Here is a 51,041-nt window from a genome sequence, read left to right as displayed (position 1 = left end):
TTGATTACTTCATTTGAATCTGTGGAACCTACTTGTTATTCCCAGGCCTCCAAACATGCAAAGTGGTGTGATGCTATGGCTGCTGAAATTAATGCCTTGCTGAAAAATGAAACATGGTCTCTAGTTCCACCCTCAAAATCTCACCATGTGGTCGGCTGTAAATGGGTCTTCGAAATCAAGCGTAATCCTGATGGTTCTGTTGAGCGTTATAAAGCTCAGCTCGTCGCTAAAGGCTTTCACCAGCAGCACGACATTAACTATGACGAAACCTACAACCCAGTTATCAAACCTGCCACCATTCGTACATTATTATGCCTTGTTGTATCCGGTCGCTAGCCTCTTCGTCAATTATACATCAAGAATGCTTTCTTGCATGGTTTCTTGAATGAAGATGTGTACATGATTCAACCTCCTGGCTTTGTTGATCAATCACGTCCTCACTATGTCTTTCATCTTCACAAAACTCTCTATTGCCTCAAACAAGCTCCTCGCGCTTGGTTTCAGCGTATGAGTTTCTTTCTCCTATCCATTGGTTTCCGACAAAGTAAGGCAGATTCCTCTTTGTTCATCTTTCAACAGGGTGTCCACACCATATTCTTTTTGTTGTATGTGGATGATAATGTGGTTACTGGGAGCAATGATCAACTTTTACAAAGCTTCATTGATGCTTTAGGCCGTGGTTTTGATATCAAAGACCTTGGTCATCTCCCTTACTTCCTTGGTTTACAGGTGACAGGTGATTCCGGAGGTCTCCATATTAATCAACTAAAGTATGCTCATGATCTCCTTCTTAAGCATGATCTGCTGCATTCTAAACATGTTGCCACCCCCATGTCGGCCAAATCAATCCTCACTGCAACTGATGGAGACTTACTTCTTAATCCTACTATCTTTTGTGAGATAGTAGGCTTCTTGCAGTACCTCACCATCACTCGCCATGACATTGCCTTCGCCCTCAATTCCTTGTCTCAGTACATGAGTCAACCTAGAGCTCCTCATCTTGTAGTAGTGAAACGTTTTATGCGTTATATCAAGGACACTCTTGATCAAGGCTTGCATTTCAGTCCACAAACTCAGCCGGTACAACTCACAACCTATTATGATGCCAATTGGCCAGGTTGTCAGGATTCTCGCCGTTCCACCTCTGGTTATCTGATTTTCTTGGGCTCTAATCTCATTTCTTGGTGTTCCAAGAAGCAGCCAACTATTGCCCGCTCCAGTGCTGAGTCAGAATACCGATCCCTTGCTCAAGCTAGTTTTGAAACCACATGGTTAGGCTATTTGTTGTATGAATTTGGGGCCAAAGTACACTTTCCCATTCTGCTCTACTGTGACAATCTCAGTGCCACATATATGGCTTCAAACTGATCTTCTCACCAAGCCTCTCCTCAAGCTCAAGCATCTTTTCCATGCTTGCAAACTTATCCATGCAGGCCCGCAATGTTTGAGGGGGGATATTAGAGTGATTCCCTCTTATTCCCAAATCAAGAGTGATTCACCTCTCCTAATTGAATCCTGATTATCTGCAATCAACATCAATGTGTTCATCTAAGTTTAGGAATGTCAATCATCTCAGTTAGGAAAGGTATTCATTGTAATTATATTTGCAGCAGTATATATGTGTATCTAATTTATTCATTCAGATCAATGGAAATTCAATCCTAACACTTGTCCATATATTGATGATGTTATTCTACACACGATCAAATTTCGATATATAGTGTTGATCTTACCCTTCATTAGTGTAAGTCTCAAGGCTGAGATCGACCATTTCGATGCCATCTTGTGGTCGCATATACCCTTATTGTGCTAACGTATGCCTCTTTAATTCAATCACACCTTTTAAATTAGCCTTGACTGAGCTCAATTCTAGTGTAGCGTACCTCTAGTGTAACAGTTGTGCTAGTGAACGTTTATTTATTTCCAGGGTAGCATAATAGGAAAGCTGATAGATCTAGAATATTATGGCTCTATATGAGCATTGTCTTTTCGGTATGTCACCAACCTTGTAAAGCAAATGGGGTAGTCAATGTTGCGCTCCTTACTAATTTGTGCGTGTTAGAATGCGTATGTTATATTGTGATTCTTGGTATTATTTCGGGATATATCAATATGGGGTTTAAGTTCTATGTCCCCCCTTATATTATGCGGTTTCATTAATGACAACGGTGTGCGCGCTGTCGTTCAGTCCTTTATTTCGAGATATATCAAATGAGATTAGACTGTAGTTGGAGATAGAAGTTGATTCATCGTCTTCTTTCTCTAATTAATTGATGTTCAAAATATGGTACGTATGAGCATTTGTAACACTTCTTATAAAACTCTTACGAGGAGTGTTAAGGCGTCATAATATGGAGCCAAATTCGGCGCTGCAATCCTACGTGGCATGTCACGTCATATTGTCACATCAACCATTAAAATTATATAAAAATGTCATTTTAAATGAAAAGATAATCATATCCTTGTTAATCTAACGGTTCTAAATTATTATAAAAATATATATATTTTTTTGTTCTTTTTATCATTTCTTCTTTTTCATCACAACAATGCTTATAAAATACAATTTAAAAATTGAAATTTACAAAAATATGCTTGAAATATGTGTGTGCACGCTCGAATATATCTATATATATGCACAAAATATATCTATTTTTTAAATTTCAGACGATGTAAGGTAAATACAACATTTATATTTAAATGAAACTTTTGGTGAAATTCTTTTAGTTTTTTTTTTCTGAAATGGAATATTTTTTTGTTAGGATATAATCAATTTAAGGGAATATGTAAGGTAACAGATTTTTTTTTCTAGAGTATACATATCTTAATTAATACCATATTTAATACAATTATGTCGATGGTAATTTTTCTAGTGACAAATCTGTCAAGATTCATGACTTTTTTTATATAATTAATTTATATTTACGATTAATTAATAGTTATAATTAATTATTACAATTACCATATTGGCACCACACACACGCTCATATATATATATATATATATATATATTTCAAGCATACTTTATATATATCGTATTTTTTATTACATTTTGAAAGCATTTTAAAATAATAAATGATATAAAAAAACTAATTTTTTTATAATAATCTAGAGTCGTTTGATTAACAATGATAAGATTATCTTTTCATTCAAAAATGACATTTTGTAATTATTGTAATTGCTGACATGACAAGATGACGTGACATGTCACTTAGGATTGTGTGACGAATCTAACGTCATATTATGGCGTTAAAACATTTTCCGACTCTTAATTCTTTTATCACAAAATTAAACAATATTGTCAAGTTGGGCAGTTGGGCAGTTAGGTATAATTTTCCATTAATATTGTTTTACTAGAAAATAGCCCGCGCGTTGCAGCGGATTTGACTCTTTTGCAATGAAGTTCACGTAATATGAAAGTAAAATTAGGAAGAAACAACTAAAACTGAAAATAAAAATTGAGTATTGGATGGACTAAAAATTGAGTATTAACATTGACCAAAAGTGCAATAAAAAAATTCCTTTTGAACAAATAAGATCGAGACCATTTTTTTTGTTTTACATTATTAAAAGTGCATCAAGTTCATTTATTTGAAGTTTCTCATGATTCACTTGAACAAAGGATAAAAGGAATATTTACTTCTATTTTTTTCATACATCATTATGCTAATATATCCATCTTTATAAAATATAGAAATGGATCATGATCATGATCATACAACATCAGAGATCACCAACACTTGATTGAATAAGAAGAAAAAACAAAATGAAGGCCAACATCGAATATAGGAAGAGTAGCAAAAGTTACAGGGAAGAACCAAGCAAAAAAACTATATATCAATAGTTATATTAAGTATATTACATAAGCTTCTTTGTAAAAATAGGAAGCTCTACTGGATGAATTCATAACTTGAAGCCATTTACAGTAATGTCTTCCTAATTCCCACAAAAGAATAAAAAAGTAAAACAAATAGAATAGAACAAAACATAATAAAATGAGCAGCAATTCTATCTCATTGGATGAAAACCCAACACCAAAATTCAATCACAAAGCTTGTTCAACTGTCGGAGGCACACTGATTAGCAAGTACATATAACTACTTCAGCAAGCAGGATCTATATTAGCTTGTTGATTCCCAATGAAATTATAGAATCACTCTACTCATAACTGAGAAAAAAAAGAATAATGATTGAAGTATCTACTGAGGAAGCCACAAACAAAGAACACCACTGATTATCCTCGACGTGAAGATAAGACAGAATGCATAAACTACATTTAAATATTATACACCAAAAGAATATTAGATTAGGAAAAAGTTCTTTAAACTTTAATATATATATTAGTACAATTGATACAAATTGAAACTTCAGCATATCTATTAAGTTCAGTTGATGACTTGATGTAAAGTGAATGACAAATTTAAAAACGAAGCATAAAAGTCTGGAAACAAAAGTAACTATATTGAGCCTCCTAGATATATAAGTAAAGTCTTATATCTCTACTAATAGGAGCTAACTGTATTTTAAAACTAATCCTAGCTGTTTTTTTAGTTCAACACAGTTTAGGAGTTTTTTTTTCTTTGTTTCCAAAACTTCATACCTCAAAAAGAATAGTTTTCACGGCTGGTAAAAAATGCAGACTGCCGCTTACCGTTTTGATACACATGGTTTAGCAAATGTTTCTGGGAAACTCAGGTACCTTTCTATGCTAAAAGAATAGAAGCAAATGCTTCAGAGTTTCAACTTTTAAATTTTCTGTCTTATTGAGGTAATAGTTTCTAATTAATAGTTAGTCAATTTTGGCTGTTGTTTTTGGATTTCAACTCTTACATGTATTTCAATAACACTGATGTTCAATTGTACATGTTCAGTATGAGCCATGGAAAAGTAATATCCAGCAGCTCAGTAAATGTTCAAATTTCACATGTTACTTCCTGTCAACCATTTTTTGTAAAAAGTCTTATTTTAGGAATCACCATTAGTGGAAGACGGAGGGATTCTGAACAGAATGCTAAAGGTAGCAGAAATAATGGTAAAACCATTAATTTACTTTGCTTCAACTGTCAGTAAATGAAAACTAAGTTGTGTTTGGCAAAGGAAGAAGAATAAACAGCATAGGGTGCTACTGTGGTAGCACAGATAGAGCATGAGAGGGACATTCTCTCTTTGCTAATATTTTAATCTGCAGCATTGTTTATAATTTGGCTTGCTTATGATGATTAATGTATAAATATGAAGAATAGTGACATCAGTTGACAACATATGGTTTAGTGTAGTGTTAACTACTTAACTGTACTAATGTACCATCAAGTATGATCATGAGCTATACTCAGTCATATAACCAATAATATGTATTGAAACAGACATAGCACATACAAAAACAACTATCTTAGAGTGATGTGCATATGATACTAACTACTAATTTAGTGATTTGTCCATTTCATTTAAAAGAAGACAAAAAAACTTGGAGACAATCCAAGAAGATGAAATTCAGATACATTTAAGAATCCATTAGAATGAGAAACATATCAAATGAAATCTTTGATGAAGCTAAAGTATACATACCTTCTTAAGGAACACCAAAAAACCACAATTTGGTTTTCTATTTTAAATAAGCTACTATTAGTTTTACATCAGTACTGCAACAACATGTTTGATCAAGCAAATGTAGTTTTATAGTTCTTTTGACATGCAATTAGAAAATCTCCTGGACACCTCTCAAGTCATCAAAAGCTAGTGACATAATACGGTTAGAAATTTGCTTGAAATGTTAGACATTATATGCATGCATAAAGACAACCAAGTATTTTGTCCTGCAAGAAGAATACGATCCACTTATTCCAGGATACACTAAAAAAGAGATGAGACATACCTTAATGAAGCAATCCTATTTATATAATAAATGCAGAAACTTCCAATGTGGATTCATTTTTTATGCAAATGAATCAGCCATTTGCTTCATCTCAGGAAGAAAACTTGAGAGCATTATAGCTCACCTTGCACATCACAGCTTGATGAACCTATTCAGTCCTTCATTACCATACCTGAAACAGAAATGGGGCTTGCTAATGTAAGGTTGAACCTAGTTGAGTCATCCCCGATATATCCGCATGAAATATATCAACTCTAGATCAATTGTAAATTTTTTTTTCTTCTGAAATTAGAACATAAAAGTTCTATTGGTTAGGATTTCATAAGCAATGTTTGATACCTATAATCAACCAAGCCAATAAGATTAATTGGTGAAGCTCATGATCTTACAATTGATAAGCATTTTAAGAAGGCTACTGCACCTAAAAAGCTACAAAATTGAACATAGAACTAATAAAGTGACAAACCTGACTAAATTCTATGCAATGTAATCAAAATTATAGAACTAAATTGAATGAGAAAAATCAACAAATACTTACAGAGAGGAATTTCAGCAATTTGTAGCTGAGGTGTACAGTAGGAAGGTTAGCAAGAGAAAAGAGGTCTACAGTATGATATATATCCAAGCATTGCCATGAGCTATTTATATGAGTAAACTACAGCTGTACATACCACGTAGATAACCATCTCTTATCTTCTCTGTGAATCGAACGGTTCAAGTACCTGTAAAATACATGTGAGTTATTCCTAGCAACAACACTCAAAAGTGAAAACCAATAGCAACAACCCAAAAGCTCCTTTACTAACCGATCAAGAGAGTCAGTAGATAAACCAAGCAATCACCAATTACCTTGGTACCTTAGTACATGGACCACAGTAAATAAACCAAGCAATCACCAATGCTGAAGGCAAAAAAAAAAGGATACAGAGGTCTATGATTTGTAGTTTAGAGATGCAACTTAAACTAAATCAAATTTAATTTTTCTTTCAAATCTTACATTGAAAATTTGCATTGATTCTGGAAAAAAGAAAAGAAAAGGTGCAGAGATTCTAGAAATTATATAAAATTGTACCTTAAAACTGATCCAATCTCGGCTTGATTCCTCATTCATGATCTCAATCTCTTTTGATCGATGTGCATCACTCGACAGAGAAGAAAAATCTCTTGAACCAAAGAAGATATAGTATATTAATACAAAAGGTACACCAAAGTTATTCCTACACATAAAACATATTAATAAGAAACTAAAAGTCTAACAGGAGGTACAGTATCCTTCAATCAAACGTCAAATCACAAATCATCTTACAGTGACATAGTCTCTAAGTAAATTATAGATACAATTTAAAGTAATTTGATTTGTTTAGCACTAAAACACCAACAATTATCAGTATATTTGGTTACAGTATACAAACCAAGAACTGCATACATCAAGAAAGCACAAAAACTTAAATTAGAATAAGCAACTGAGCATAACTTCTTGATTCCACCGTGAGGCCTCACATCTTCAATGAAGTACCCAAGGGGAGCTTTTTTGAGTTTGGTGCATTTAGTACTGCTAGACTTATACTTGTTTAGTTTAGTTTTCCCACCCCTGTAAAACAAATCAACTAAAGAGTCAGCACCAATACAAATTGAATAATAGAGTGAGAGGAGACACAAACTACATCAATATAAATTGCACAGAACCAAGAAGCCTTGGCATTTAATTCAGAATCAAGTAGAGTGCTAACATACATGTATACAAAATTGATAAAATCCAAGTGGGACTACTTTAAAAACTTTGAAACCCATATATAAAAAATTGATATAACTCAGGTGGGACTACTTTACAACTCTAAACCCTATCACAGCTATAGCTAAAATCTGAAACGTATGACATATATACCCCAATTTAAAAGCCAGGTGAATGTGGTCTTTTGGTCTTCATATACAATCTCCTCACTTCAAGGTTTTTTTGTTGCATGAAATCAATATTTGAATCAAACCAAAATACCAAATTAGATGACATAAATGAAGCAAAGGATATTAAGATTCGAACAACCCTTACTGATATAGAGCAATTCATAATTGTATTAAACTGACATAAAATTGGGTGAATTTATAGTTAATACATAATTTATAGGAGATGGGTTATGGGTTATGCATTATAGCTCACATGAATAGGGAGATCAAACAATGTACCTTATTTCCAAGGAACAATCTGAATAACCTGGGAAAATAAAACTCAAAATCAGAGAATTTGTTATGGGTCTCTGTATGTTGCGATCAGAGAGAAATCACAAACAATCAATATCTACTCATAGATTAAAAATTTGTCAATACCATTCAATATAAATAGTCATTAAACTTCGTAGAACAGTTTGCAATTTACTATCACAAAATGTACAGGTTTGGGTGATAGAAAATAAAGATCTTATGTAATTATCAAGTCAGATAGAAAGTAAAATGCAATAACAGTATAACAAACTAAGTCTTGCAGCCTACCAATATTGACTGAGTTGGTAAATAATTCATAAAAAAACACACAATTGCAGAAAACAAATACAAATCCAAATTTGCAAACCCTTCTTACAGAAGACCCAAACCAGACTGCATATGATTATGTCCAAAATTAAAAGATATATGTACTGTTGTTTTTCCTATTTCACTGCCTTCGCTTTGGTTAATTACCTAATTTTGGTTATGCCAATCTAATTGAAAAGAAGAGAACTTGTACTGATTTCTAGTTCTGCAAATCTAATTGAAGCCTAGAAATCAAATAGGATTTCTCAATGTAATGCTCTTTATAATGATTTCTCATGTCTTCAGCTGTTTTGACCAAATTCTATTAAACCCAAACATCTAAAATCGCAAAAAATCCAACACCCAAGTATATGCTCCATCATCACATAAAGACCCAAATCCTCTTAATTTCTTACTTGAGCAAGAAAAAAGGCTGCCGCATGATCATTGAAATACAGTTAAATAATCAATGCCCAAACATCTAAAATCGCAAAACATCCAAGACCCAAGTATATGCTCGATCATCACAGCAAGAAAAAACTTCGAACAAAAATTGAACCAAGTACCAGAATCAATTAACATACCCGGAGAGAGATCGCTTCTTCTATCGCCCTTTGACCTCGATCTCTGTCTCTATATCCCTAACGGAATACCAGAATATGAGGAAGATTTCCAATGAACTGGATAGAGGAGGAACTAACCGATCGAGACTGCTATAGAAGCTTCAGGAATCAGAAGAATGACGCGAGGAGGTGAGAGTTATAAGAAACTGACGATCTGGACTTTTACACAGATGCAAATGGCAAGAGTACAGTTATAAGCAGATAGAAGGCATAACCGTAATTTCCGCGCGAGCTGGGAACAGTGCTTAGCTACAACGCCCCGACCAACTCAAAAATAGTATATAGTAAATTAGTGGTGGCTCGGTTGATGGGCAGTTGGGCACATCGATCTCTTATTGCCAAGTCATTTTGCCTTCAATATTGCCGCTTCTTCTTAGGCCTTGTTTGTTTTGCGGTATTGAGAGATCGGGAAAGAAAGTTCATTCATTTTCAATGTTGATATATATGAACATTGCACAAGGAAATGAATTATTTTACTACATGAACGGAAAATGTGGAGAAAAACACTTCATTCCATGAACTTATGAACCAGCTTCCCTCCTCATTCACAATTTCTTGTATTTATTACTCACTTTTTATTATTTAATTCATTAGTTACAAACTTCTCTTGTATTACCAAACACCGGAAGGGAAAATTCACTTCCTACTTAATTTTCATTCCCATGGGAATTCCATCTGAACTTCTTTCCATTCCGAATACCAAATCAGACGGAAAATTCTAGTATACATCAATGTATGTTATACATCCCGCATCCGACGGTCGATATTATTTTATGAGTGGGGTCAAAAAAATAATATTCGTTGTCAACCGTTAAATGTGGGATGTATAGCATACATTAATGTATACTAGATTAACCCAAATCAAACCTTAATTAGAGAAAGACTTTGAGAGTGCCGCTTAATTATATATTATTACAAGCTGACCTTGCACGCCAATCACCCAGCCTCCCCTCGTACTCAGAAGAGCATATATAATTCTACAAGGACTACACGCTCATTAATTGTATCATTCACTCTCCTCAGATCATCAAACATCCTCAGCCCTCAAATACAATGGTTATGGAACAATATTATTTCTCTCCCATAATGATCCTCCTCCTGGCTTTTCTTTCCTTTCTGGCAAGCTGTTTCTTGGTACTCTTCTACAGGCACAGAACCCAGTTCGCCGGCAACAACCTTCCTCCCGGTAATGTTGGCTACTCTGTGATAGGCGAGAGCTACGAGTTCGTCTCTTCGGGCCAGAAAGGCCACCCCGAGAAGTTCATCTTAGACCGGGTGAACAAGTACTCCTCCCAAGTCTTCAAGACCTCCTTTATAGGGGAGAGAACTGTCTTCTTCTGTGGTGCCGCTTGCAACAAGTTCTTGTTCTCCAATGAGAGTAAGCTTGTCAAGGTCTGGTTTCCGAGCTGTGTAGACAAGATTTTCCCTTCTACCACCGGAAACGCCGCAGAGGAGGCCGCGAAGGTGAGAAAGATGCTACACAAATTCGTGAAGCTCGACGGTCTGCAACGATATTTCGGAACCATTGACCAGTGCACCCAATCCCACTTTGCAGATAGCTGGGAAAACCAAAAGGAAGTTCATGCCTTTGAACTCGTCAAGAAGTAAGTCCATGATCTAACTCGTATATAAGTTACCACGTACTTTAAAATAAAAACCAGTTGTGTGTATTCAGATTCGTATATGAAAACCGGGGACGTATATTGTTAATATGATCGATGTAGAAATAATCCTGTAAAATTATTGTATAAACATATCGATCATGCATATTGTCATTTACAGGTACACCTTCAAGCTTGCTGCGCGATTGTTTGTTAGCCTTGAAGATCAAGCGGACATAGAAAAACTCAGCAAACCGTTTCATGTAGTGAATGCCGGAATCACATCGATGCCCATCGACTTTCCTGGAACCCCGTTTAATAAAGCCATCAAGGCTGCTAACTTGATTAGGAAGGATTTGTACAGCATGATCAAGCAGAGGAAGGTGGATTTAGCAGAGGGCATTGCATCCCCCACACAAGATATGTTATCACACGTTCTTCTAACCTGTGATGAAGATGGAACATATTTGAAGGAATCCGATATCGCCGATAAGATTCTCGGTATGTTGGTTGCCGGCTATGACACACTTAGTGCTGAATTGACTTTCATTGTCAAGTATCTTGGCGAGCTTCCTCATATCTATAATGCAGTCTACAGAGGTATGTTCGAGCCATGTATGAAAAATTCTAGTGCGTATTCTTTCTTTTGAACGATTAACTATCTAAAAGAGTGCTTATGTGATCGATAATTCTTGAAATCTTCGCATTCGTACTTGATGAGCCTAAATTAATGAAAGCAATAATCTAGAGAGTGCAACTTCTTCCGCTTGACGAAGATTTAGCCAGTCGATCAGCTAGCAACTACAAATTATAGTCAGAATTTGCAGTGACTAGAGATGGCCTGGAATTATTTAGTTGATTAGCAGAGATATTATAAACTTCTGATCGACAACTTAGATGTAACCCGTGAGCTTAACAGAATAATAAAGCATGCACTTATGAATAGGTAGTCTAATTTAATTAAATTTGAATATATATATTTTCCACAGTCCACACTGAGTAGCTACTATACACAAACAAATCTTATGATATGGTTGTTTAATTTGGTGATTGTTGGCACGTACGTAGTTTATGGATCGAGTTTTATTCATAATTAAAGATAACTATCATATCGTTTTCTAATATTTATAATTGACTACCTCGGTGTTGATTAAAATAGAGCAAATGGAGATTGTAAATTCAAAAGCCCCAGGGGAGCCGTTGAAGTGTGAAGACCTTCAGAAGATGAAGTACTCATGGAATGTAGCTCAAGAAGTGATGAGGGTAGCACCACCGGTTCAGGGTGCCTTCAGGGAAGCTTTAACCGATTTTGCATACAATGGATTCACCATTCCAAAGGGCTGGAAGTTGTATTGGAGCGCAAACTCGACACACAAAAGTGCCGATTGTTTTCCTGAACCGGAGAAATTTGACCCGTCAAGATTCGAGGGAAAGGGACCGGCACCTTACACCTTTCTTCCGTTCGGCGGAGGTCCGAGAATGTGTCCCGGAAATGAGTACACTCGGGTGGTGACATTGGTGTTCATGCACCACTTAGTTACAAGGTTCAAGTGGGAGAATGTTTTTCCCGATGAGAAGACCACTGTTGCTCCTTTCCCTACCCCTTCCAAGGGACTTCCCATCCGCCTTTATTATCATCCACGATGATGGAGCAGCTCAGCGTACCATAAGCTACAATATGGTGAAAGAATGTTACGTTTTCATATGGTCTGCAGAAATTGCTTCTTATATTTGGTATGAATGGTTTGAGAAGTTTCCGTTTTCTCTAGGGTTATAATCAGGACAATTATATAGGAAAAAACTTGCGTACAAACTAGTATGTACGCGTGCGTCCAAACTCTCGTTTATTTGCACACTTTGGGAATATAAATATATGATTTTAACCGTTCAAAAGTTTAGTTTATTACTAAAGATCATTTATGTAAAAGATCAACATAAACAAAAATCATCTTCATAGTCGATTGCATCAAACAAATTAACGGTTATGGTGAAAGTTAGTAGTCTCATGATCAACCGTCAATTTGTTTGATGCAATCGACTATGAAGACGATTTTTTTTATGTTGATCTTTTACATAAATGATCTTTAGTAATAAACTAAACTTTTGAACGGTTAAAATCATGTATTTATATTCCTAAAGTGTCCAAATAAACGAGAGTTTGGACGCACGCGTACATACTAGTTTGTACGCAAGTTTTTCTCAATTATATATGCATGTCCATGAAATTCAATCATTCAGGTGCCTTGCGTAGATATCTTGAGATATATCATCGAAATTTTTTACTAATAACGTCAAATGTGTTAATGAACGACGCTAATATACGGCCCCGGTGTAAAATTTTCGCAATTTGATGAACTATGTCAAGAGACTACATATAAATCTGAAAAATTGATCTGTCTATTTTGTTTTTTTGGCTGAAATCACAGAGAGGGAGATAAAACTCCCTAAACCCCTAATAGATTAGATAAAAATAAAAATAAGAGAAAAACAATTGAAGGGACCAAACCAAAACCTCTCAAAGTAAACTAGCGAAATTACAAAACTAGAAAAACTGAAATGGATAAAACACTATTATAGTGTGATAAAATAAACGGAAGATGCACATCTCACCAAACCAGTTGAGATAATGTCGTATCATAATTAGCTAAAACATCTTCCACTTTATTTCCCTCTTGAAAATATAAAAAGATTGAAAGGTCATGCCCGATATGTATCACAAACAATTAAGCCAACGAACTCAAAGTTGCCAAGGAACAAACATAGGGGAGCACAAAATAGTCTAAGCCGAATGATAATTCATCAAATTAAGAAACTTGCATCTTGAAAACTCTGATCCTATTAGAGATTCTGAAGAACTTATGGTTGCTTGAACTGGGATCGATGGCCGGGAGTCATGCGTGCTTCAAATTGTTAATTGCAAACCATGTTTTCCATGTACAAATAGAAAATTCGCTCAGGCACTAAATTAGATTATTAGTGATGGCGGATCTTTGAATATAGTTTATAACTAACTGCAAGTCAAACTTAATTTGGGTTTGATATTGCTACTACTTATTCTTGCCCTTGTACATGCATGATAAACGAGACATGCCAATATATGGATCGCGAGCTACAGATTAACAATAAAATTCTAACACATCTTTATCCTCAGCCATCTACACCATCAAAATCCAAATTACTGAAGTAGATATGACCTTCAGAACATGAAAAATTCATCAAATAAGGTAGCTGAAGGAGACTGAGATTGACAGCCTTCTTGAGCTGCATTAAGGAGTGAACGAAGACACGAAGTCGATTAAATCTTGCAGATAGAATGGCACATGCATTTGATGAAGGTAAAATATGCTGCTATGCATGAGCAAAAATGAAACTCTAAGCAATGAGTACTAAACTAAAATCATACCTTACATGACAAAAATCATTTCCTCAAATGGTCACACCAAGAGCTTCGATCACGCATACGAGGAAGCTATTGCTCAAGGGCGTTAAGTTGTGACAATTGTGACCTGTGATACTATTGTAATCAACCGTCTCAACTTAACTTTTTTTTTATCAAACAAATAACTCAAATATTACATCACAACGAGTATGTTGTGAGTCGAACTCACGACCTCCCACATACCGATGCCGCTAGACCAAATAGTATTGGGCTCAACCTAACCGTTTTTAAATCAATAGTACAATTAGGTATTTTCCACATATATATATATATATATAATTTTCTGAATAGACGATAATCAAATTGATTTAGTAACCCTATGATAAAAAATGAACTAAATTGGGCCTGGTTAACAACTCAATGACCCCGGCCCCGGCCCATTAATCAACCACCACACCTTCTCAAATCTTCTTCCCGCCCGCCTCCGTCGTTAAATAGCCCTTTTTCTCCTTCCTTCACAATTTCTCTCTCTTCAATTCCCAGAAATTTCAAATTCTCGTGATGCCTCGTCTCCATTTCTCTCTCTAAACCACACCTCCACCTCTCACCCAATCTCCGATTCGATCTCCAATCCTCCGACTCCGTTCCAGATCGCACCGCCGTCCGCGCCGCTCAAAACCTAAACCTCGCCGATCCTGAGCGAAAAAAATGAAGCTGAAGATCAATAAGGCGTGCGATCTCAGCTCCATCTCCGTCCTTCCTCCTCACTTCAGGTTCGAAATTCTCTTCACTCTCTTTCAATTTCTCGCGAGACCTTTATCTCTATCGCAATTACGGAAACTGATTTGAATTTGAACCGATTCTAGCTTCGTTTGATTTTGTATGTGCAATTTTGTTCTTCCTGGATTTAAATTGAAGCTGCTCTAGGCTTGATCTGAGGTCTTAATCGCGAGAAAATGGAGGAAAATTGTTTAGAAATTCAAGTTTTAGATTTTAAGCTTTAATTTCTAGGTTTTCTCACTGATCTGAGTTTTAGATGTACTTAGCCGACTACATCTACATGTATCTCAATGTATTGCGGTGCCAATTGAAATGCTCAGTTTGTGATAGCAATAATGTCAAAAACTGAGTGATTAAGTTGACTGGATCCAAAGGTTTTCGTTGAACTAAGCCACTTGAATCAGGTTCTCAAGTTTCGATTTCACTTTTCTAAGATGAAATGAAAATAGTACATGTCAGTTACTTCATTATATACTCGCAGAGACTGACCTCATTTTGCTTCAAATTGATTATGTTTATATGCTAATTGCTCTAGTCAATGTGCATGAAAATGTTCCTGTGGGAGGTCAAATCCTCCTCATCTGTGAGAAGATGGTGAATATGTGAAATGAGTAGTAGTCATTTTTCAATATCCTATATGATGTGGCTAATAGACTGAATTGCTGAAACCTGTTTTTGCTGATTTTATCATTGATTTGCAGGAGATCAAACTCTGTGGCACATGGACCACAAGGTTCGCAGCTTCAGTTTCGATCTCAACCATCGGAGCAGTCATTTTCCCAGGGACTCTCGTCTCAGTATGGCATGTTTTCTCAGCTCTCACAGACGTCTCTTGACGCTTTGACAGATCAGGTAGAAACTCTATATTACACTATATCTATGGTTTTTTTTTTTTGACAAACCAACAGTCAACCAAGTAAATTTGGCTCTATGGGGAAGGGTTTTAGAATTCTAGTTGAAAAAGCATATAAGTTTGAGCAGCTTTGATATTGTTAAGTGGAAACCTTTTGTATTATAATCAGTGAACTCTATTTCTTATCATTCATATATTAGGATATTGGAGTACTAATAAAAATAGGCTGTGAACCTTCTGGGATTAGGCTGTGCCCCTGAAAATTGTTCTCTCCCATAACTCTGTGCATTAATTAGAATCAGTTTATCTCTTTCATAGGTTTCTACAGCAGCTCTAAATTACTGCTTGTGCTCATATCTTTACAGAGGTCTCAAGGACGGGAGAACTCTATGAAGAATTCTGCTCGCTTACCCCTAAGTAGTCATGCCCGTGAAGATAGTCAACTGCAGGTTTCAAGACCTTCCAACAATCTCATCCGCAAGTGGAGTTTTGCTTCTGGTTCAGATTATCGAAGTAAGTTTCTTGTAAACTTGAATGGCATAAGTAGTATTAGAGAAAGAAAAAGAAATGAACCAAACAAAAAAAAACATTCTTGTAATGTATTTGACAAGGAATGAGGGCTATGTAGTTTAATTTTCGAGGGGGGTATAAATAACTGACTTATAAAGGTCTTTCTATTGTATGTGTAGGCCTGCTTTTAAACCAATTCTTTTTACTGCCTGAGCAGGTCAGATCAGTGAGGAATTAGAGCATCGTATTGGAATGATGGAAACTTCATTAAACAAGTTTGGAATGATCTTGGAATCTGTTCAGGGTGATGTTATGCAAGTACGGAAAGGAACAAAAGAAGTTTCAATGGAGTGTGAGTAATCTATTCTTTGACACATTGAAATATATGAGCTGATGAAAAACTATATTAGCAGATGGTTGTAAGTTTTAGTGCTGCCTAATCGGCTAATCTGCATGAGAAGTTGTTATAGCTCCTAGTCTCTAATATAATTATTATTTGTATTAATGTGAGAGAGCTTAAGTCATTGATCAGGCATAGTGAAACAAAAATTTGTAGGGATCAAGTTGCTAAACCCCAAGAGACTATTCTTTCAATAAAACAACTAAACTCTTATATTGAGAGAAATATGGTGTTAAGTTGCTAGCTTTGACTTGAAATAAAGAAGTGTATTCTGTTAGATTGGATACAACATTTGATTGTTTGATTACCTTTGAAGAGAAATAACTGGGGAGTTTGTGCTCTACAACATGTCAGAAATTTTTTCCGATACGTAATTCATTTTCTTTCTTGATTCAGTGGAGGCAATACAGCAGAAGTTGGTGGTTCAAGACAGTTCACTGCAATTAATGGTAAGATACTCCAATTCCTAGTTTACATTCTTATTTACTCTCTTAATTGCTTTGAGCATCCAAAATTCTGCACTTTCTAACTCAACTAACATATGATAAACCAGAGCAAGGGGCAAGAAGATCTCAAAGCGAACCTTGATGTGGGCTTCAAATCTATGTCTGAGCTACTGAGCAAGAATGAAAATCAAGACAAATTACAGGAGATGTTCTTAGTGCTTTCAGCCTTGCCAGAAAAGATTGAAGCATCCCTACTGAGTTCACAAAGTAATATGCACAGCTTCTTCATCAGGGAAATGCAGGTATGCAGGATGTATAGTGGAAAGTAAATTGCAACCACTAACGTGGTAGATTATGAAAATTTAACTCTTACGGTTTCTTGATAAGCCAAAGTGATAATGCGTCATGTCTTCTTACTGGCAAAAGAACTGCGTGTTTGCTCTAATTTATGATATTATTGTCCAGTTGAGCATATGGAAATTTGATATGCCTCTGATTGCTTATTTATCCTTCTCATCTTATTGCTTGCAGAAATTTCTTTGCAGTATCCAAACATGCCAGAATCAGATTACATACCCCATCCAAACATCTGAAGTGTTCTATGTGCTTTCACCAAAGGCACCAAAGGTGATTATTTTCCTCTACTTATGGCTCATCAATCACATCAAGCAATCTTACTCTATTGTGACATGAATATCTTGACTTTTGAATTATTTGCAGGCAGCTGCCCCTCCTACTATTCTAAAAGTAGAGCAGACGCCTAAGAAGAAGTATGTGAGAAAGTATGTGAGGAAGTACAAAGCACCCTCACCCTCTTTACCTTCACCAAAGGTGAACCCTACTTCTAATTATGTAATCTTGACTTATTTAAGCACTGATGTGATTTGTATTCATAAACTTTCATATCCAGAAATTGCAGGTTCCTGTGTGTCACTCTGTTCCAGAACAAAGGCCACAGCCTATTAAGAAGTGTGTGAGAAAGTTTTTTTTGTTTTTTCTAATTGCTTATTTCATAGGATTATTTTTGTTTCATTCTGTAGTCCCTGTGGCAGCTAGGAAGATCCTCAGTGGCGCCATAGGGGTGCACTTCTGTTCCATGGTTTTGATAGTGTCATTGTTGTGTTGTTAGAGAGACCGAGAGGCTTAAAAACCCTGCTCTTGATTCCCACTCAACTGCACCCTCAACTGTACCCTCAACTGTACCTCCAAAGGTTTATGTTCAAGCAGCTATAGTTACAACAAAAGAAACAGGTGGCTGGAAAACTGTAAAGGCGGGAAAAGCTACCTCTATTCAGAGGGTATCCCAGAAAGTACAAAATCACACTGGAATTATGACGGTGAAACAGGTAATCCTTTAATATTTGTTTTTCTCATCTTTCTCCTTAGTTTGGAAATAGACACCAAGCTGTCTCATGTAGATATGTTTTCGGTATTAAGTTGATAGACTTACTAATAGATATGTGCTGAGTGTATGTCTTAATTTCTTATTGCAATTGAAGTAAAGTTCCTGACTGTTTTAAGCTTTACATGAAAAAATTTATATATGCTCATCAAGAGAACTTGTATATATGGATTATATGATATTGAAATGCATGATACAGGAAACAGGTAGAAGAGTTATCATTGAATCAGATGAGGACATTGATGGAGGTTTTTCATGCTTACTTGATGAGAAAGGACCAGGTAACTAAGTAGCATTTCAGTGATTTCACCGCTACCTATTACTTTGATGATCCGTATGTCTATCTTTTCCAAAGACTTAAGATCTTAGCTGTTGCTCGCTAGAACTTTTAACTTGAAATAATCTGAGCAATAGACCAAAATTAGGTACCTTAAAGAAAGAATATCTTTCTATGCTAGTCGACTTTCCCAAAGAGCCTCCTCTTTAAGGAAGTCAATGGCTCCTGGCTGCTGATATTCATAAGTTTGTTGGCAGTCACTAAGGAATTAAGGACTAAAGCAATACAAACTATAGAGAATGATAAAATGTTTATCTACATGCTTTACTTTCTCATTATCGACGGGTCATGACTGTTGCCTCTGGTTGTTTTACTTTTGCAAGAAATTACGTGACATACTCAGATTCTATTATTTGTCTACTATGGGTGTGCTTGTGGAAGTACAAATCATTTTTCGTTAAATTAACTGTAGTCATTACTGTTTTCCTTGAAGACATGAAAAATTACATGAGTGAAGAGGTAGACGAAGAGACGGAACGGATTTTGAGGAGGGCGAGGAGGCGAAAGAGAAGATGCTGTAACCCTATAATTATTAACTGAAGGTACAAATTACATCTCTTCATCTCTTTGCTTGTGGTGCTTCCTGATTTCTTGTAGTGCATGCATTCCAAAGTTTATTTCTTTCCTGAGCAGAAACTTGCGAAAATTTTTGCTTATCACCCTTAACCATGATGAACTGCTGTCATCTCTTATTGATTAGAGTCGAGTGGAAATACTACACAGTCTTCATCATGGTTGAAGTTGATGATCCAAATTGCTCTCGAACTGTGGTTTCGGATGCTCAGAAAATCGAATTATCGAATAATATGTTATGTTTGACACTGCAGTTTGACTCATAGAGTGCCTTGTGCTATTTGTGCAGGGGCTTGAAATCTGCTCCTGCCATGTGCTGTGTCGTAACTCGCAAGTCCTAACCCATAACTCACAACATTATGTGCTTTGAATCCCTTGATTACTTTGGGTATGTATCTTCGCATTGCCTATTGTTACATCCTTCTACATCCTAGTAGTTATAGCTGTCCTTAAAGGACACATAGATAACCTGAGAACTGTGTTCATCCATCAATTGCTGTAATTAAAGAACCGGTTATATGGTCAAAGTGATTCCAATATTGTTTGGCAATTCTCAGCACTGCCCATACTCGAGCCTAGTCCCTAGTAGATTTATAAGATGCATATGCGCATCGGTTGTATACAATTACCTGACATGAAAATCAGGACAACCTACACATCGATTGTAGACAACCGACGATTGGGAAAGTTTCTTCACTGTGAAGTGTGAACAACAGATCCAAGGGTCAAGGCTGTCAAGGGCCGACCGTGTTACCCCCAAGGCTTTAGGCTTGAGAAATGTTCAGTGCTAGGCACTGGTCCCTCTGTCTGGTTTTCATTTCACAAAAGCTAGATATCAGTTCTGTCGGTGCGAACCCGGTTCAGGACAATTTCTTCATTGCCCAAAAATCAATAAGCAATAACTAATCATCATCACTATTTAGACCTTAGAAGCATATGATTATAATGATATTTAAGGACCTCGGGACCCTCCCAAGAAATTAGGTCTCACATTTTTGCACTCTTTCTTTCTAGTTGTGAAGTATACATCACTCTGAAAGTTCTAGTCTTTATAATGGGAATGTTTGTTTAAATTATCTTCATTCTAATGAGCAAAGGACCAGTGATTTGGATTGGATTGGTGGAATGATGCTAATAAAACACAGCCTTTTGTTCGTTTCCCTTGTGGCATAACTTGTCTGGTTAGGGAGATTATTAAGAATCTTTCAAACGCTAAGCTATCCATTGTTGATTCTTAGTTTAGTTTTCTTGATGATGAAACTAGACATGAAACTTTAACTACCGTTTTAGGACCACCCTTTCCCATAATATTCAGACAATTCAGTTTACCTATAAAAACTCATATATCAACAAACTCTCTGTAATGCACAAAAACTGACTCCAAAACAAATAGTAACAACTATGTGAATATTTGTGTTCCTTGATGTTAATTACCTTAACATCATCTATTAATCAGAGATTGAGTTTGAGGGTTGTGCAATTACTTGAAGAAACTTTGGCTTTTGAAGGCATTGGTTCTCGAAAGAAAGAGAGCATCCAATGCTTAAAGAGATCGAGTCGTTATGAGTGGAACGTCCAGATCCCTAGACATGAAAGATATAGCCACCCCCAATACCCGCCAACATTCTAACAAAACTTCTGTCACAAGATTTAGAACAAGAACTTAGTTTTCCTCGCAAGCTTAGTATATAATTATAGTTTAATGATTGAGTTCTCTTTCATCGCCACCGCTCTATGATCTTCTTTTCCTTTCAAATCTAAGCTTAATACATGCATAAACTATTTATATTCATCTGATATTAAGAGAACCCTTGAGAGTTGAGATTAGGATCGATGATTCAATAATTCGAAGTGTATGTGTTTAGTGAGGGCTATGGTGGCTTTAATTTGTGTTATGGTGAGTGTTAAAGGTAGGTGGATGAGGATGGAGCCATCTCTTCTTGAAGCTGTCTAATAATTTCATTCCTTAATAATTTACTTGAAGTCATCAATTAACACAGCTACAACAGATCACTAATTTTGTTATATTCTTTAATCTCTATAGTTCCCGATTTAGGGTTTATATAGGGTTCAACAAGTACTATTCGGTACAATATAGAAATGAACAATACCGATAAACACAACGTCAAGTTGTCAACAGAGAGATTGAACATAACTACATAAGCATGCATGCCTCTTACTAAAAAATAAGTCGTCCTAATTGTCTGTATAAACATCAACATCCCCTAACCTCTTGCTATCTATATTAATATAGAAATCTATGTTCATTTCCTACCGATGGAACATCATTGGGTAAGAGCTTTGCGTTATAACTTCCAAATCAGACAAAACACAAACGTAAGTAACCAATTTGTCTGTTGTTATGATTATCGTCCAATTTGATAATCCAATCTTAACCAATATTAATAATTTAACTAATAAATTATTTGCAGATCGAATCGAACTTGTACCAGTATTTATAAACCAATTCAAGATATTAATAAGTTGCCCCAAAACAAATCATGACATCTCTAAGAAACTATGATTAATTTGGTGATATGAAAACCTTAATCTTAATACATTTTAATAAGACTAATGCATGACACATTGACACCACCATTGTCTCCATCTGCATGCAGAGCAATTTTAGTGGGTTTGAAATGAGTGTGTTATAAACTCATAAATCATAATGAGTGACATTGTGGTCCTTTCAATTCCACTATTTAAGTCTCTTTGTATTCTCTCTTGTATTCTGAATATCTTTGAGGGCAAGCAAGACAAAAGCTACTCCATTGTTCCCATCTCAATTGTTTTTTTTCCTCATGTCACTCTCTTCTCTGCCAGTTTGCATTTGACTCTTTTTATTCATAATCCATAATTTTTTGCACACATTTTATTTGTTAATGTGTGAGAGCAGATTTGGTAGTGTCTTTGTAAATGTCAAAAGGGTTTTCATCTAAGAACTGGCAAGAACAAACAAAGACAGCTATTTAGAGTTAGTCACACGTCTAGACAAATATTAAATGTCAAACTCAGTGTGCATGATGATAGTGTAGTGAAAGGGAAAGTCTTGTACTAAATCACGTGTTATCTTTCAAGAATTATACTGCAGTATATCTAAACATTTTACTCAACCTAAAAAAAAATTAGAAACTACACTTCCATCGATCATAATTCAAGTTCTTTGTCACTTTTTTTGTCGTTCAACTTAACCATAACAGAAATTTAGCTCTTAATCTTTTATTTTCTCAATTCACTCTTTAAATAGCAAGGTAAATTTTGGGAAGATATATATATATATATATATATATATATAATTATATATAAGCCGTTTTAGATGCGGAGGTATGTACTTTACGTACGATACGGATTCCCCAATATCCAGCGACGACATGCTGCAGCGGTGTGGCACACCACCACAGGCGCAGTACCCACCTCCCGGCGATGCCGTTTATGCCGGTCAGAGCTCCATCGGCGACCCACATCGCCCGGAATCTTGAAATTTCAATTTTTGGGCAAAATCAGGCAATTTCGCGATTCCGGGCGTCGTGGGTCGCCGATGGAGCTCTGACCGGCATAGATGAAATCGTCGAGAGATGAGTAGTGCGTTTGTGCCGGTGCGTCGCGCCGTTGCGTCTCGTCGTCGCCGGAATCGGCGAATTCGTACCTTACATAAGGTAGGAACCTCCGCACATGATCACCATTATATATATATATATATAAATCAAGATCTGATAACTATTATTTTTCAGAGATGTTATAAGAAACATCAATAGTTAAAAATGCTCCGTATATATACAAATAGTTCAAACCAAACTTTTAAAAATATGTTATACAATACTCTAAAGACCATAAAAATGTCAATTTCCATCACTATCTGCATTTGCACTCAATATATATGATTAACAACTGATTTGGTGATAAACCTCCTCTTAGGATTCCCTTTCAAATGCATCACAAAGTAAGCACCTTGCTCTATTCAATCAATTGAATAACCAATTTCGAACATATTCCAGAACTTAGGTATTGTCCGCAACATGGCAAATTTCATCATTAAAAAAACCTCATGAAACTTGTCTGCTTACTGCCATTGTCATTGTTAAAAAGGTCTTTGCCAGGCAAGTTTTACCCACCCCCAACCTAGAGAAGATTACACAGTATAAGATTACCTAATAAAATCAGAACCATTTCAACCGTGTGTGCTGGTGTTCACTCACAATTGGCCACATTATCATATTTTAGCTGCATAATCCTCAAATTTCTAGTTCATTAATCAAAATTTCCCTACCAGATTCACAAGTTCTATCTGAATATAAAACAGGGTGGTAGAGGTGAGGGTACGTAGCTCTTTGTCTCTTCTAGCTCTTCTGATTATTAGACAATGAAATCGATCAGCATTGAAGTTGGTAAAGGCTGTGTGTGACCCCAACTGCTTCATTTATATCAATTTGTAGGACCCTAACCCTGAACTGCTTAATTTGGCCTTTAGATGCACAACTGCCCTCTTCACATGCAACCATGGAGAAAGCCTTTGGTATCTCAGAAATTTATGCATGCATGCCCTGCCCTGCATATGTAGTCGGATTTATCTGTATATACACGTATGCATTTATCATAAGAGTTTCTTGTCCAATGTTTTGTTTATAGTCAAGGAGGTAGCTAGCTAGTAGTAAATTAGTAAATCCAAGGTTTTCCATAAAACAACATAGATAGAAGGAATCCAAGGTCTTAGGCACTATATTTTACCGTCACCTTATAAGCTTATATCATTTTCGTTATCTTACTTTGGTAAAATGCTTCAAATTCTCTACCAGATATCACAACATAACACGTTGCATAACATTTTTTTTTTCTGAAATGTTATCGATTAGAGCGCAATTCTGACTTATTATGAATGTAAATTATGTCAATAAAGTCAAAAGTTTGACATAATTGTATAAGTAACTCAAAACTATGAATTCTTTAAATTTTATGTTTATAATGATGTCCGAACCAATGTACTGTTTATCTTTTGATAGGATTAACTCTCGTCTTCCCCTCTTCTAATTTGTACCACTAGTAAGAACTTCAACCAAAAGATTTCCTAAACACTTGTAATTAGAAGGTGGGAGTGTGCTTTGAATTCAAATTTCACTCATCATTACTAGGGAATTGATTGAGAAATGGACTATAATTGAGGTCAGATGAGAGTAATGGGCATAGAATGAAACATAATTTCGTCCCTTTAATTTAAAACAAAGAAAGGGGATGGTATATTGACAATGATCAACCCCATTTATCATGAGTACCAAATAGACTGTAAACTTATATAACGGTTGGTGAGAGAGGAGTTAAAACGAAGCATTTCCATTTCGATCTAAACCAGGTATACAACAAAGTACAGTTTGACAGTTCGAGCATGCATGCGTGTCACTGCATGCAGTAGGTCAGTAACAAGTTAAAACTAAATGAGGACGACGACTGCACCAACCAAAATCACTGAGTCACACTGGCACTGATTATTCTCACATTTCTTATAATAACAGAAAACGTTGTTGTCTCTGTGTTTTTTTCCCTCAGCATCACTCGAAATCATCAAGAGAAATATTATTCACATATAAACAAAATACATTTTTTACATAGAAACACAGTGGAACATTTTCTCATTCCATATTTTTAAGATTAGGAGAATGATAATCCTGTTGTAGAAATTTATTTGGTGATCTACTGACATAGAACTAAAACCTTGATGGTGAAAATGTCAAAATCTGGCCGAAAAAATAAGTACACGGATGGGTTCTAAAATGCTCTTTATTTTCTTTAATTAGATAAACAATTATTGTGCTTCTCACTTACTTAAAAATAAAAAACTTATACCGCTCGACCAAATTTTACTAGCGGCTCACTGCAATCCTAATTGAGATCCATCCTAATTATACATAGAAAAAAAAAAGTGACTCATTTCCGTCGGCGATTCATTGACACTTTTAACCCTACTCTCCTGCCCTACGCCCTCAATCCAAGAAGCGTGCACGTCAACAACTTGGTACACACATTTCCTCTACCGCCAGCACAAAAAAGAGAGAGAGAGAGGGAGAGAGGGTTTAGTGGTGACTTTGATGATGACGATGGAAATGGAACTACTGTCACAGAGTACTAGTACAGAAACAACAATGGAGAGAGAGAGAGAGAGAGAGAGAGAGAGAGAGCCTCCCTCTTTCCCTTCGGACCCACCCAAAAATCAAGCCCAACCCAACTGTCACGTACTCCTGCTCCTTCTACCTCTGCTTCTACTCTCTCCTTCACTCACCCAACACCAACAACATTGTTAAAGCTTTTGTCTTTCTTCTTTCTCATTGCTTCTCTCCACTTCCAGTCTTTAATGGCTGCCCTTATGTTCGAGCCTTCTTCTTAAACATAAACACTAGTGGGTCAGTGGCTGGCTTCTCTTTTTAGCTGTCAAAAATAGATACCCACTACTCAAAAAGTCTATCTTGCTCACTTAGGGTGTTGGGTAAAAATTCACCAGAGAATTTGATCTCTGGAAAAAAGAGTATATTTTTGCAAGAAAAATCAAAACTTTTGTTATCTTGGGTTTCATCTGGGTGTTTCGTTTGGATTGGTTTTGAGGGTCTCTGGCAGCTGCAGCATTGTAGTGAGTTGAAGTTTTCTCACTGGGTGAAGCATTGACCTTGTTAGAGGGATTTTTGTATTAAAAAAGAAGCAGAGGTCCAGCTGCATGCTTCTTGTGTTGAGTTGTCTGAATTATCAATTCTATCGTGCAGAACTCAAGATTTTGTGGATCGAATTTGAGAAAAGAAATTTGGGTTTCTATGTCTTTCAAGCCTGTGATCAAATCCCCACATCATTGCTTAGTTTTTGTTCACTGAAGTTTCAGGGTGAATTTTTGGTTTTTTGACCCTTTTTGGGTGATCATCATAGCTGAGGAGGCATATAGTCATATTGGTTGGTCTTATTTTCTGGGAAGGAAGACCAAATTGCAAGAATCTTTTTTGAGACTTTAGTGGAGAATGTTGAGTTGCCGTTTAAGGCTTTTTTGAGTGGTGGAAAAAGCTTTGATTCCTTGCCATCCAAATAAAGCTTTGGTTTCCTTGAGCTTCACTCTGTTATAAGACTTGAGGAGCTGGAATTAGAATCTTTGCTGGCTTCTGCAACTGCCTTTTCTAGCTGAGTTTGTTCTCTCTTCTGCTGAACTGAATTCAAGGCTCTGAAGTTTGAGGTAATATGTTCATGCATGTCGTTATCATCAACACTGTTTGAATCTTTGATTTTTTTTTTCATCTAATAGTACTAATTAGCTTACCAAATCTGGGATGACTTTTTTACCTAGAGTTGAATGTTGCTGGAATTCGAGTCAAATATGAGTGATGTTTCGATTTGTGGACTAATTTCTATAATCTTCATAACGCTCAACATTACTATTTGGATATACATTTCTTTAGCAAAGAACAAGAGAACAAGAAACTGAAATTCCTCGGTTATATCTTTAAAGGCTTTTTATTGATCTCTCTTTTTCTGTCTTCGGTATTCAAGCCGGTTATTGACAGATTTTTGGATGAAAAAGATCATATAAAAATTACTCCTGATGGCAAAGAAGTCCCAGAGACGCTCTGTTCGGTATGAGAAAGATCAGTTAGGATGTATGTGGGGATTGATCAACATCTTTGATTTTCGGCATGGCCGCCCCAACTGGAAGATGATATCTGATAAGAGGCATGGAAGCAAGCAAGCTATTGGTAAGAACTATGAACTTTCTTTTTCTAATTAGTAGACGGGATTTCGGCCATCTGTTCCCTGATTTCTTAATGAATTCAGGAGTAATTGTGTTCTCTGGTAGTTCCCATTTTTATTTGAATCACTTTCTTACTCTGGCTTATAGTTGGGATTGATTTGTGTTGCTTTCAGATCATCAAAGAAGGCAACTTCCATACTGTTTAATTTTATGTATATTCTATGTTATTTGTTCATCATTTTCTTCATGCTGAAATAAGCTAGCTCACTGGTTTTGGGGTATATTGTAGATAATCTGTCATATTTGGTCTTGGTCTGACTTACATTTAGAGGCCAATTTGCGCAAGTAAAACTGCCTTCAGATCATCAAAAGGGCAATATTACATATTTTGTGTTGAACTTATATTTTAATTTATTTTTTATTTTTATATTTTTGGTGCAATTTGGTACTTAGTTTCTTCAGGCTGATATGATTTCAGTGGTAATTTTGTATGTTGGAATTTTATAGACAAGGTTCCATAGTCAACTTATTGATAATTTCAGTGACTTTTCTTACTGACTGATTATTATCTAAACAAAATATTCCTCATTGTTGCTGAATCATACTTTCTTTGTGCAGATACTGGGTCTCCAAGGAACAAGTTTGAGGTGTTGAGTGGTCTGGATGAGGACCATCAAGGCACTTTTGTAAGTTATATGATCAAGTTATAAGCATCTCCAACTGAACTTGAATTGGAAACTTAAAACCAGTTTCTGTAACACGGAAGCTTACTGCATAAGAGTGTATCTATAATCTATTCACTAATTGTCTGATGTTATAACTAATAAATTCTACTTGACTGCTTCAGGAAAGCAATGGGGAGACAACAGCAACAGCGGCGAGCGATGCTTGTAAGCCTAGTGTGAAGAAACTTATAGAAGAAGAAATGTCCAGTGAGCAAGACATGAAGAAAGAGATCAACACTGATGAAGTAGCTAGTAACCAGACTGATGCAAGCCGGTCAATGAAGGACCAAAAAAGGACTAAGAAGACCCGTAAGAAAAGCCGGGATATGGATACCTATAATTTGATTGGTTCTGAGACTTTGGAACCTGTATGCTCCTGTAATCAGAAACAAGATCATAAATCTAAAACTAACCGTGGCGTAGATGAGATAATAGAAGAGGTATGCTGCCAGATCCATCAAAAGTATACTAGTGTGACTCATGACCTGAATGGTGAGGCTCCTGTCAAGTCGAACTACAAACATTCTGATCTTGAAGAGAAATTATGCATGACAATCAAGGAGTTCATGAATCAGAAGTTTACTGATGGGAAGAATCTCACAGAAGATCAGAAAATTCAGCACTTCAGAGAACTAATGGATGCACTTGAGACCTTAAGTTCAGATGAGGAATTGTTTATGAAACTCTTACAAGATCCAAACTCGCTTCTGGCAAAGTATGTCCTGAACTTGCAGGATTCTCAGAGAGAAAAAGATCAAGAATCCAAGGCTGTTAAAGAGTCCAACACGACAGAGAAGCTCGAGGATTCAAAACTACGCGAGGAGCTTGTCATCCGTAAACAGCGATACTTCTTCGGGAAAAAGAGCAAGCCTCAAGAGAAAGAACCAGCTGAGGCCAATGAGAATCTTGAAGCTTCAAAGAGAATTGTTATTTTGAAGCCTGGGCCTACAGTTTTACGGGAATCTGAAACCGAAAGTAACAAGATCACAGAGTCCCATTACATAGTAAGAAGCAAAGGGCCAAATGCAAAAGTTGGCTCTCACTTTTTTCTATCTGAAATGAAAAGGAAACTGAAGAATGCTATGGGAAAGCAACAGCATGGGGTATCAACCATTGGAAATTCTAACAAATTGCCTGAGCATCAAAGTTTGGCAGATAGTGACAAAGGAAGTGTTAAGGATAAGTTTGGAAGTTCTCCTAGTAAAGATCACTTCTACATGGAAAGAATTGCTAAACCTTCTGGTGTTATCAAGAGAGCAGACAAGAGTGGCAAAACAAAAGAGTCTGAAATGAATTTGAGAAATGAAGATCAAGGTATTGCTGATCAAAGGGTATCTAACATCTACATTGAGGCCAAGAAACATTTATCTGAGATGCTGAGCAATGGAGATGCAGTTATCGATTTCTCAGGACAACACTTCCCCAAAACCTTGGGAAGGATTCTCTCTCTTCCCGAGTACAATGTGTCTCCTAGGGGAAGTCCTGGAAGGGACTCGGAGCTTGGATTTGTTACTGCACAAATGAGATTATCTCCTCGTGACAAAGTTTGGAGGGCCAATGAGAATGTATGGTCTCCTAAGCAAGAGAAAAATGTCAGTCCTCTAGGTCAGGTACCACAAAACGTAGAGAATCGGCTGTCTGTTTCTGACAACAACCCAGACCATAAAGTACAGCCTTCTAATTTTCTACAAAGCACCTCCGTTGATTTAATTAATGACAGTGAAACAGAAGAAAGCCATGTTTTGATTAAAGAGGAGATGAATCCTGAAGGTATAGATTTCTCAGCTGTTCAGACAAAGATTTTCAAATTTCTTGTGCTTGTTATAAAGTTCTTGATATTCAGTAATTTATAAAATGGAATTGCAGGTGATATAGATATTACAAAAGAGATTGAAGTTATAGCTTGGGAAGAAGAAAGTATACAGGATGCTCCTTCTGAACCAAATGGCTCGTCCACTGTTGATCAAAGTGGCAACATGACTGAAGTTCTGGATGATGAAAGATGTTCAGAATGGCTAAAACAGGTTATAATATGTTACTTTTCTGTGCATGTAGCTCCTTTTTTAAAACAAAAAACATATATTTAAAGATGAGTCCTAATTGGACAATCAAATAGAAATAGATAAGAAATGATGATAGTCCCTCTATGCCGAAGCCTTTTTCTCATGAAATATATATGGTATCTGTCACTTTTCTGAAAAATGATCTTCTTCCAGAATGATTATGAAGAGATTGCAGGACAATCTTCTGCATTATCATCCCCATCCAGCTCTCCAACCATCAAACATGTTGAAGGTTTAGATATTGTCATCGGCACACCAGAGAGACCAAGTCCTGTTTCAGTTCTTGATCCATTATACTCGGAGGATGAGATCAGTCCTTCAAAGACCATTTCTCAACCTGGTACAGAGATATAACAAGAATCTTATTGACTTGTAGTCCTGTTGTTAGTATAAGATATGTATCTAATTTTAACTCATTCATTAATTTTCAGTAGAGCTACCAGTCCAACCCCTACGGATCCGATTTGAAGATCATGGATATTCAGCCATAGATGAAGCTAACAGTGGAAAAACTTGTACAGAAGACAAGGAACTAACATATGATTTTGTAAAAGAAGTAACGCAAGCATCCGGCTTCAACTGGGAAGACTTCTGCATGAAGTGGCTTTCTTCAGACCAGCTTATTGAGCCATCATTATGTGATGATTTAGTATTTTGTCCTAACTCGCTCTGCTATGACCAGAGGCTCCTTTTTGACTGTATCAATGAAGTTCTAGTGGAAGTTTGTGGGCGGTACTATGGTTGCTTCCCTTGGGTATCATCGGTGAAATCTCTAAGGCCAGTGCCAGATATGAAGACTGCTATACATGAGGTTTGGGTAGAAGTTTACTGGCATCTCCTTCCACTCCCATCACCACATACTTTGGACCAGATAGTGGCAAAAGACTTGTCAAGAACTCAGGCGTGGATGGACCTTCGATTTGACACTGAAACTTTTGGCACTGAAATGGGTGAAGCCATTCTTCAAGACTTGATCGAAGATGTCATATCAAGCTATAATGGAAGTCCCATAGGTGAAGATGCATTAGTGTCTGAAGAATTACATGAAGCTGAGCATTCTCAACCTGTTATTTAAAATACACCTCATACACTTCATGTTCATACCGGACCCCAACTCACACCGCCTTTTTGTGGCGGTTGAAGGCAAAGTCATTCTTTGTTCTTCAATGGGATAAGCACCAGCATGTCAACTGTTAAGAGGAAGTCTTCATCAGCTTTGTTGAATATTCTGGATCCAATATGGCATGGCTTTGTGACTTCAATTATGTAGATAGTATAGAATATGCCCATTGCTAAGGAGCATCCTTGGGCAGCAGGCATCAGATGTATGATCCCTGATGGATGTGGATCAGATATCAAGTTTGCAAAGTCTCCTTGCAAGAACCCAGATGCTTCAACGTTGAGGCGGTAGAATGTAGTGTTGTGCTTTTAAAATGTAGATTCCTAATTCCTGTATAGGGTGCGTGTTGTTTTAGTTGAGGTGTGTTCTTCGTTTGGCTTCATAAGTCATTCCTAACTGGAGTGCTATCTTATTCTGTTCCTTTTTGCTTTTCCTTTGTTTTTGCTGTTGTACTTGCAATGGTTGCCGGTATAACAGTTTGTAAGTTGCTAGTCCTGTGATCGACTGGTTGTAATTACAAAAGAAAAATAATGCAAGCTAATGCTATGTTACTAAATGCATGAACAAGCTGTGACTTTGGAATAGTAAATTCCAATTTTATATTGTTGTGGCTTTGCATCAATCTGCTCTTTCAAACCTTTGTAAACAATGACTTCACTTGGAGAAATTAATCACAGCAAATAAGTATTATTGATCAGGAATTCTAACGCGATAAAAACATAATTAGCATCCCAGAGCACGAAAAAAGGACCGACGAGTTCCCTGGAATTAGCTGATGAGGAATGCATATCATTTGCCTCACCATCCTTACCTCACAAAGTTAAAATTTCTCGTGAATATGTTTCATTAACAGAATCATCAAGTGATTCAAGACTACTACAAAATTGTATCAGCTACAACAAGAACAGGACCAAAGCTTTCAACAGAATGAGATGGTTAAGATACTCACTTTCTCCTTTTCTTTTTCCCTAAAGGTGGGGTCAGTTGATTAGCCGCTCTCTTTTTCTTCCCGAACGCCCTGGTTCTGCTGTCTTCATTATCTTCATCATCATCATCATCACCATCTGCAGCAGCTGGTGCTAACTCCTCTGCGATTTTGGAAGCTTTCTTCTTTTGAGCATTCAACTTGTAATATAGCTTTCTTTCAAGGGGATCATCTGAAGGCACAAATGTGGATGTACGGGAGACTTTAGCACCTAGACCAAGCCTGCAAAACATAATGGTGTTCTACAAAAATCATTTATCATTCAATTAACCAACACTGGCCATCTAAATGACTAAATCAGCTATTCATGAAACCTGAAATAACACACAACTGAACTCACCTAGCAGGTCGATTCTGTGTCTCAAAAGACTCATCTTCTGCCGGTAGTTTACTCATGTTACTAACCCACTTTTCGGCCTGCAAATTAGCATTGTTCATTCACCAAGCCAGAATTTAATCATAACTACAGTACAAACCAACTAATGCAACTGCGGTGGAGTTCACTGTGTCCCAGTCATAATTTATAAGATTCAACTACCACAATAGATAATGTTCAAACCCAACTTCTGATAACAAGATGATGTTTCTGCTGTTCACGTATATTATTAACCTCACAAGCTTTTTCAAGCACCTGAGTGAGGTTTCATACATAAGGTTATAATGAACACACACACACACACACGACTCCCCCCCAGAACAAAAGCTCTTCTATCTTTCAAGCTCATTCAATTTGCACAAGATTTGAGCAAGCAACACAAACACACACAACTCTCTTCAAGAAACCATCTTTTCATATCATCATAACTCAAAACGCAATTCATTGGTCTAGTTTCCAACACACCACCACATAACTCATTAAACAGTTCATAGTTGACAGCAACAGAAAGAGAGAGAGAGAAACATGATACCAAAGCCAAAGCTTTATTCAATTTGACAATTTGAGGAGGACCCTTTTGCTCCTTCTTGGTGTCAGTCGTGATGGAGCTCATTGAACCCTCCTACAGCATATAGCCACGGTCATAATTAATTAGCACATGAACAACGCCAAGAGGCTTTTGACGGATCATCTCGTGATGGATGGATTGAATTTGGGAAAGCCAGAAACCCAATAAAATTGAAGCATCAAATAAAGGTTGGATTTTGATAGAAGTTACCAGACAAGTGAAGATGCCCGATGTTTCTCTCCGCACGTAGCTGGGTTTTGGGTTTTGTAGCGAAAAGAAGGAAGAGGTAGGCAGTTCTCTATATAATGGTGTTGTGTGTTTTTCTAGAAATTTTGGCCTGAAACTACAGGTGAAAGTTTAAGAGCTTATGAGAGACCTGTAATCGAAAGTATATAGTAGAGATTTAAGCATCGAGTGAAATATAAAATGTTTACTATATATTATACGCAGGTCAGGTTAGCACAGTAACTACAGCAGCTACAGTCCCCGCGAGGTGAAGAGTAGCATTTTCAACAGTGTGGCTACAGTACGGACGGGGTATTTGGGCCTTTACCCTCCACTGTGTTCCTCACTGATTGACGCGTGTATTGTTGCTTCCTTTCCTTTTACCGTTTTTTCCTTGCAGCAACGCGCCACCTGCATGGTAAGGATCAGATACATGTTGTTTTTTCTTTATTCATAGTACATTCTTGGGACAATGGAAGACAACTCTAACATGTTTCATCTAATTATGTTTTTCTACTTCAATGAGTTCAATCCTTATGTTGTGCTTTATCTTACAACATAGTTAATTTTCTTTCTAGGTTTGGACAACCTATGAAATTGAGAATATGTCGGTGGTCAAAAGGAAAGATACATCAGATTTATTCTTTTCTTTTCGAATACAATTTATCATATTAATATAGAGATACATGATTATTCTAGCATAAACATATATCAGCATTGCTCGATGGAACACCAATTGTCTAAGCCGATACTTATACGCACACATTAACATTTTAAATTAACAATATCAGGTTTCAGTCTTTCAAAAATTAATATTAGCGAGTACTCTTTTCAAGTTTATGGTGTTTTTTAGAGTGAAGTTGTTGACCCTATAGGAATTGAAGGGACATCAGATATTCACATTTGTTTGTTTTGTCTTTCCGTTTTTAACTGTTTCGGTTTTTGAAACTGCTATGTTTGTTTTCATTAATCGCTTTTTATAAGAAGTTAAGTCTATGTATCATACTGAAGTTAATTGCTTAGGTCTACCAAGTTTGTCTCATCATTGGGTTATCTGTAACTAGCAGTAACCTTTTTCTCAAAAATTATACAGCGTGTAATGAATCTGGGAGGATACAAATTTCTCCATTATTCATTTATGTGACTGATTGAGTGTAGTTGTTGTTCATTATTCCTTTATGTGAATTTTACATCCTTCGATTTTGTTTCATGTCCATGTCTATGTCAGGTCATTGAGTTAACGTTGTATATAGTTATACCCTTGCTTTAGGAGAAAATGCTAGAAGAATGTAGTATGATTCGGATTTTCCATCTTGGGTCAAAACTGTAAAACACAATAAATCCCATGACTAAAAAAACATGAAAGCACAATATGTGCCAATGAGTTTGATAACACACCATTTCATCTGCCTCGCAACATCCAAGAGTTCAACAATTTATTCTACTCTCAATAGTTTCCTACTACATGTTGACTAGAAAATGCTTGCTTTCCTATAGTAGCTTACTATTTATGAGATTTCAACTGAAATGGTGTTGTCTTTGTCCATAGAAGATCAACTTTCTAAGGTTAATTAATTATAGGAGCCTAAATTATTTCTTTTCCAGAGCAGAGCCTTTACTAAGGCGTTTCTACTTAAGGTTTTGAACGGACATATCATGCCGTCTAAAATTAATATCCCCCAAACAAGTCTTCTAAGGTAACTTTATCTTTTAACATTTCGTCTTTCTAAGTTGAGGTCTCACTGTTTTGATTAGTGACTTAGATTTGTGTGACCAGCAAAAGAAAGATGAAAATTTTGGAAACAAAAAGTTTGGAGTTTTACTTCTGCTATTCAAATTGAATAAGGGCAATAAAGATCAATCATAGTTACTTAATTGCTTTTTTTTTTGTTTCTCGTAACAAAACAGATTTTCTTTTTGTTGTAGCTAAAATGCATACCAAAAGGACAAATTCAAGCATCCATAATCTTACTTTCTTTGTAAATAATAGGATTTAATGATCTGCTATATAGAAGATAGTTACTTCATTATTGTTTTTTTTTTTCACAATGATATATAATTCTTATATTATACCTTTTAATTACACATGGAACATAAGTTCAGAACATCTCATTGTATCATCATAAATGTTTCTTCACGGCTCTTGCACAATGCCGCAGTAAAGCGCATGCAACCCACCTAGTACTTTTCCATACGTAGGTATTGCACAAGAGTTGAAAATTGAAAAAAAGTGTGTGTATGGAAGATATAGTATATATGTGAAATCAAATCTCTAATCGTGTTTATAATAATTCGTATACCACTTGTGGTACGCCATTCAATATTTTGTGTATAATATATAAGTATTTTCATGTGTTGTTAAATCAATTACCCTTGTCGACACGTATTGAAGGCCACACATTAATATTGAACAACAAATATTTATTTTAAATGTCGTTTGATTTTTAATATGTCACTTTCTGATAATGTAATCAGGTAGGAAAAATGAGATAACCGTACTAGTGAATCTAAGTTAAACTTTAACCAAAAAAAAAAGAAGGAATCTAAGTTAAACATTTGTTATGTTTGGACAAGCAGACATGCTAGCTTGATAAAATCTTTTACATGTATGACCGTAAAAATGACAAGCATAAATTTACATGTAATATCAAAATTGTACTGTCTTTATCACACAATCTACTTTTTTTAAAATACATGTTTATCCACATGAAAAAACTTTCTAATACGTATTTTCATGCAAGATGATGCATTCTGTTTGGAACTTGAAAGTCAAATGTGAGTTTAAAAGGGGGGGGGGGGGAAGGAAACCCTAAGCGCAAATGCAACAGTGGCTTTTTGGACGTCCAAGATCAGCAAAAAGAGCAAATAAACAAAAAAGTGGGATGCAACGGAAGGTTTTGACCCGACCAATACTCAAGTCGACCAAGGCCGATGGCAATTCTTAGACTCTGGCTTGCCAGACTTATTGCTAGGACATACAAAGAACTGTCAATTCAACATATCATTGGCTTCCATGTGCATGCCACTGATGTAACTTTTTTATATTGTAAAACTAAAATGAGTTTTTTATTTATTATCGGAGGCAACACTTGCCTTCCTCGGCTGCACCAAAAAACAAGAGGCAAAATTGGGAGGCTAGACTTTCCTTTTGCCCCTGCCTATTGACATTTGGGGTGCATTTGCTCTAAGTTGAGTCGTATTAGTGGAAGTACATATGGTAAGAGAAAATGGGGTGTCCTTTAACCAAATACACATACCTCCAAGAATGGGCCTATTGGGACAAGTACATGGAGGCACAAAGTACCCAGCTCCATGTTTCTTGCACAGATAAGGAAGTTGGTGGAAGTTTGGAACCGCAGTTACACTAGATGAAGTCTGAGATGCTTGCACTCACTTGCCATGGGAATCCACAATGTCTCTTAAACTAACTAACCTAACCGCGATCTAAATATCGGAACTTAGTGGAGTTTATTTTTGTCCCCTTTTGTGGTACTTTTCTAAATTTTCACCCTGGTTTCGCCTGAGGAATGAAATCTGACCATCTGATCCAAATGCTTAATTAGGTTGTTCCCATCTCTCTTCCCCACTTTACCCCAACACAACTTACCATTCAAACATGGTTCCAATATAGAAATGAGGGCAGAAAAGGAAAGATAGACACCATAACACTCAAAAATATTAATTCAATAAAATTTTAATTTAATTTACTAGTCCCAGATCGCCCACCCTTCTCTCTCTCTCTCCTTTATTCTTACACACAGAAGCAACAGAGGCATCCATCGTCATCATCTGCAAACATTAATAGTCAAAACTCCCCAAGAACCCCCGAAACCCTTCTTCTTTGGCTCTCCCTCAATTTTTTCCCAAAAAAATCCCCAATTTTCTCAAATCCCTAATTGCAAAGCTTCAATTTTTATTCCTCCCCATCTCAATCTCCCAGCCCAAAGTCTCCGCCTTTTCTCACACCCATTGCCAAACCCTAGCTCCACTTCATGCTGGGGGCCCCAATTCGAAGCTTCGAGATTGCTCGCTGTTCTGCAAATTGGTATTTCTCAGAAAACCCTAATTTTTTTTGAAGTTTTAATTATGCTATTTTGGGGTTAGATTGGTTCATTTGGTTTGGGAATAGGGTTTGTGAACATTAGGTGTTTAGGTATACAAGCCCGGATTTTTTTTTTGGGGGTGGGTTGGATTTTCTAGGTTGAATAGCAGATTTGAGTATTGGTAATTGTTGATGGTTTGGGCACTGAAGTGATTTGAGCTACTTGAAGGTGAGCATATTGGGTATTTCTAATGCATATCAAATTGATTTGGGCTTTTTTACTATTGCGGGTAGAATGTTAAAGAGGTGTATGTGGAAGTGTAAAAGATGGAAGCTTAAGAAATTGGAGTTTGGGGATTGTTAGAGTAATGAACTAATGATCATATTAGTTCTCAAGTTTCCGAATTTGGCAACTTCTTGGTAATGTGTTGTAGTTCGTATTAGTGTTAAGGCTGATAAATAGTTTTTTCATCTCTTAGACATGCAAGGAGCTTTAGTATTAAGATGTAGAAATTGCGTGGGCAATAGGGTTGTGTTTTCTTTTCCTTTTCTAAATGCTGTCTGAACTATTTGGCAATGGAGCAAATTTTCATTTGTTAGTTAGAATTAGAAGTCAAATCATTCACATAAATTGCTGAAGAGATTGACTCTGATTATTGTATAATCAGAAGCAGAGAGGTTGTAGTCCTTGTGGTTGATCTGGTTGAATTGACAATTGCTTTAACAAATGAGAAACAAATAGCTGTAATCCTTGTGGTCCGCTCATCTATACTATCTGGATTCCTTAAAAGTTGGTCTTTTCTTACCTATTTCAGTATAATGAGGTGAAGTTCAGTATCTAGTACATTTCATGCAACGTATATTTGGGTTCCCAATACTAATACATGCTTACTAGCTAATAGTTTGCCATGACAAATTGCAATCGCTTTGCATTATGTAGCATCTGATGAAAGTTATATAATGTATAAGCTCTTTACACGAGATAAAGCTTCATTTGAACTTTCTGTATACATCCATCATCATTTAAATTTTGTATTCTGCTTTGAATTAATGGAATTATAGCTTCAGCTGGTGAATATGTTTTCTCACAACATTATACCCATGTTCTGACCTAGTTGTTTAGCTTGGCAGCTTCTTTTAGGAGTTCAATGCTGGGGGAAGTATGCCGATGATAGTTAAAAAAAAATGCAAAGGTATCATGCCACCGGCTGCACTAGTGCAGTTAATAACAACACAATAGGTGGGGGGTCCGGAAGGGATTCTGCCCGAGCTGAATCAGCTACGCTGCCAACTCACTTGCCTATAAATTCTAGGTAATTACTCCTGCAATCTAATAGTTTGTTGCCCTCTCTCTCCACCAGCATTTTGGGTTAATGTTCTTAGCTCCTGATATGTATAGGTTAGATTCCTCTATAGTGGTTGTATAGTTTGAGTTGATTTTGGCTTCGTAAAATGCAGGCGACCATCTCAAATAACACCTTACAAGTTGAAGTGTGAGAAAGACCCTTTGAACGCTCGGTAAGTTTTAGAAGTCACACCGCCCTTTTGATCTCTCAAACAAATATATAAAGAACATCTGATGTTTTAGTTTGAGTTCCTGTGTTTGTATTTCATTACCATTACAACCTAAAGAAATAGTTACCGAAGCTGCTGCAATGTTCTGTGTTTTATATGTTGATACTATTGTATATAATTACTTATCGGTGTATTATTTTTTTCTATTTTTATTTTTCCCCTTTTAATTTTATGTTTCCTTCTTCATGTATTAATTCAAAGTAACTTTTATTTCTTCTTAATCCAATCTCAGACTTGGGCCACCTGACTTTCATCCCCAAACCCCAAATTGCCCAGAGGAGACACTTAACAGGGAATATGTCCAATCTGGATACAAGGAGACTGTTGATGGAATTGAGGTACAGTTATATATCTAGTAATTTTTGAGTATATTAAGAGGACCTTTAAGTGATATTATATATTTGCAGAACCCATATGATTGTGCATTCAAAATCCGCTGAATATGAATCAATTCCTTGTCTTTTCTTGAAAATAATTGTTTTTACACTTAATTTATAGAAACATTCTATTCTGTTTATGTGTGGCATATTCTGATGATCAAGGGTAATTTTTACATTCCCTGGTCTTTGGTTGGATTGTTAAGGGCTTCTGAAATTGTAAATCTTTTGGATCCATCAAAAGTGGGTTCTTAGAATAACACTTGCTAAATTTTCCAGGAGTCTAAAGAAATATCACTTAGTCAGGCCCAAGATTTCAGCAAGCCTGTTGTCTTCAAGTGTAGAGAGGTAAGTTTCCTAAATTCTATGAGAGACATCTTCAGATGTTTTAAATTGAACAATTTCGCCTTACAGAGCATTTCTATTGGCAAATGTTATGTATATTATATGATATTAAATTTTATCTTTTGCCTGCAGGCAATCAAAAGGCGTCTTAGGGCCATCAATGACTCTCGTGCTCAAAAGAGGAAGGTAAAAACTGCACTCAAACAACATTGCTTACATGCTTTTGCATAAAATTTTTGTTGGGTTTTATAAGGTTGGAATCACACGCTTGACTGCTTTAAGCATACTTCAATTTCAGGCTGGTCAAGTATATGGTGTTCCTCTTGCCGAACCACTATTAACAAAGCCTGGTGCTTTTCCGGAACAAAGGCAATGTGGCGAAGACTTACGAAAAAAATGGGTTGAGGTAAGCAATTTTCTCTACAAGCAGTCATTTGAATTGGTGATACATTTTTATTGAAAACAAAACAAAGCAGAAGATATAATTAAGAAACTGTGAGTGTTCAGATCTTGTTACCTGGACTGTAGCCTGTAGGTAGTCTATGAAAAAAGATATGTAATTGACCATCACTGGCAGTTATATTGTCACCAGTGACGGTTTGAACACGGCCTGAAATGACTTTCCTGTTTCCCAGATAGCTCACCAGTCAAATCTAAGAATTGATAACAGAGTTGAAGTGTTGAACTTTTGTTAAATTTTGTTCAACAAAAAATGAGTGTAGAATGAGTGATTTAGGAATCACAGCCTAGGAAACCGAGAGTAGCAACAAGGTAATGCAAAAGCCTGTCTCACTTCACAGCATGTATCGAACTTGCCATAAAAGAAGAGATGGATTAAGTCCTAAAATTATCAGTAACAAAAGCAAATATACACTTGATCCGAAATCCTTGTAAACCTAAAATCTTGTTCACAGTACTCAAGCTAAATGCCAGCAGTAAACAATCCTTCGGGTGACCAAAAGCTAAATGCATCTCTTTGGAATGAACAGACTGCATAGGATGGCAATTAATTCCTTGCAATCTTATATAAACCATTTATGGTTATAAATGGACGGCTGTTGTAGTTATTTTTCTTGAGGGCAGTGAAATGGTGGCCTCAGTTATTATCATCTATTCCATGGGATTTTTGGGAAATGGTATGAAATCGCTACAGATTGTTTATGTATATTTAGCAATTTATACAAAGTTTATATAATTCTATCTCAATGGCCAAACATTGAGTCCTTCGAGTAAATCTGTAAATAACATTTGAATGAACTAGCAAATTTTTTTTTTGGGTAAAGTAACAGGATAGCATCCCCTAATGCCCTCTCCTGTTGGGTAGCGAGAGTTCAGCAGTCGATAACTGACAGATTGGGGCGAATGCTCCTAAAAGTGCTTTTAAACAACTGATCTGAAGCTTTATTGTGGAACCTATGATTGAAGTGGTCATTCTAGTTGTCTCTAGTTTATATGTTTTTTAAATATACTGCCTTTTCTTTTCCAGGGTTTATCACAACAACACAAGCGTTTGCGTTCATTGGTGGATCATGTTCCTCTTGGGTATAGGAAAAGGTCTTTGTTTGAAGTTCTGATAAGGAATAATGTGCCGTTGCTGAGAGCAACTTGGTTTGTCAAAGTAACTTATCTTAATCAGGTACATGTTCTTATCAGAATGGTCGCTTATCTCAACATATCTACTTTTTATATTGGATGGTAGCCATAGGCTAAATCATTTATTTGCTGTATCTTTTGCAGATTCGGCCAGGTTCTTCCGGTATATCTTCTGGGATACCTGATAAAACTCAGTTTTCTCGCACAGAGCTCTGGACCAAAGATGTCATTGAATACTTGCAGCATCTTCTTGACGAATTCTTCTCAAGAAGCAATTCACTCTCTGGTTCACACAACAGAGATCGATCACAACACATGCTTTATTCTGGGTCAGTATCACAACGGAGTGATCCAGCATCATCCGTCCTTGATGGTGAGGAACCTTCCCTACATTTCAAGTGGTGGTATGTGGTGCGACTCCTGCAATGGCATCATGCTGAAGGGTTGCTTCTTCCTACTCTTGTCATTGAATGGGTATTACGTCAACTGCAGGTATTACATTCTTCCTGCCTTTATATGTTTTAAGACCTATGTAGTGAGTTTAAAATTATCTTGATCTGTTTGAGAAATCGTGCATTTAATTTCTTAGGTTTTAATTACGATTTGCATGTATTGTTGTAGGAGAAGGAATTGCTCGAGATTGTGCAGTTACTTTTGCCTATTATATATGGTGTTTTGGAGACTGTTGTATTATCTCAAACTTATGTGCGGAATCTCGTCGGGACAGCAGTTCGTTTCATACGTGAACCTTCTCAAGGTGGATCCGATCTTGTCGATAACTCTAGAAGGGCATACACAGTGTCTGCTCTAGTGGAGATGCTTCGTTATTTAATACTCTCTGTACCCGACTCATTTGTAGCTTTGGATTGCTTTCCTCTACCAGCTTGTGTAGTCGCTTATGTCGTAAATGACGGAAGTTTACCAAAGATGTCTGACGATGTGAGAAAGATTAAAACTGGGTCTGCAGAAGTTGCTTCTGTGTTCAGAAGTAAAGCTTTTGATGCTCAATATCAATCTTTGGCCTTTGATCAGGTTGTTTCATCCATTCAGAAGCGTGCTGCCAATCTTGAAAAGGCTACAAGCCCTAGCTATCCAGGCCATAGTATTGCCAAAGCTGTACAGGCCCTAGATAAGTCTCTTGCACAGGGGGATGTTCATGGGGCATTTAGATTTCTGTTTGAAGATCCTTGCGATGGAATCATAAATGAAAGTTGGGTTGCAGAAGTTAGTCCTCCCTTAAGAACATCATTGAAATGGATTGGGACTGTGAACTTGTCATTTGTTTGTTCAGTGTTTTTCCTTTGTGAATGGGCAACCTGTGATTTCAGGGACTTTCGAACTGCTCCATCTTGTGAGTTGAAATTTACTGGCAGAAAAGATTTTTCTCAGGTACACATTGCCACACGGCTTTTGTTGCTAAAGATCCGAGACTTACAAAGTTCACCCCAGCATAAGCATGACAACCCTGCGATAGGTTCCATTCAGCAGATTAATTACCCAGTCAGAAGTTCCATGGAATCTAAAAATAAGTCTAGTGTGCACCAAAGAAGTGTGAAATCATCAAACATATTTGAGAGCCCTGGCCCTTTACATGATGTCATAGTTTGTTGGATTGATCAACATGTTGTTGGCAAAGGAGAAGGTTTCAAGCGACTGCAATTTCTTGTGGTTGAACTCATACGCTCTGGAATATTTTACCCCCATGCTTATGTTAGACAGCTTATAGTTAGTGGCATTATGGATATTAATGGGCCAGTGCTTGAATCAGACAGAAGGAAGAGGCATTATCAGATATTAAAGATGTTGCCTGGGCTTTTTATGCATGATGCTCTGGAAGAAGCAGGGATTGCTGAAGGCCCAAAACTTTTAGAGGCTTTCAGTTCTTACTCAAATGAGCGCCGCCTGATACTTCATGGATTCCTTGGTGATCAAAAAAATAATTTGAGTATGAAGTCAGCTCTGAAGCGTAAGAATAATGTTATCCCCGGAAAGGATGGTGGTTTGCCAGTTTCTGCTGATCAGTGGAAGACTGTTGAGTTCTCATCTAACATATTGTCTGGGAAAAGTGGCAGGAGGGGCAAAAGTGATGCTGATGTTGAAGGACTAAAGGAAGCAATCTCACAACTGTTACAACTGCCATATAGTTCCACCCCACCAACAGATACAGGACTTGAAGAATCCCAAGGGAGTCTGAAAAGGCCTTTTGGGTCGATCTCTACCAAGATGGATCTTGGAGAAGGCACCCCTGGGTGTGAAGAATGCAGAAGAGCAAAGAGGCAAAAAGTTAGTGATGAAAGGAGCTCATATATCCAAGGAAATTCTCCAATTCCTTCAGACGATGAAGATACCTGGTGGATGAGGAAGAGACCTAAATCCTCTGAGCCGTTAAAGGTTGATCCGCCAGTAAAGTTAACTAAGCAGGTATCTAGGAATCGGCAGAAGATAGTTCGCAAAACTCAAAGTCTTGCTCAATTAGCAGCTGCTAGGATTGAGGGGAGCCAGGGAGCTTCGACAAGTCATGTCTGCAACAATAAGATTAGTTGTCCTCATCATAGATCTGGAATAGAGGGAGAAACTCCGAAACCTACTGATACCACCAAAATGAACCATGCTGGAGATATTGTTTCGATTGGAAAAGCTTTGAAGCGGCTGCGATTTGCTGAGAAGAGGACTATTACTGTTTGGTTAGTAACTATCATCAGGCAGCTTGTGGAAGAGACTGAAAAGACAATTGCTAAGGTTGGCCAGTTCGGTAGAAATTTCACAACAGTTGATGATAGGAGCTCCGTACGGTGGAAGCTTGGCGAGGATGAACTTTCTGCTGCACTGTTTTTGATGGATGTTTCAGATGATTTAGTTTCAGCAGTGAAGTTTCTCCTTTGGCTGCTGCCAAAGGTTGTTACTAGCCCAAATTCTACTATCCATAGTAGCAGAAACATTCCATTGCTGCCAAGAAATGTTGAAGGTCAAGCGTGCAAAGTTGGGGAGTCTTTTCTAATCTCATCCCTCCGAAGGTTTAGTTTCTTATCTTTATATACTACTTACATGTATGCAAATTTGAGACATTATTTGATCACTCAACAAAAATACCAGATCTCCATCCCGTCTTTTTTGTTGTGAAGAGAAATCTAATTGGGAAATACACCAACATGGTGTGGTTTTTTATTCTGTTGATGCTGGAGAGATCTGATAGAATGGAGTCAGTCTTAAGAGCACACTATAAAACCCACATGCAAAATAAATAGTTTACTCTTGTGGTTTCGATACCTTTAATAAGTAAAAGTTTTTTCTAAGTTTGCTTTCTCCTTCTTTTCATAAGTCTGGCTGTCGGTGATTTTTGGGAAGTGGCCTCTTTTTGATCAACTTTCTCATTTAAAAAAACAGATGTGTCGCACAGGGTGACCAAAGTGATATTTATCCAGCTTATGATTGTTATCTCACACTTGAATTCTCTCTTGCTTAGAATTTTTGTTTTATCTATAAATGGTCCCATTATATATTAGTACTTCAATCAAGCATTTTAGTTTGTTCTGTTTCTGGTTCAGGTATGAGAACATCATTCTTGCAACGGATCTCATTCCAGAAGTCTTATCAGCAACAATGCAACGTGTTTCAGCAGTAGTGGCATCTAATGGAAGAGTTTCAGGTTCCGCTGCCTTAGTTTACAGTCGGTATCTGTTGAAGCGGTATGGCTATGTGGCTAGTGTGATCGAATGGGAGAAGAGTTTCAAGCTATCATGTGATAAGAGGCTTTATTCTGAACTTGAGTCTGGGCAATCAGTGGATGGAGAGTTAGGGTTTCCGCTTGGTGTTCCATCAGGCGTCGAAGATCTGGATGATTATTTTCGCCAAAAGATTAGTGGTGTCCGGTTATCTCGGGTGGGTTTCAACATGAGAGAGATTGTCCAGAAAAATATGAATGTTGACGAAGCCTTTCACTATTTTTCCAGCAAGGAGAGAAAACTCTTCGCTGGCAGCACTCCTAAGGCCCCTGGAGTGGAACAATGGGATGATGGGTATCAGGTAGCTCATAAAATAATAACTGAATTGATGGACTGCATTCGCCAGACTGGTGGTGCTGCTCAAGAAGGCGATCCAACTTTGGTGTCATCTGCTGTTTCTGCTATTATCGGTAATGTCGGGCTTATTCTAGCGAAGGTTCCTGATTTTAGAGCAGGGGGCCATCCATCTGCCTCTGATTCCTTACACTTTGCTAGACGTATTCTGCGCATCCATATAAGTTGTCTGTTTCTTCTCAAGGAAGCTCTTGGAGAGCGTCAAACTCGTGTATTTGAGGTAGCTCTTGCAACAGAAGCTTGCTCTGCTCTTGCTGGGGTTTTCTCCCCTGGAAAGGGCTCTCGAAATCAGTCTCCTGAATCTTATGATTCCACTACCAACGAAGGTTTGAACAGTTCTTTGAAAGTAGTGATTGGGAGAGCAACAAAAGCTGCAGCTGCTGTTTCGGCTCTAATCATTGGGGCAGTTATTAATGGGATTACTAGCCTGGAGAGATTGGTTACTGTTTTCAGGTTTAAGGAAAAGTTGGATATAATTCAGTTTGTGAGGAATAGTAGATCCAACTCAAATGGTAATGCTCGTTCTTCCGGGGCACTTAAGGGTGATAATTCACTTGAAGCTTATGTTCATTGGTTTAGATTGCTTGTCGGAAACTGCAGGACTGTTTCTGATGGAATGGTTGTGGAACTCTTGGGTGAACCATCCATAATAGCTCTTTTCAGGATGCAGAGGATGCTTCCTCTCCGTTTAGTTTTTCCACCTGCTTATGCAATATTTGCCTTTGTTATCTGGCGGCCATTCCTTCTGAACACGAGCCTAGCGGTTCGTGAGGATGTTAATCAGTTGTATCAGTCTTTAGCAACTGGTATAGGTGATGTTATTAAGCATTTGCCGTTTCGTGAGGTCTGTCTAAGAGATAGTCAGGGTTTCTATGATCTAGTAGCAGCAGATGGCAGTGATGCAGAATTTGCAGCCATGCTGGAGTTGAGCGGTTCAGACATTCATTTGAAATCCATGGCTTTTGTTCCATTACGTGCAAGGCTTTTTCTGAATGCCATTCTTGATTGTAAGATGCCAAACTCTTTATTTACTCAGGGCGAAGGAAATCAGGTATCTGGACAGCTGGAATCTAAAGTTCACTATTCAGAGCGCGAAACAAAGCTTGTAGATAAGCTTGTACATATTTTGGATACCCTTCAACCTGCAAAATTTCATTGGCAGTGGGTAGAGCTCAGGCTCCTTTTGAATGAACAAGCCCTCGTTGAAAAACTAGAGACACAGGATATGTCTTTAGTGGATGCCATCCGTTCATCTTCACCTAGTCCAGAAAAGGCTGCTGCCTCTGAAAATGAGAAATATTTCATTGAAATCATTCTCACAAGATTATTGGTTAGACCTGATGCTGCAGCCCTTTTTTCAGATGTGGTTCATCTCTTTGGGAGGTCACTAGCCGATTCTATGTTGTTGCAGGTGAAATGGTTCCTTGGTGGCGCAGATGTTCTTTATGGACGAAAAACTATAAGACAACGGCTTATAAATATTGCTGAGAGTAAAGGGCTCTCAACTAAGACCCACTTTTGGAAACCTTGGGGCTGGTTTACTTCTGAATCTGATCTCATAAATAGGGGAGATAAGAAGAAGTTTGAAGCCACCTCCCTTGAAGAGGGTGAGATGGTTGAAGAGGGGACAGAGTCAAAAAGGCACGGGAAAGGGTCCAATCAAATATATGACAATGAAGGCCACAGTGTCTCCCAGCAGCATGTAACAGAGAGGGCTCTCATTGAGTTACTTCTTCCCTGCATAGATCAAAGTTCTGATGACTCACGAAATACTTTTGCAAATGATCTGATCAAGCAGTTAAGTAGTATTGAGCAACAAATTAGTGCAGTGACCCGTGGGACAAGCAAGCAAGCAGGACAAACGCCTTCTGGAATTGAAGGTCCAACAGGCAAAGGAAATAACCGCAAAGGAATACGAGGTGGCAGTCCTGGATTAGCTAGACGTGCAGCAGGAGCAGCAGATGCTGCTCTACCGTCCCCTGCAGCTTTGCGTGCTTCTATGTCATTGAGATTGCAGTTACTCTTGAGATTGCTTCCAATCATCTATGCAGATAGGTAATTTCATAAAGGTTTATTTTTCGTTCTTCCTCTTTGTGGTCAAGTACGGTACTTGTTCTGTTACCTTGAGCATGCCTTTTCTTTTGCACCACCAGTTTTGTTTTATCTTTGTTATTGCTGATTTAAATCCACCTTATCTGTACATAGACCTGATATATGTTTTGTATTACTTTGCTTATCTATTTCTGATATATGTTGTGAATTGCTTGGCTCTACTTTTCTAATTGTTCAAACCCTGTTCGTTAGAGTTTAGAGATATGTGAAGCATTTTGGCATGCACACACATGACTCGATTTCTTAATAAATCTTTCTATTTTTGTTGGGGGCAAAATTATGTCTTCTTTAATATATAAGTAGCCGACTTATATATTGGATAGGAGGATGTTTCACCATTTCTTTTTATTTGTTTCATGTTCAGATTCTCTGGTTTACTGTTTAACTGTTCCATTTAATTGTCTGTGTAAATTCAACAATTATGATTTCTATAGATTAGCAATATCTCTGTATGTTATACGTGATGACAAATATGCACTTTCTGAATATAATTGATAAATCATATCGATTAGCACATCCTGTTAAGTAGAGAAAGGAGTGATCTTCACATGCTAAAATATTTGAGCAGATAAAGAAACTGACTACTTTTAACATCTTGGATCTCTCAGGGAGCCATCAACAAGGAACATGAGGCATGGGCTTGCCTCCGTTATTTTACGCCTTCTAGGAAACAGAGTTGTGCATGAGGATGCAACCCCATCCTTCACTCCCTTGCAGAGTTCTTTATCCAAGAGGGAGTCTGATTCTTCAACAGATGCTGCCTCTACTGCTTTCACAGACTTGTCGAGCAAAAATCTCTTTGATGAGTTATTGTTGGTTTTGCATGGGCTATTAAGTAGTTGCCAGCCAAGTTGGTTGAGGTCTAGTAAGCCAACAAAAGAAAGTGGGAAAGGTTTTGTGGCATTTGATCGTGAACTGGCAGAGAATTTGCAGGTTCGGTCATCTCTTGTTTTGACCCTACATTTCCTAGAAAAAAAAAACAATCAAATGAAAGAAGTCACAAAAGTAGTTACACAAAAAGCTCCTTCGGAGTTGCAAATAATACTAGAATCTCCTTGAACTTGAAGATTGAAAGGGCTAAAATGAAAAATACCAAGGACTTATAGATTCAGAAATTCCTAGAACTTTTCATTTGGTCTTCTTTAACGAAATGTTGATTTATTTTCATTTTATAGTAAGTGAGTTTATGACTATCTTAAATGTGTTTTTACGTTGATGCAGAATGACTTGGATCATATGCAGCTGCCTGACTCTGTTAGGTGGCGTATTCAAACTGCAATGCCAGTAATAGTTCCTTCGATTCGGTGCTTTGTGTCATGCCAGCCATCACAAGTTCCAAGCACGGCTTTGTCTGTTCTTCAGCCCAGCAGATCAAATTCTGGGATTTACTCTGGAAACTTGAACCCACCTCAGAAAAATCAGATTCCTCTGGCACGAACAGTAAATAGTGTAACGGGGAAGTCGAAACCATTGCCATCCCAGGATAATGATATTGACCCTTGGACACTCCTGGAAGATGGTGCAGGATCCGGCCCGAGCTCATGCAATAGTGCTTTGATAGGCAATGCAGATCATGGAAATCTTCTTGCATCTAGCTGGCTCAAGGGGGCTGTAAGAGTAAGACGGAAGGATCTTACATACATTGGTGTTGTGGATGATGACAGCTGAGTTTTAGTTAACTTTCTGCTTGAAACTTCTGGAGCTTGAAGCCCTGCAGCAGGTTACTTGACGGTTCATTCATTGTGCATAATCGGTATCAAGATTACCATGTTCTCGGGTCCTTTGATCGGAGAAGCTGTTGAGGGAAACATTTTTTGCGCAGTGGGGTGGGGGCAGGGAGGGGTCGTTCTGGAAGACTTGTGTAGATGGTCTCACACGGCTCAATTCACCCAGTGCCTGCTTGACTACTAACCTTTTGATCACCCCGTCACCTGTGCACCTCTGCATGCTGTCGGAGGTCTGTTGTATATATAGGGATATTTGTTCACATTACCAATTGATCAGAGTAAGATATCTTCAGAATGATATGTAGCTGTTTTTCTCCTTTAATCATCAATTCTACATTTGTGCCGAGCATCTATCTGTCTTTACCACTCACTCCCTCTCATGCTGGCATCAAAACTGCATATAAAATGCACATTTCTTTAGGCATTTTTATCTGTATGATGTATAATTCTATTTCATTAGTGTCCCTAAGTTCTTTATTATCCATCTCTTTTTTTCATTTTCTTTTTGAAATTTTTGCTTGTTGAAGTCTTTTAAGACATATAATCGAAGAAAGTAGACTGCGGGGTGGATGTATGTAGGGGGATGAGAGCAACCCAATGCTAGTAAAGGAAAGAGAACAGTGGTTTTCTGACATGCCGGCATGGATTATCTGAAATAAGTAACATGTAATTTTGAATCTAGGATGCAGCATAGTTGATACCGTAGTTTAAAAGTTGGTTGGTATAAATGCATAATCTTAATATTGTTAAAAGAACTAAGATGCAGGAAGGCTCCCTTTATTATGACAGTTTGTTCCTTATTGAAAATCTGTGTTTTATGATTTCTGAACCTCGCACTACTGATCAAGTTATAAAAGGATTAAAAGCTGGGTGGACCTTATGCTTCCCATAAAAACTGTCTTCCTAGTCTGATTAATGAACCTTTTGCTGGAGATTTCAGTGATGTCATGGTACTGTAGTTTGTATATTTGGGAGCATTTTGAATATCATTTTTGGATGCTAATTCATACTGCCAATAAAAAGTTTCATAATCTGAGATGAAAGTCGCATGTGTTGGAAATTATTTTTGAGATATTCTGCAGTGTTCGTGTTTGCTTTACAACTCACATGAGAATAATTTTTACCAAGGCTTTACTAAAAAGTTGATATCAAATTTGCAAGTTTGACTCACCAAGTACTTGGTGCAAGTTCTCATTCGCTTGATATGTGGATCAATGCTGGAAGGAAAGTACTTGTATTAGTTTTTCAGGTGCAGCAGCCTTAATAGTTAAAACTGCCAGTCCGTAAGATCAATTTTTTGAAAATGGTGATATGTCTGAAATTGTAATATAAGAGGTTTATAAAATCATTGATTCGGAATTCAGTCCGTGTTATGTTTTACTGGATTAAAATTTACAGTCATTTTTTGTAATGACCCGATTTTTCGGAGTCAAGTGATTTGAAATTTTAGAAATTATTAGAGTTTGCAAAATTTATTACACGACATTTGGTTGCTTTGCGACGTTGTAAATCGAAAACGGAAACGTTATCAGAATTTTTATTTTAGAAAAACGTTACGTTTCCACGACATGAGAATCGACTTTTACTCTGTCGCTTGTTTGTGAAAACTTTCTTCACGAAAGTTGTAGAGCTCGTCGATACGAGTTCGTGGACACGTCACACGTTCGAATCAGACGTCGGATGTGAAAGTTATTAACGATGGAAGTGGTTTCCGATTTTGGAAACAGATATAAAAAGGAATTTAATGGAGATAGGGTTTCCATTTTCGGAAACCCTCACCCTCACCCCCGCCTCCCTTTCTCCTTCTCTCTCTTCTCTCTCTCCCTCCCCGAGCTCTCTCTCCCTCTCTCAAAATCGCCACCGACGATCCATCCCTCCGACCGTCCGTGTCTCTCACGGGCCTCCGCAATCAACCCCGAGCTCGACAAGTCCCCATTCGCCGCCGGGAAGCCGCACGATCAACCGAGCCTTCTGTCAACGTGCGAACTCCGCCTCCGGCGACGCCGTGCTCGAGGCAAGCTAGTCTCCACCGCTCCTCACCTCTGGAGCCATCCACGACAAGCTTGGGACCTCGATTCGCCGCTCATCCCTCGCCTCTGCTCAAGTCGACACCGCCGGTCTCTCAAGCTTCGCCGGTGACAATTCG

General features: G+C 37.3%; 5 protein-coding genes across 9 annotated transcripts; 4 read left to right on the top strand and 1 right to left on the bottom strand.

The window, feature by feature from the left end:
- The first annotated feature begins 10,018 nt into the window (after positions 1-10,018).
- On the top strand, positions 10,019-12,382 carry LOC126801908 (beta-amyrin 28-monooxygenase-like). The gene is made up of 3 exons (XM_050529399.1): positions 10,019-10,598; positions 10,777-11,195; positions 11,755-12,382. The coding sequence occupies exons 1-3, from the start codon at positions 10,048-10,050 to the stop codon at positions 12,240-12,242; spliced, it is 1,458 nt and encodes a 485-aa protein (XP_050385356.1). The 5' UTR covers positions 10,019-10,047; the 3' UTR covers positions 12,243-12,382.
- Positions 12,383-14,498: 2,116 nt separating this feature from the next.
- Positions 14,499-19,848, top strand: LOC126801909 (putative recombination initiation defects 3). Its single transcript, XM_050529400.1, has 13 exons — positions 14,499-14,747; positions 15,456-15,606; positions 15,973-16,120; positions 16,335-16,469; positions 16,914-16,966; positions 17,071-17,265; positions 17,495-17,590; positions 17,684-17,794; positions 17,874-17,932; positions 18,093-18,309; positions 18,565-18,646; positions 19,136-19,244; positions 19,565-19,848. The coding sequence occupies exons 1-12, from the start codon at positions 14,683-14,685 to the stop codon at positions 19,240-19,242; spliced, it is 1,419 nt and encodes a 472-aa protein (XP_050385357.1). The 5' UTR covers positions 14,499-14,682; the 3' UTR covers positions 19,243-19,244; positions 19,565-19,848.
- A 5,602-nt stretch (positions 19,849-25,450) lies between these two features.
- LOC126801904 (uncharacterized) lies at positions 25,451-31,313 on the top strand. 3 transcript variants are annotated; one of them, XM_050529391.1, is made up of 7 exons: positions 25,451-26,473; positions 26,788-26,990; positions 27,605-27,672; positions 27,834-29,481; positions 29,587-29,735; positions 29,928-30,114; positions 30,206-31,313. In XM_050529391.1, exons 2-7 carry the CDS (start codon positions 26,840-26,842, stop codon positions 30,847-30,849), a joined length of 2,847 nt encoding a protein of 948 aa, XP_050385348.1. In that variant the 5' UTR covers positions 25,451-26,473; positions 26,788-26,839; the 3' UTR covers positions 30,850-31,313. The 3 variants fall into 3 exon arrangements, with proteins under 3 accessions (XP_050385348.1, XP_050385347.1, XP_050385346.1); XM_050529390.1 differs by having other exon boundaries at positions 29,578-29,735; positions 30,209-31,313; XM_050529389.1 differs by having other exon boundaries at positions 29,578-29,735.
- A 250-nt stretch (positions 31,314-31,563) lies between these two features.
- On the bottom strand, positions 31,564-33,166 carry LOC126801913 (uncharacterized). The gene is made up of 4 exons (XM_050529404.1): positions 33,034-33,166; positions 32,788-32,877; positions 32,220-32,296; positions 31,564-32,101 (listed from the first exon to the last, which is right to left on the bottom strand). The coding sequence occupies exons 2-4, from the start codon at positions 32,866-32,868 to the stop codon at positions 31,840-31,842; spliced, it is 420 nt and encodes a 139-aa protein (XP_050385361.1). The 5' UTR covers positions 32,869-32,877; positions 33,034-33,166; the 3' UTR covers positions 31,564-31,839.
- A 3,614-nt stretch (positions 33,167-36,780) lies between these two features.
- On the top strand, positions 36,781-49,277 carry LOC126801902 (mediator of RNA polymerase II transcription subunit 12). 3 transcript variants are annotated; one of them, XM_050529385.1, is made up of 13 exons: positions 36,781-37,093; positions 38,222-38,403; positions 38,549-38,608; positions 38,898-39,003; positions 39,322-39,390; positions 39,520-39,573; positions 39,686-39,793; positions 40,874-41,023; positions 41,125-41,472; positions 41,602-43,994; positions 44,526-47,111; positions 47,777-48,101; positions 48,390-49,277. In XM_050529385.1, exons 2-13 carry the CDS (start codon positions 38,276-38,278, stop codon positions 48,834-48,836), a joined length of 6,774 nt encoding a protein of 2,257 aa, XP_050385342.1. In that variant the 5' UTR covers positions 36,781-37,093; positions 38,222-38,275; the 3' UTR covers positions 48,837-49,277. The 3 variants fall into 3 exon arrangements, with proteins under 3 accessions (XP_050385342.1, XP_050385341.1, XP_050385344.1); XM_050529384.1 differs by having other exon boundaries at positions 38,214-38,403; XM_050529387.1 differs by lacking the exon at positions 38,549-38,608 and having other exon boundaries at positions 38,214-38,403.
- Positions 49,278-51,041: the final 1,764 nt, after the last annotated feature.

The sequence above is a fragment of the Argentina anserina genome, chromosome 7, assembly GCF_933775445.1.
Source record: "Argentina anserina chromosome 7, drPotAnse1.1, whole genome shotgun sequence".
In the NCBI taxonomy this organism is placed as follows: Eukaryota; Viridiplantae; Streptophyta; class Magnoliopsida; order Rosales; family Rosaceae; genus Argentina; species Argentina anserina.
The sequence above is the reverse complement of the archived record's forward strand: the minus strand, read 5'-3'. Positions and strand labels throughout refer to the sequence as shown.

What these genes read in the sequence shown, in the direction of transcription:
- LOC126801913 (XM_050529404.1), bottom strand. Translation starts at nt 32,868, where the DNA reads ATGAGCTCCATCACGACTGACACCAAGAAGGAGCAAAAGGGTCCTCCT. An exon ending in TGAATAAAGCTTTGGCTTTG is followed by an intron (nt 32,297 to 32,787) that starts GTATCATGTTTC and finishes GCTAATTTGCAG; the next exon opens with GCCGAAAAGTGGGTTAGTAA. An exon ending in ACACAGAATCGACCTGCTAG is followed by an intron (nt 32,102 to 32,219) that starts GTGAGTTCAGTT and finishes TATGTTTTGCAG; the next exon opens with GCTTGGTCTAGGTGCTAAAG.
- LOC126801909 (XM_050529400.1), top strand. Translation starts at nt 14,683, where the DNA reads ATGAAGCTGAAGATCAATAAGGCGTGCGATCTCAGCTCCATCTCCGTC. An exon ending in TTGACGCTTTGACAGATCAG is followed by an intron (nt 15,607 to 15,972) that starts GTAGAAACTCTA and finishes ATATCTTTACAG; the next exon opens with AGGTCTCAAGGACGGGAGAA. An exon ending in ACAGTTCACTGCAATTAATG is followed by an intron (nt 16,967 to 17,070) that starts GTAAGATACTCC and finishes ATGATAAACCAG; the next exon opens with AGCAAGGGGCAAGAAGATCT.
- LOC126801904 (XM_050529389.1), top strand. Translation starts at nt 26,840, where the DNA reads ATGGCAAAGAAGTCCCAGAGACGCTCTGTTCGGTATGAGAAAGATCAG. An exon ending in TGGAAGCAAGCAAGCTATTG is followed by an intron (nt 26,991 to 27,604) that starts GTAAGAACTATG and finishes TTCTTTGTGCAG; the next exon opens with ATACTGGGTCTCCAAGGAAC. An exon ending in AGGACCATCAAGGCACTTTT is followed by an intron (nt 27,673 to 27,833) that starts GTAAGTTATATG and finishes TGACTGCTTCAG; the next exon opens with GAAAGCAATGGGGAGACAAC.
- LOC126801908 (XM_050529399.1), top strand. Translation starts at nt 10,048, where the DNA reads ATGGTTATGGAACAATATTATTTCTCTCCCATAATGATCCTCCTCCTG. An exon ending in GCCTTTGAACTCGTCAAGAA is followed by an intron (nt 10,599 to 10,776) that starts GTAAGTCCATGA and finishes TGTCATTTACAG; the next exon opens with GTACACCTTCAAGCTTGCTG. An exon ending in CTATAATGCAGTCTACAGAG is followed by an intron (nt 11,196 to 11,754) that starts GTATGTTCGAGC and finishes TGATTAAAATAG; the next exon opens with AGCAAATGGAGATTGTAAAT.
- LOC126801902 (XM_050529385.1), top strand. Translation starts at nt 38,276, where the DNA reads ATGCAAAGGTATCATGCCACCGGCTGCACTAGTGCAGTTAATAACAAC. An exon ending in TTGTCTTCAAGTGTAGAGAG is followed by an intron (nt 39,391 to 39,519) that starts GTAAGTTTCCTA and finishes TTTTGCCTGCAG; the next exon opens with GCAATCAAAAGGCGTCTTAG. An exon ending in AACTGGCAGAGAATTTGCAG is followed by an intron (nt 48,102 to 48,389) that starts GTTCGGTCATCT and finishes ACGTTGATGCAG; the next exon opens with AATGACTTGGATCATATGCA.